The 71758-nt window shown below is 41.8% G+C and overlaps 4 protein-coding genes and 1 long non-coding RNA gene across 5 annotated transcripts; 3 read left to right on the top strand and 2 right to left on the bottom strand.

The window, feature by feature from the left end:
• Positions 1–6432: 6432 nt before the first annotated feature.
• LOC132979427 (zinc finger protein OZF-like) lies at positions 6433–13424 on the bottom strand. Its single transcript, XM_061045229.1, has 2 exons — positions 11244–13424; positions 6433–7820 (listed from the first exon to the last, which is right to left on the bottom strand). The coding sequence occupies exons 1-2, from the start codon at positions 11410–11412 to the stop codon at positions 6769–6771; spliced, it is 1221 nt and encodes a 406-aa protein (XP_060901212.1). The 5' UTR covers positions 11413–13424; the 3' UTR covers positions 6433–6768.
• A 9520-nt stretch (positions 13425–22944) lies between these two features.
• Positions 22945–27940, bottom strand: LOC132979370 (zinc finger protein OZF-like). The gene is made up of 2 exons (XM_061045108.1): positions 27543–27940; positions 22945–24510 (listed from the first exon to the last, which is right to left on the bottom strand). Exons 1-2 carry the CDS (start codon positions 27709–27711, stop codon positions 23279–23281), a joined length of 1401 nt encoding a protein of 466 aa, XP_060901091.1. The 5' UTR covers positions 27712–27940; the 3' UTR covers positions 22945–23278.
• Positions 27941–37694: 9754 nt separating this feature from the next.
• On the top strand, positions 37695–42481 carry LOC132979425 (zinc finger protein 501-like). The gene is made up of 2 exons (XM_061045213.1): positions 37695–38047; positions 41083–42481. Exons 1-2 carry the CDS (start codon positions 37879–37881, stop codon positions 42144–42146), a joined length of 1233 nt encoding a protein of 410 aa, XP_060901196.1. The 5' UTR covers positions 37695–37878; the 3' UTR covers positions 42147–42481.
• A 594-nt stretch (positions 42482–43075) lies between these two features.
• LOC132979615 (uncharacterized) lies at positions 43076–44987 on the top strand. The gene is made up of 3 exons (XR_009674074.1): positions 43076–43726; positions 44027–44112; positions 44823–44987. It is a non-coding gene; the product is annotated as an uncharacterized LOC132979615 (long non-coding RNA).
• Positions 44988–59490: 14503 nt separating this feature from the next.
• On the top strand, positions 59491–61403 carry LOC132979405 (gastrula zinc finger protein XlCGF57.1-like). The gene has a single exon (XM_061045173.1). The coding sequence runs from the start codon at positions 59759–59761 to the stop codon at positions 61061–61063; it is 1305 nt and encodes a 434-aa protein (XP_060901156.1). The 5' UTR covers positions 59491–59758; the 3' UTR covers positions 61064–61403.
• Positions 61404–71758: the final 10355 nt, after the last annotated feature.

The raw sequence follows: 71758 nt of genomic DNA, 5'->3' as shown, positions 1-71758 counted from the left end.
GAGCTGCAGTCTTACACACTTCTCTGCGCCTCCCTTAGATCTGTTTCCCAGTCACTATAGCTGTAATTCTTAATCGAATTGTAGTTATACTATAGGTACTGTGTCTGTCCCCCGGTCCAGACCCGTTTTTATAAGTCATCCAAACGTAGAAAAAAAAAGCATAAATCGTCAAAATCTCATTAGAATCAAAACTACGAATACGATTTTGCTAAAAAAATCAGAAAATTCACTGCAGACTTTTAAACATTAGGTCCTTAGCATCCAAATCTCTTTTAGTGAACGATCTGATATCAGATCAGCATATTGATTTACTTTGTTTGACTGAAACCTGGCTGTGTCGAGATGAATATGTTAGTTTAAATGAATCCACTCCTCCCAGTCATTTTAGTACTCATATACCTTGAGACACTGGACGAGGTGGTGGAGTAGCAGCTATTTTTAATTCCAGTCTTTTAGTTAACCCTCGACCAAAGCTGAATTTTTCTTCTTTTGAAAGCCTTGTTCTTAGTCTTTCACATCCAGTCTCAAGAACCTTTCAGCCAGTTCTAGTTGTTGTAGTTTACCGCCCTCCTGGCCCATATTCTGAGTTTCTATCTGAATTTGCAGAATTTTTATCAGATTTAGTCTTTAGCAGTGATAGAATAATTGTTGTAAGTGACTTCAATATCCATGTGAATGTTGATAATGATAGCCTTAGCACAGCTTTCATGTCATTATTAGACTCTATTGGTTTCACCCAGGGTGTAAACGAACCTACCCATCGTTTTAACCACACCCTGGATCTTGTTTTGGCTTATGGCATTGAAATCCAAAACCTTACAGTTTTCCTAGAAAATCCTCTTCTATCAGACCATTTCCTTATTACTTTCGACTTTGTCCTACCAGAATTATCTCTGCTTAATAAAAATGTGCTCTCTAGAAGTTTATCTGATAGTGCTGTGGCTAGATTTAAGGAAGCTATTTCAGCTGCTTTTGATTCAGTACCGTGTTTCAACCCAGTTGGAAACTCTTATGATAGCTTTAGTCCCTCTCAGCTAGATCAGTTTGTTGATAGTGCAGTGGATTCGCTGAGAGTTACTCTTGATTCGATTGCTCCCCTAAAACAGAAGGTTATCAAACGGCAGAGAATAGCTCCATGGTTCAACTCAGAAACCCGTACTCTAAAACAATCGTCGCAAAATTTTGAAAGAATATGCCGCTCGACCAAAACGGTAGAATCTCGTTTATTCTGGCAGGATAGTCAGAAAATATATGAAGGCTCTACGTCACGCCCGAGCTGCCTACTACTCCTCTCTAATCGAGGAAAACAAAAGCAATCCTAGATACCTTTTCAGCACTGTAGCCAGGCTGACAGAGAGTCATGGCTCCATTGAGCCTTGTATTCCTCTAGCCCTCAGCAGTAATGATTTCCTGAGCTTTTTCAACAACAAAATTCTAGACATCAGAGACAAAATTAGTAACCTCCTGCCCTTACCTGGTGCAGATACGTCTGATACGGCAGAGACAGTTCCAGGACCACATATTAGTCTAGACTGTTTTTCTCCAATCGACCTTTCAGAGCTAAATTCAATTATTTCTACGTCGAAACCATCAACCTGTCTTTTAGACCCAATCCCAACCAAGCTGTTTAAGGAAGTCTTTCCCTTAGTTAGCAACTCTATATTAGATATGATCAATATGTCTTTACTGGCAGGCTATGTACCACAGTCATTTAAAGTAGCAGTAATCAAACCTCTACTTAAAAAACCTACTCTAGATTCAGGAACTCTAGCTAACTATAGGCCTATATCCAACCTTCCTTTTATCTCAAAGATCCTGGAGAAAGTGGTAGCTAATCAGCTGTGTGACTTTCTCCATGACAACAGTTTATTTGAGGAGTTTCAGTCAGGATTTAGAGTCCACCATAGCACTGAGACTGCACTAGTTAAAGTTACAAACGATCTACTTCTAGCTTCAGACAGGGGACTTCTCTCTGTGCTTGTCTTGTTGGAACTTAGTGCTGCTTTTGACACCATTGACCATCAGATCCTATTACACAGACTAGAACATTTACTTGGAATTACAGGGACTGCTTTAAGTTGGTTTGAATCCTACTTATCAGACCGATCTCAGTTTGTACATCTTAATGATAAGTCCTCTATGCACACCAAAGTTTGCCATGGAGTGCCACAAGGTTCAGTGCTTGGACCAATTCTCTTTACATTATATATGCTTCCTCTGGGAAATATTATGAGGAAACACTCCATACAGTTTCATTGTTATGCAGATGATACTCAGCTTTACGTATCAATCAAGCCCGATGGCACAAGTCAGTTATGTAAGCTAGAAACGTGCCTTAAGGACGTTAGGACCTGGATGACCAGAAGTGTTTTGCTACTTAACTCAGACAAGACTGAAGTTATTGTGTTAGGCCCTAAAAACCTCAGAGAGACTTTTTCTAGTGATTTGACTGTCCTTAATGACATCAGCCTGGCATCTAGCACCACTGTTAGGAATCTAGGAGTTCTATTTGATCAAGATATGTCCTTTAGCTCTCACATCAGGCAAATTTCAAGAACAGCCTATTTTCACCTTCGTAATATATCCAAGATCAGGAATATCCTGTCGCAAAATGATGCAGAAAAACTAGTTCATGCATTTGTTACCTCCAGATTGGATTATTGTAATTCTCTTTTGTCAGGTGCTCTGGTAAGTCTCTAAAGACTCTCCAACTAGTCCAGAACGCTGCTGCTTGTGTACTGACTAGAACTAGGAAAAGGGGCCACATTACTCCTGTGTTGGCTTCTTCTGGTGTAGACCAGCTCTTAGTTATGCTGCTATAGGCTTAGACTACCGGTGGAACTGGCACCTTGAGCTCCTCTCTCTCTCTGTGCATATACCGTACATCATATTACTGCATGTATCTATCTGTAAATCTCAGTCACTAACCATCTACTTTCCTGGGAGCTCTTGAGCTCTCTTAGGCTCCTCAAGATCGTTGGTTGACGGACTGCCAGAACAACAGAAAAGTCTGGTATATCCCCCATCATGGTGTTTACCATCCCAGGAAGAATAATTTGCGGGTTGTATTTGTGAAACAGGACCTGTATGCAAAAAGAAGGTGGAGACAGGTTCAATACATCTGGGATCTGTTCTGGAAGCGGTGGATTCAGGAGTACCTCCCTCTGCTTCAAGAACGGCAAAAGTGGAACAGAGAAAGGAGGAGTCTTGTGCCTGGAGACATTGTCATTATCATGGATTCAACTGCCCCTCGTGGCTGCTCGGCCGAGTGATCAAAACATTTCCTGACAAACATGGTGTTGTTCGGTCTGTTCGCCTTAAAACAAAGTCTAATGTGTTGGAAAGACCAGTCACCAAACTTTGTCTATTGAATGCAGCTGAAGATGTTTAATGATAATGCATTAATGGCATTGTTTTTGTTTGTGGCTCTTTGTTTGTATTTTGTGAATTGTTAGCTCCACTTGTCACTAACAATTAGGGGCCGGAGTGTAAGAGCCATATTCATGTTTTTGGGTCAAGCTGTAAATCATTTTCACTATTGTACCACTGGGTGTCGCTGTCCTATTGTTTAAGTCACAGGTATATATGTGCGTCACTTGTCAAGGTACGGGAGGTGTTTGACCCCGGAAGGGCTTACGGTTTTTGACCGCTGAGGCGGCAGGCGGCATGGAGAAACCACAGCTGTATTGTTTGTGTGTTTAGTTCAAAAGAATGGAAACTGATGGACGCTGTATTCACTTCATGGTGCTGCAATAAATGGATTGTATTATGCTGCAAACCAAAGACATGACTGCAGAAACCTTATTGATCGACAAACAGCAAACGGTATCGTATTGACCTACGACAGTACGGCGCGTCAGCCAGATCACTCCTGGGAGTCAAAACAAAACAGCTTTAGTATTAGACTAAGCTTCTATAGTGTCCCTCGGGTATGTTTTGTCTCGAGTGGGCGCGAGCCGTCGGCAGGTTTCACCCATTCTTCCATCTCGAAGTTCTCCTCGATCGTCTTCAGGACGTCTAAACTGATCGCGGTGCTGTGGGGGACGCACTGAGGAGAAACACCGACGTTTGAGCTCTGATGGAACAAACACCACATGACTTCAAATAACAAGGGAACTTTATCATTCATGTGGAGGCAGAGCAATAACATAGAACACCTTGTTCTGGCTTCTGGCCTTACAATAAACTACAAATACACCAGCTGGTACCAGGAGATACGTTTTAAATAATTCACTACACATGAAATAAAACAGCAGCTTTGGTTTGAACATCACTTCAGAGAACATGCATCTCTGAGTCTATACGCACATCGTGTGTTTGTCAGGAGACTTCTCAGAAAACATGTTTATATTTTCATTTCATTGTACAGTGTTCCCCTTTGTTATTTTTTGTATTATGTCTTTGCTTTAATACAGTGTATAGCTTCTGTACAGTTTATTTACGTAAATTTACTTTAATGAGTTGCATTTTGTACTTTTCAAGCTCTAGTTTTTTCTTTCAAATGTTAAACCTGCATCAACAAAACTAGGTGTAATGCCTGCCCCTGTTTTAAGGACTCTTAAATCCAAAAAAACAGCTTTCAGAGGATTGTTACTCATACACAGAAGCCATTGTCAAAATCCCAAGTCAGGTCTGCCACTGATTAAATACCAAGTTTAAAAACCAACTTAACCAAACGTCTCAAAAAATGTAATGTAACAAGGTAATCAGTCCAACAAACAAAGAAAATATGCTGCTTTACTTTACAAGCTTTATGGAGACACCCCAACACCTACACTAATAACTAACTCACTTAAGCCTCACTTCTTCAATGCCTTGTCGAGCTCGAGGCGTCTCCCAAACTCGGACACCATCCCAGAAGACCACTGACCTAGTCACCTGAAACACACCGAATTTGGTGCACCCCCTCCCCAGAGTTACCACCAAAAATAAAAAAGGCAAAATAACAAAGTGGCAAGTCCTGTTTGCCCGGCGGCTTGCTGATCAGGGTGCTCAAAAATAAAACTCTTATCAAACAAACCTTGTTACAGCATTGTCATTTTAAATATCAATTAATCAAAATGAAGGTCAAACTAACAAGTACAACTAATGCTCTGAAGAAAGTCAAATCTTCAAACAAGAAAAACATGTGATTCTCCCAACAAATTGTACCAGTAACAAGTCAGAGAGGTTACTTACCACTCTGCACAGATCAAGTTCCAAACAAACTACACAAACAATCTGATACACAACTAATTAGATTTACAGCGACCAAGTATCAAGCCAAATCCAAGTTCAGAAGTCAGACAAGCCCCCATTTTCTCACAACCCAGGCAAATCCTCCTAATCAAAGAATGTGCAAACTGTAAATCATTGGTGATTTCAATGGTGAATGTGTGTAGTGTTGACGAGAGAGAGACAGAGAATAAGAAGCCACTTTAAATACTGAGGCCCTGTGTGCCCAGGTGCACAGCATCAAATTAAGTGGCTCCGCCCCTCTTTACTTGAAGGCAACCTGAGTGGGGAGAAACACAAGGCAGCAGAAAGAGCACTGACTGGGTGTGTGGTTATGGTGCACCACAAACAGTGCACAGTGATCTGGGTCGGAACTTCGAGTCTGAGGTGTTCCAGAAACTGGGCTCACTGTTATTGAGAAAATGCACAACACACCTTTTCGACCACAGTCTGATGGACCGGTAGAAAGATTTAACTGCACCCTGCAGAAGATTCTGGCCACAACAGCCGAGCGCTGACACGGGGACCTTAGGATCCCCTACACTGTCATGGCTTACAGAGCAACCAGGCACAGCGCTACCAGTTTCACACCCAACTTCATGATGTTCGGCCGTGAAGTTAGTGAACCGGGGGACCTGGTAACTGGCCTGCCCCCCGACCCTTAAACAGCTCCTTCATCCCCTGAGTATGTCCAGCAACTCCGGGAGAGTCAGAGTGGAGTTGGCTCATCGGATTGCCAGAGATGCACTGGGGGAGTCAGTGAAGCAGCGAAAAGGAAGCGATATGCGAATGATTAGCGAATGATAACAGAACAAATATACACACAATTGAAGTGTTTTTTTCCATATACCATTTAGTTATACACACTAAAGGCTATAATGCATTTCTATTGTTTCTCCTAACAATATGTTGAGTAAATCCAGAATGCCAGATGACATCTACAGGTGTTGTCATTCAGTTTGTGATCAAAGGCTGCAGCAGTTTTGTGCCCAGTGGCCTCTGCACTCTTAATTAATCCTGTGCATGTTCAGGTGTCATTGAGATTTTCTTTATTTTGTATTCTGACTGCAGGATTCTTATTAAGGGTTAAAGGTTTTCAGTTAAATAAACCTGGACCTGATCTGACTGTGGTCGCTCTGCATCAGGATCTGCTGAGTTCCTTTTCTTTACCAAAGAGACTTTAGGCACTCGACACAAAATAACACAAGTAGATGAAAGTCTTTCTCACTCTACATCAGTTTATTTATTACAAGGTTACACATGAGCTGTCTGAAGAACTTCTGCTACCCAACACAGAGGCATCCAAGGAAACAGAGTGACAGAAAGAAGAGAAGATATCAGGAGAGAAGAATCCTTACACTGTAACTGTTTCATATAAACACTTTCAATTCAAACGTCATAGCTGATCCCAACTTACTGGTTCATATGTCAGCAACAAAACATAAATTTCAAATAGTAGAGACAGATTTATGTCTTTTATCTCTTTTTTGTCTTATATACACATTAGTGATGTTAAGTTGGAATCCTTTGGATCAGTTTTACCATTGCACAGGATTAGCATCTCTCTCCTGTATGAATCATCATGTGTGTGGTCAGATGTTGTCTTCGGGTAAAGCTTTTACTGCAAACAGAGCAGCTGAAGGGTTTATCTCCTGTATGCACTAACATGTGTATGGTCAGACTACCTCTTACGGTAAAGCTTTTACTGCAAACAGAGCAGCTGAAGGGTTTCTCTCCTGTATGAACTAACATGTGTGTGGTCAGACTACCTCTTACGGTAAAGCTTTTACTACAAACAGAGCAGCTGAAGGGTTTCTCTCCTGTATGAACTAACATGTGTGTGGTCAGAGTTCCTCTTTGGGTAAAGCTTTTACTGCAAACAGAGCAACTGAAGGGTTTCTCTCCTGTATGAACTAACATGTGTCTGGTCAGATGTTGTCTTAGGGTAAAGCTTTCACTGCAAACAGAGCAGCTGAAGGCTTTCTCTCCTGTATGAACTAACATGTGTGTGGTCAGATGTTGTCTTTGTGTAAAGCTTTTACTGCAAACAGAGCAGCTGAAGGGTTTCTCTCCTGTATGAACTAACATGTGTTTTGTCAGATTCCCTTTCTGGTTAAATCTTTTACCACACTCCGAGCAGCTGTGTGGTCTCTTACCAGTCTTTAGTTTCTTATTTTTCAAGTTTAATTCTGACAGATCTTCTCTTGTCTCTTTCCAATCATCACTGTCATCAGTCTCAGGTTCACCAGAGTCTTCAGTCTCTGGTTGTAAACGTCTTTCTGGATCTGAGTCTCTCTCTGGTTCTGCTCCTCCACAGTCCTCTCCATCAACTCCTGTTTCCATCTGTTCAGTTTGTCTCTGATGAAGCTGTGAGGACTGAGGTTTCTCTTCATCATCTTCACTCTTCACAGAGACAGGAGTGAAGGTGAACTTGGCGGTATCAGCCTCCTCCAGTCCTTGAAGCTGTTCTTCCTCCTGACTGATCCACAGTTCCTCATGTTCTTCTTTAATGTGTTGGGGCTTAGTGTCCTCCTGGTCCAGAATGTGGCTCCACTCCTGCTGCTCAGGTGGAAGCTCTTCTTTACTCACCAACAGCTGCTGGACATCTGCAGGACACAGTAAACAAACATTAACGGTACTTAAACTGCTTTTTAAATATTAATAAGGGCTGTCAAATGATTTCATTTTTAAAGGCTGAAAATCAATAGTTCACTAGAATTGATCACATTTTAATCATGTTTGGAATTCACTCATTTTGTATTTAAAAAACGTTTTTAATGCTTTTATTTTGTAATGCCTTAAGCTTAGGTTACTTTACTTCCTTTTTGGATACAAACCTACCTTTATTTTGAATGAAAATAAGGAACTTGTCTAAGGCTGGGAAGATTGAGATTTCTCATCATCATCATTAAGTCCTGGAGAGCGGGCAACCAAGGTTTGAATCTGACCTGTGGCTCTTTTCCAAAACGGTGAATATGATCAGACAGTATGTTGAACAGAAAGGCTGGCGTTATGTAAATGAGCCATGTGCTGCTGATCACTTCCTGATTATGTCAGATACTACCTCTTCACACACCAAAGTGCTGAGCTAGCTCAATCTTTAGGAAAGAATAAGATGTGTCCAACAGAGAGTTTTTTTTGCAATTAAATTGCGGAAGCAAGCGGAAATTGCAACAATTAGTTGCATTTTCTTTTTAATATAAAAAATCGAGACTTTTTGTTATTAAACTATGTTCTTACACACACGTTGATGTAGGGATGTAATGATTCACTCAACTCACGATACGATTCACGAGACTGGGTTCACGATACGATTCTTTCACAAATTGAGACTGAAGAAACATTTTCAGATAAACAAACAAAACAAAACACCATGGGGGGGGGGGGGGGGGTGAGGCACAGACCCTTAAAGGGATCATGCTGTTCATGTGTTTCTCTGAATGACAGCAGTCAAAACAATTATTTCAACTTGTAACGGTCTGTCTATTTTAGTTTTTGTTCCTGCAGCTCCCTTTTCTGAGCTCACCTGAATGCATCTCTCATTGTCTGAGCGCACCTGAATGCATCTCTCATTGTCTGAGCACCCCTGAATGCATCTCTCATTGTCTGAGCACCCCTGAATGCAGCATGGTCACAGCGCATCTCCTGAGTAACGGCAGAGAGAGAGACATGCCCAGAAAAGTCTGAAGTAAGCTAAGCGGCCTACTTTATTTTCTGATGGTTCTTAAGGACTTTTTATTATTGTGCACACCCAGGCCTCCGCTGGTGAAAGTGTGCTCACCTGTGTGTGCGCGCAAGTGTCTGTGTGTGTGTACAGTGTAGTGTCTCAGCTACAGACATCACACCCCCAGTCTCTTATTCTCATCTCAGGAGACTTTAATCACGCTTCCCTGTCTGCCACTCTCCCTACTTTCACTCAGTATGTTGACTGCCATACCAGGGACAATAAAACTTTGGACTTACTGTATGCAAACACCAAGGATGCATACAGATCATCACCCCTCCCCCCACTGGGCCGCTCAGACCACAACCTGGTGAGACTGCAGCTCATTTACATACCTATGGTGAAAAAAACAACCCCCCACAACCAGGTATGTGAAGAAGTGGTCTAAGCAGGCCACTGAGGCGCTGCAGGACTGCTTCGACACCACTGACTGGGAGGTGCTGAGCAGCCCACATGGGGAGGACATTGACGGTTTAACCCACTGTATCACAGATTACAGAAACTTCTGTGTTGAGAACACTGTACCCACCCAAAAAATACAGTGTTTCTCCAACAACAAACCCTGGGTGACCCCTGAGCTGAAAACCCTGCTCAATGAAAAGAAGAGGGTTTTTAGAGCTGGAGATAGAGAGGAGCTGAGGAGGGTGCAGAAGGAGCTCAAGATAAAAATCAAGGAGGGGAAAGCGAGCTACCGGGCAAAGATGGAGGAGCATTTACAACAGAAAAATGCAAGAGAAGTCTGGAGGGGCCTGAATAACATCTCAGGTCACAGCAGAAGGCGTGGGAGGGGCCCTGAAGCAGGAGACAGGGAGTGGGCAAATTAACTGAATCTGTTCTTCAATAGATTTGATTCTGCTCCCAACCCCACCCCCACCCACCAGAGCGCAGACCAGCCCTCTTCTCAGACATTCCATCTGAGTACCCTGCCACCCCCCTCAACAACCTCCTCCTCTTCTTCTTCCTCCTCCACCGACGGCCTCTCCATAACAGCTGATCAGGTGAGAAGTCAGCTGAGGAAGATCAAGGTGAGGAAGGCAACAAGGTCCCGACGGCATCAGCTCCAGACTCCTGAAGGACTGTGCAGACCAGCTCTGTGAGGTTCTTCTGCACATCTTCAACCTTTTAAAATTACACACCTTAAAGTTTGGGGATCTGGTAGAATTTAAGACTGCACAAATAATGTATAAAGCAAAAAATAAACTGCTACCTGTAAACATACAAAAACTGTTCAAAGACAGAGAGGGGGGTTATAACTTTAGAGGGAAACTAAATTTGAAACAGCATTATGCTCGGACCAATTTAAAAAGTATGTGTATTTCCATTTGTGGGGTGGTTTTGTGGAATGGTCTTGACAAAACGATTAAACAAAGTATGAATATAATGCAATTGTAAAAAAATGTACAAAAGATATATCTTTGAAAAGTACAGAAATGAGGAAGGAGAATGTAAATCTCACAGCTGTTAATGGCGCCTGTTCATTTTGTTCTTTTTGTTTTGTTCTGTTTTTCTTAATAGCTCGATTGGAGTATTTTTTTGTATTGTCTGTTTATTTTATTTTATTGGATTTTGCATTTGTTAATGATGAAGAATGGGGGTAGGACTTGACAAGCCTAGGCTTCTTCATATCCCTTTTCGAACGAGTCAAATGTGTATTATATTGAAATTGGCTTTTCATTTTATTTTATACAGATTTTTATTTTTTTCCATTTGTTTATTAATTTTCATCTATTTTTTAATCATTCGAAATAAAGAAGAAATAAATAAACCTGAGTCTGAGACTGGAGAGGGTCCCGACTCTGTGGAATGTGTGTATATGTGTGTGTGTGTGTGTGTGTGTGTGTGTGTGTGTATATATATGTGTGTGTGTGTGTGTGTGTGTATGTGTGTATGTGTGTGCATCGTGCGCGACACAGAGAGCAGAGGAGAATTGTAAACGACCATGTAGAGACAGAAATGACATGATGCCGTCGTGTAAATAAGATAGAATAAACTATCGTTTCTGAAGTGGAGGCTGGCTTGACCGCAGTCTTATGCAGAGGGTGGCCTGAAGTTTGTGTGCCCAAAGATACAATTGAATAGCATATTGTTAACGTTTCTAAAACGTATCTCCAATAACCAGATCCGTTGCTGGATTCAATAGGTGAAGACTTAAAGAGTCTTTTAGTCCAGTAAACTCAATGATGTTGTTAGCAGGAGCTAGCTGCAGCTAACACTGTGCTGTGTGCGTCTGTGGAAGTTAGCTAAAGGCTCTGCTATCTGAAACATGAGCAGGAAACACGTTTCCAGCAGTGGAAAGAAAACCAACCTGTTCTCTGTAGCTTGATTTCAGGAGTTAAAATCACATCCAGCAGTTTTCTTTGTCGGTGGAGCTCCTCTTCGTATCCACTTGTTGTTCTTTCTTCTGTTATATCTCTGATAACCGCAGCGAGCAGCCGTCGACTGAATAACTCTTTAAGATCCTTAAACCCGGCCATCTTACACACATCCAAGAGTCACAGAGGGAAAACTCAACTCAGCGCTGACGTCTTTACAACTTTACTCTGATCATCTACTGTTACGTTAGCACCCTAACGATCATTAATAAAGACACGGAGAATCACGTGTATGCTCAGCAGGAACGTTTACTCACAACTTGTGTTACACACTCAATGGTCCGGGTGGAAACAGCCCGCTTTGTTCCCTTTACAGAACACCTCCCCTCCCTTTGACTTGCATTGTAACCACGCGGTTGACCTTTTTTCCGCCACCATATTGCTGTATTTAAAACTCTGAAAACCTATCTTTGGCTGTTTATCCTCATTCACCTCATTGAATAGTGTATGTAACACAGATTATGTCCAATGGGTGGCGCTGCTGTACATAATTATCATTGTCTTAAAACTGTGGAAAATACCGGGAGTGACTCTGCACTGCACAGCTCCTCAGAAATCTCACAGAATAAGAGCAAATGTCCGGGTAAAAAAAAAATATATTTTCACATATCATTTATAGACCCTCTAACAATCATATTTTAGTTGAAGGAAATAAATTTGACAACAAAATATATATCTACGATTCCTCAGAAAACAACCGCTCGGTTGAGTTGCCAGTCTACGCAAACGGCCTGGCTCAAGTCACTAATTTCTTATTTTGTTCACCTTTTCTAACCATTGCTACTCATTAAATTTATTAAATAAATTATAGGTTATTTTAACAAGTTCTTCTCTCTGTGATGTTTACATCTAACTAAACATTTTGTTGCAGAAATGAAAGAAATCCATTCATGTCCAAAGTAACCCTAAACAGGCAACCAGCTGGTTGACCTGCATATCTGCTTCCTGATTGGGTAATCCGAAAAATATAACCTGAAATGTTGCTTAATGAAGAGGCAGGAACACAATTTTACCAACAAACATTTTTTTGCAAATAGATTTCTTAGTGTGGAAGTCAAAGGGTTAAGTAAGCATCCCCACCTGTGACATTTTCCAACACTCACAGAGGTAGGATAGGATAGGATAATACTTTATTGATCCCCAGAGGGGAAATTCAGGCGTTGCAGCAGCACAGACAAGTAAGATCAAAATACACATTAAACAGAATAGATAAGATAAATAAAAATAAAAACAGGGGGTATATACAAGTACAAAATGAATGATGAAGTTAACTATGCAGGGAATTGAGACAGTATTTGCAGAGAATGACAAGATAAAGTGACAAGTGATGATTAAAGTGACTTGGTATGATAAATAGCAGCAAGTAATGTAAACAGCAGAGAAGAGAGGCAGTGTTGTACCACAGTAATGCAGAGTGCAGTTATATAATATAATGTAGTATAATATAATATAGAATAGAATATAGAATAGAATTACTTTATTGATCCCAAACTGGGAAATTGTGGCGTTACAGCAGCAGGTTATCCAACACACAATATGAGTAAAAAAAAAACAACACAATGTTAGCAAATCTAAACACAATATAATATTAACTACAAAGTAAATAAGTACTAAAAGATATAAAAAAAAATAAGAATGTGAATATGTACAACCAGGATTTAACTAAGCATTACTAGTCTTAAATAGGAAGATTAAATATGGAAGATTGAATGTAAATGTGCAAAAACAGAGTTGGAAATGGACAGTATTGACATAAATTAAAGTGCATGAGTGTAGACGTATTATAAGCAGAAACTATACAATATAACGGCGAGTAGACAGCCAAATGAAGTGAACATGAGTGCAGGGATAATTTGTAAATTTAACATGTGCAGAACAGATGACAGTATGGAGAGACAGATATTATCATGATGACAGTTCTCTGCTCGCATGAGGTGAGCTGTTGTACAGAGTTATGGCCTTCGGTAAGAAAGATTTCCTGTATCTGTCCTTGTGACAGCGGAGTTGGATCAGTCTGTTGGAGAAGCTGCTCCGCTGTTTGTCCAGTAGGGTGTGCAGAGGGTGATCAGGATTATCCATAATGGATAACAGTTTGTTAAGAGTCCTACTCTCTGTCACCACTACAAAAGAGTCCAGCTTGCAGCCTATCACAGAGCAGGCCTTCTTAATGAGTTTGTCTAGTCTTTTAGTGTCACCAACTCCAATGCTGCTCCCCCAGCAGACCACAGCAGAGAACAGTGCACTGGCCACAACAGACTGATAGAAGATCTCCAACATCTTGCTGCACACGTTGAAGGATCTCAGCTTCCTCAGAAAGTAGAGTCGGCTCATCCCCTTCTTGTACGCAGCCTGAGTGTTGGTCTTCCAGTTCAGTTTGTTGTCTATGTTGACACCCAGGTACTTGTACTCCTCCACCACAGACACATCCTCTCCCAGGATGCACAGCGGTGGTGGCTCTGTCCTCTTCCTTCTGAAGTCAATCACCATCTCCCTGGTCTTATCCATGTTCAGAATCAGGTGATTTCTTCCTGTCCACTCCACAAAGTTATCCACCAGCTCTCTGTACTCCCCCTCTTGCCCATCACTTATACACCCCGCCACCGCAGAGTCATCAGAAAACTTCTGCAAGTGGCATGACCTGGAGTTGTACTGAAAGTCAGAGGTGTACAAGGTGAAAAGGAAAGGAGACAGCACAGTCCCCTGTGGAGCTCCTGTACTACTCTCCACCATTCCAGACTGAACACTGCCAAGTCGGACAAACTGTGGTCTGTCTGTCAGGTAGTCAGTAATCCAGGAGGTGATGGACGAGTCCACACCCATCAACTGCAGCTTCTCTTCCAGCAGTTGTGGCTGGATGGTGTTGAATGCACTGGAGAAATCAAAAAAGGTGATTCTCACAGTGCAGCCGTTTCCCTCCAGATGTGAGTGAACACGCTGCAGCAGGTACATGATGGCATCGTCCACTCCCAGGTGTGGCTGGTAGGTAAATTGTAGAGGGTCAGGGGATGGTTTCACCTCCGGCCTGAGGTGGGTCAAAACGAGCCTCTCCAACACTTTCATCACGAGATGTGAGAGCCACTGGTCGATAGTCCTTGAGATCAGATGGTGTCGTCTTCTTTGGGACCGGGACCAAGCAGGACGTTTTCCACAGCACCGGTATCCTCCTGGCTCAGACTCAGGTTGAAGAGGTGTTGCAGAATCTCAGACAGCTGGCTGGCACAGGTCTTCAGAACCCTTGGGCTGATGCTGTCCGGGCCTGGAGCCTTGCTAATGTTTAGTTTCTCCAGCTGTCTCTTCACCTGGCCAGTTGTTAGAGTCAGGGGGGGATGGAGCAATTCACCTCAGAGGGGGAAGTGCACTCCTGTGGTGCGGGGCCATGGTGTTCACCATGGGGGGTTGGGGGGGAGGGAGAAAATACAAAGGGAGGCTGTAAGGTGTGAAGTACAGGGGTGTTGTTTGAGGTGGGTTGGGGGAGGGAGAAAATACAAGGGGGGGCAGGGAGGTGTGAAGCACAGGGGTGTTGTTTGAGGTGGGAGAGGCAGATGAAGGCTGTGCACTAAACCTATTGAAGAACAGGTTTAGCTCATTCGCCCTCTCCAGGCTGCCAGAATGTTGTCTTTCTCTCCCTTTGAAACCAATGATTTCCCTCATTCCAGTCCACACATCCCTCACGTTGTTCTGATGGAGTTTGGCCTCCAGCTTTCTCCTGTATGAGTCCTTGCACACCCTCAGCTTTTCCCTCAGATCGTGCTGTATCCTTTTCAGCTCCTCCCTGTTTCCAGACCTGAAGGCTTGTTTCTTTTTGTTGAGAAGGGCTTTCAGGTCACTGGTGATCCAGGGTTTGTTGTTAGGAAAACAGCGTACAGTCCGGGCCGGTAAAGCAGTGTTTTCACAGAATTTAATGTATTCTGTGATGCAGTCAGTCATGCTGTTAATGTCCTCTCCATTTGGCTCGCAGAGTACATCCCAGTCTGTGGACTCAAAGCAGTCCTGCAGTGCCTCATTGCTCTCCTGTGTCCACCTCCGAACAGTCCTTGGCTGTCTTTGGACCAGGGGGATATACTCTGGTGTCAGTAGGACCAGGTTGTGGTCTGATCTGCCCAGGGGGGGAAGGGCAGTGGTACTGTATGCTTCCTTAACGTTAGCATACAGAAGGTCCAGTGTTTTATTTTCTCTAGTTGGACAGTTAACATATTCATGAAAAGTGGGTAGTGTTTTGTCCATTTTTATAATAATAATTTATACTTTATTGATCCTGCGAGGGGAAATTTGTTTTTACACTCTGTCTAGTTAACATGCTACACAAACATAGGCCAAAATACACACACATGCACAAACAGGATCCTATGGACATGCACTAATGGAGAGGTCTCAGAGTGAGGGGGCTGCCCATGGTGGGTGCTCCTGGGCTGGTGGGGGGTTGGGTGCCTTGCTCGGGGGCACCTCAGCGGTGCACTGGCACCTCTCCAGCTACCAGACCAATTTCTGGACTTGGTCCGTGCCGGGACTTGAACCAGTGACCCTCCGATTCCCAACCCAAGTCCCTACAGACTGAGCTACTGCCGCCCATTTACATGATTAAAGATTAAAGGTAATGGCTACAAAAGCATTTGGGTGCTTAGTTTGAAGCTGTGAAACAGTAGAGTGAATGGCATCACTCGCAGACTCGGCATCAGCTGACGGTGGGATGTAAACAGCTATAACAATGGCATACGTGAATTCCTTGGGCAGGTAATATGGGCGCATTCCAACAGCTAACAGTTCAATGTCCAGGCTGTAGAGACGTTCCTTCACACTAACATGGCCAGGATTACACCATCTCTCACTCACATACAGTGCAATCCCTCCACCTTTCTTCTTACTGCTCTTAATAAAACACAGAGTTCAGACCAGGAGGCAGAGCTGCAGTCTTACACACTTCTCTGCGCCTCCCTTAGATCTGTTTCCCAGTCACTATAGGTGTAATTCTTAATCGAATTGTAGTTATACTATAGGTACTGTGTCTGTCCCCCGGTCCAGACCCGTTTTTATAAGTCATCCAAACGTAGAAAAAAAAAGCATAAATCGTCAAAATCTCATTAGAATCAAAACTACGAATACGATTTTGCTAAAAAATCAGAAAATTCACTGCAGACTTTTGAACATTAGGTCCTTAGCATCCAAATCTCTTTTAGTGAACGATCTGATATCAGATCAGCATATTGATTTACTTTGTTTGACTGAAACCTGGCTGTGTCGAGATGAATATGTTAGTTTAAATGAATCCACTCCTCCCAGTCATTTTAGTACTCATATACCTTGAGACAGTGGACGAGGTGGTGGAGTAGCAGCTATTTTTAATTCCAGTCTTTTAGTTAACCCTCGACCAAAGCTGAATTTTTCTTCTTTTGAAAGCCTTGTTCTTAGTCTTTCACATCCAGTCTCAAGAACCTTTCAGCCAGTTCGAGTTGTTGTAGTTTACCGCCCTCCTGGCCCATATTCTGAGTTTCTATCTGAATTTGCAGAATTTTTATCAGATTTAGTCTTTAGCAGTGATAGAATAATTGTTGTAAGTGACTTCAATATCCATGTGAATGTTGATAATGATAGCCTTAGCACAGCTTTCATGTCATTATTAGACTCTATTGGTTTCACCCAGGGTGTAAACGAACCTACCCATCGTTTTAACCACACCCTGGATCTTGTTTTGGCTTATGGCATTGAAATCCAAAACCTTACAGTTTTCCTAGAAAATCCTCTTCTATCAGACCATTTCCTTATTACTTTCGACTTTGTCCTACCAGAATTATCTCTGCTTAATAAAAATGTGCTCTCTAGAAGTTTATCTGATAGTGCTGTAGCTAGATTTAAGGAAGCTATTTCAGCTGCTTTTGATTCAGTACCGTGTTTCAACCCAGTTGGAAACTCTTATGATAGCTTTAGTCCCTCTCAGCTAGATCAGTTTGTTGATAGTGCAGTGGATTCGCTGAGAGTTACTCTTGATTCGATTGCTCCCCTAAAACAGAAGGTTATCAAACGGCAGAGAATAGCTCCATGGTTCAACTCAGAAACCCGTACTCTAAAACAATCGTCGCAAAATTTTGAAAGAATATGGCGCTCGACCAAAACGGTAGAATCTTGTTTATTCTGGCAGGATAGTCAGAAAATATATGAAGGCTCTACGTCACGCCCGAGCTGCCTACTACTCCTCTCTAATCGAGGAAAACAAAAGCAATCCTAGATACCTTTTCAGCACTGTAGCCAGGCTGACAGAGAGTCATGGCTCCATTGAGCCTTGTATTCCTTTAGCCCTCAGCAGTAATGATTTCCTGAGCTTTTTCAACAACAAAATTCTAGACATCAGAGACAAAATTAGTAACCTCCTGCCCTTACCTGGTGCAGATACGTCTGATACGGCAGAGACAGTTCCAGGACCAGATATTAGTCTAGACTGTTTTTCTCCAATCGACCTTTCAGAGCTAAATTCAATTATTTCTACGTCGAAACCGTCAACCTGTCTTTTAGACCCAATCCCAACCAAGCTGTTTAAGGAAGTCTTTCCCTTAGTTAGCAACTCTATATTAGATATGATCAATATGTCTTTACTGGCAGGCTATGTACCACAGTCATTTAAAGTAGCGGTAATCAAACCTCTACTTAAAAAACCTACTCTAGATTCAGGAACTCTAGCTAACTATAGGCCTATAGCCAACCTTCCTTTTATCTCAAAGATCCTGGAGAAAGTGGTAGCTAATCAGCTGTGTGACTTTCTCCATGACAACAGTCAGGATTTAGAGTCTACCATAGCACTGAGACTGCACTAGTTAAAGTTACAAACGATCTACTTCTAGCTTCAGACAGGGGACTTCTCTCTGTGCTCGTCTTGTTGGAACTTAGTGCTGCTTTTGACACCATTGACCATCAGATCCTATTACACAGACTAGAACATTTACTTGGAATTACAGGGACTGCTTTAAGTTTGTTTGAATCCTACTTATCAGACCGATCTCAGTTTGTACATCTTAATGATAAGTCCTCTATGCACACCAAAGTTTGCCATGGAGTGCCACAAGGTTCAGTGCTTGGACCAATTCTCTTAACATTATATATGCTTCCTCTGGGAAATATTATGAGGAAACACTCCATACAGTTTCATTGTTATGCAGATGATACTCAGCTTTATGTATCAATCAAGCCCGATGGCACCAGTCAGTTATGTAAGCTAGAAACGTGCCTTAAGGACATTAGGACCTGGATGACCAAAAATGTTTTGCTACTTAACTCAGACAAGACTGAAGTTATTGTGTTAGGCCCTAAAAACCTCAGAGAGACTTTTTCTAGTGATTTGACTGTCCTTAATGACATCAGCCTGGCATCTAGCACCACTGTTAGGAATCTAGGAGTTCTATTTGATCAAGATATGTCCTTTAGCTCTCACATCAGGCAAATTTCAAGAACAGCCTATTTTCACCTTCGTAATATATCCAAGATCAGGAATATCCTATCGCAAAATGATGCAGAAAAACTAGTTCATGCATTTGTTACCTCCAGATTGGATTATTGTAATTCTCTTTTGTCAGGGTGCTCTGGTAAGTCTCTAAAGACTCTCCAACTAGTCCAGAACGCTGCAGCTTGTGTACTGACTAGAACTAGGAAAAGGGACCACATTACTCCTGTGTTGGCTTCTCTGCACTGGCTCCCTATACAGTCTAGAATAGAATTCAAGATCCTTCTTCTCACTTACAAAGCTCTAAATGGCCAGGCACCATCTTACCTGAAGGAGCTACTAGTGCCGTACTGCCCCTCGAGAACATTACGGTCCCAGAATGCAGGCCTACTAGTGGTACCTACAGTCTCTAAGTGTACTATGGGAGGTAAAGCCTTCAGTTATCGGGCTCCTCTCCGCTGGAATCGCCTTCTAGCCGGGATCCGGGAGGCAGACACAGTCTGTATTTTTAAGAACAGACTTAAAACTTTCCTTTTTGATAAATCTTATAGTTAGGGCTGGTGCTGGTGTAGACCAGCTCTTAGTTATGCTGCTATAGGCTTAGACTACCGGTGGAACTGGCACCTTGAGCTCCTCTCTCTCTCTGTGCATATACCGTACATCATATTACTGCATGTATCTATCTGTAAATCTCAGTCACTAACCACCTACTTTCCTGGGAGCTCTTGAGCTCTCTTAGGCTCCTCAAGATCGTTGGTTGACGGCCTGCCAGAACAACAGAAAAGTCTGGTATATCCCCCATCATGGTGTTTACCATCCCAGGAAGAATAATTTGCGGGTTGTATTTGTGAAACAGGACCTGTATGCAAAAAGAAGGTGGAGACAGGTTCAATGTATCTGGGACCTGTTCTGGAAGCGGTGGATTCAGGAGTACCTCCCTCTGCTTCAAGAACGGCAAAAGTGGAACAGAGAAAGGAGGAGTCTTGTGCCTGGAGACATTGTCATTGTCATGGATTCAACTGCCCCTCGTGGCTCTTGGCTGCTCGACCGAGTGATCGAAACAGTTCCTGACAAACATGGTGTTGTTCGGTCTGTTCGCCTTAAAACAAAGTCTAATGTGTTGGAAAGACCAGTCACCAAACTTTGTCTATTGAATGCAGCTGAAGATGTTTAATGATAATGCATTAATGGCATTGTTTTTGTTTGTGGCTCTTTGTTTGTATTTTGTGAATTGTTAGCTCCACTTGTCACTAACAATTAGGGGCCGGAGTGTAAGAGCCATATTCATGTTTTTGGGTCAAACTGTAAATCATTTTCACTGTTGTGCCACTGGGTGTCGCTGTCCTATTGTTTAAGTCACAGGTATATATGTGCGTCACTTGTCAAGGTACGGGAAGTGTTTGACCCCGGAAGGGCTTACGGTTTTTGACCACTGAGGCGGCAGGCGGCATGGAGAAACCACAGCTGTATTGTTTGTGTTTAGTTCAAAGGAATGGAAACTGATGGACGCTGTATTCACTTCATGGTGCTGCAATAAATGGATTGTATTATGCTGCAAACCAAAGACATGACTGCAGAAATCTTATTGATCAACAAACAGCAAACGGTATCGTATTGACCTACGACAGTACGGCGCGTCAGCCAGATCACTCCTGGGAGTCAAAACAAAACAGCAGCTTTAGTATTAGACTGAGCTTCTATAGTGTCCCTCGTGTATGTTTTGTCTCGAGTGGGCGCGAGCCGTCGGCAGGTTTCACCCATTCTTCCATCTCGAAGTTCTCCTCGATCGTCTTCAGGACGTCTAAACTGATCGCGGTGCTGTGGGGGACACACTGAGGAGAAACACAGACGTTTGAGCTCTGATGGAACAAACACCACATGACTTCAAATAACACGTGAACTTTATCATTCATGTGGAGGCAGAGCAATAACATAGAACACCTTGTTGTGGCTTCTGGCCTTACAATAAACTACAAATACACCAGCTGGTACCAGGAGATACGTTTCAAATAATTCACTACACATGAAATAAAACAGCAGCTTTGGTTTGAACATCACTTCAGAGAACATGCATCTCTGAGTCTATACGCACATCGTGTGTTTGTTAGGAGACTTCTCAGAAAACATGTTTATATTTTCATTTCATTGTACAGTGTTCCCCTTTGTTATTTTTTGTATTATGTCTTTGCTTTAATACAGTGTATAGCTTCTGTACAGTTTATTTAAGCAAATTTACTTTAATGAGTTGCATTTTGTACTTTTCAAGCTCTAGTTTTTTCTTTCAAATGTTAAACCTGCATCAACAAAACTAGGTGTAATGCCTGCCCCTGTTTTAAGGACTCTTAAATCCAAAAAAACAGCTTTCAGAGGATTGTTACTCATACACAGAAGCCATTGTCAAAATCCCAAGTCAGGTGTGCCACTGATTAAATACCAAGTTTAAAAACCAACTTAACCAAACGTCTCAAAATGTAATGTAACAAGGTAATCAGTCCAACAAACAAAGAAAATATGCTGCTTTACTTTACAAGCTTTATGAAGACACCCCAACACCTACACTAATAACTAACTCACTTAAGCCTCACTTCTTCAATGGCTTGTCGAGCTCGAGGCGTCTCCCAAACTCGGACACCATCCCAGAAGACCACTGACCTAGTCACCTGAAACACACCGAATTTGGTGCACCCCCTCCCCAGAGTTACCACCAAAAATAAAAAAGGCAAAATAACAAAGTGGCAAGTCCTGCTTGCCCGGCGGCTTGCTGATCAGGGTGCTCAAAAATAAAACTCTTATCAAACAAACCTTGTTACAGCATTGTCATTTTAAATATCAATTAATCAAAATGACGGTCAAACTAACAAGTACAACTAATGCTCTGAAGAAAGTCAAATCGTTAAATCTTCAAACAAGAAAAACATGTGATTCTCCCAACAAATTGTACCAGTAACAAGTCAGAGAGGTTACTTACCACTCTGCACAGATCAAGTTCCAAACAAACTACACAAACAATCTGATACACAACTAATTAGATTTACAACTACCAAGTATCAAGCCAAATCCAAGTTCAGAAGTCAGACAAGCCCCCATTTTCTCACAACCCAGGCAAATCCTCCTAATCAAAGAATGTGCAAACTGTAAATCCTTGGTGATTTCAGTGGTAAATGTGTGTAGTGTTGACGAGAGAGAGACAGAGAATAAGAAGCCACTTTAAATACTGAGGCCCTGTGTGCCCAGGTGCACAACATCAAATTAAGTGGCTCCGCCCCTCTTTACCTGAAGGCAACCTGAGTGGGGAGAAACACAAGGCAGCAGAAAGAGCACTGACTGGGTGTGTGGTTATGGTGCACCACAAACAGTGCACAGTGATCTGGGTCGGAACTTCGAGTCTGAGGTGTTCCAGTAACTGGGCTCACTGTTATTGAGAAAATGCACAACACACCTTTTCGACCACAATCTGATGGACCGGTAGAAAGATTTAACTCCACCCTGCAGAAGATTCTGGCCACAACAGCCGAGCGAGGACACAGGGACCTTAGGATCCCCTACGCTGTCATGGCTTACAGAGCAACCAGGCACAGCGCTACCAGTTTCACACCCAACTTCATGATGTTCGGCCGTGAAGTTAGTGAACCGGGGGACCTGGTAACTGGCCTGCCCCCTGACCCTTAAACAGCTCCTTCTTCCCCTGAGTATGTCCAGCAACTCCGGGAGAGTCAGAGTGGAGTTGGCTCATCGGATTGCCAGAGATGCACTGGGGGAGTCAGTGAAGCAGCGAAAAGGAAGCCAAAGAGAGAAATGATAACAGAACAAATATACACACAATTGAAGTGTTTTTTTCCATATACCATTTAGTTATACACACTGAAGGCTATAATTCTATTGTTTCTCCTAACAATATGTTGAGTAAATCCAGAATGCCAGGTGACATCTACAGGTGTTGTCATTCAGTTTGTGATCAAAGGCTGCAGCAGTTTTGTGCCCAGTGGCCTCTGCACTCTTAATTAATCCTGTGCATGTTCAGGTGTCATTGAGATTTTCTTTATTTTGTATTCTGACTGCAGGATTCTTATTAAGGGTTAAAGGTTTTCAGTTAAATAAACCTGGACCTGATCTGACTGTGGTCGCTCTGCATCAGGATCTGCTGAGTTCCTTTTCTTTACCAAAGAGACTTTAGGCACTCGACACAAAATAACACAAGTAGATGAAAGTCTTTCTCACTCTACATCAGTTTATTTATTACAAGGTTACACGTGAGCTGTCTGAAGAACTTCTGCTACCCAACACAGAGGCATCCAAGGAAACAGAGTGACAGAAAGAAGAGAAGATATCAGGAGAGAAGAATCCTTACACTGTAACTGTTTCATATAAACACTTTCAATTCAAACGTCATAGCTGATCCCAACTTACTGGTTCATATGTCAGCAACAAAACATAAATTTCAAAAATTAGAGACAGATTTATGTCTTATCTCTTTTTTGTCTTATATACACATTAGTGATGTTAAGTTGGAATCCTTTGGATCAGTTTTACCATTGCACAGGATTAGCATCTCTCTCCTGTGTGAATCATCATGTGTGTGGTCAGATGTTGTCTTCGGGTAAAGCTTTTACTGCAAACAGAGCAGCTGAAGGGTTTCTCTCCTGTATGCACTAACATGTGTGTGGTCAGACTACCTCTTACGGTAAAGCTTTTACTGCAAACAGAGCAGCTGAAGGGTTTCTCTCCTGTATGAACTAACATGTGTGTGGTCAGACTACCTCTTACGGTAAAGCTTTTACTGCAAACAGAGCAGCTGAAGGCTTTCTCTCCTGTATGAACTAACATGTGTGTGGTCAGAGTTCCTCTTTGGGTAAAGCTTTTACTGCAAACAGAGCAGCTGAAGGATTTCTCTCCTGTATGAACTAACATGTGTGTGGTCAGAGTTCCTCTTTGGGTAAAGCTTTTACTGCAAACAGAGCAACTGAAGGATTTCTCTTCTGTATGCACTAACATGTGTGTGGTCAGATTTCCTCTTCGGGTAAAGCTTTTACTGCAAACAGAGCAGCTGAAGGGTTTCTCTCCTGTATGAAATAACTTGTGTCTGGTCAGACTTTGTCTATGGGTAAAGCTTTCACTGCAAACAGAGCAGCTGAAGGGTTTCTCTCCTGTATGAACTAACATGTGTGTGGTCAGATGTTGTCTTTGGGTAAAGCTTTTACTGCAAACAGAGCAGCTGAAGGGTTTCTCTCCTGTATGAACTAACATGTGTTTTGTCAGATTCCCTTTCTGGTTAAATCTTTTACCACACTCCGAGCAGCTGTGTTGTCTCTTACCAGCCTTTAGTTTCTTATTTTTCAAGTTTAATTCTGACAGATCTTCTCTTGTCTCTTTCCAATCATGACTGTCATCAGTCTCAGGTTCACCAGAGTCTTCAGTCTCGACCTCAGTCTCTGGTTGTAAACGTCTCTCTGGATCTGAGTCTCTCTCTGGTTCTGCTCCTCCACAGTCCTCTCCATCAACTCCTGTTTCCATCTGTTCAGTTTGTCTCTGATGAAGCTGTGAGGACTGAGGTTTCTCTTCATCATCTTCACTCTTCACAGAGACAGGAGTGAAGGGGAACTTGGTGGTATCAGCCTCCTCCAGTCCTTGAAGCTGTTCTTCCTCCTGACTGATCCACAGTTCCTCATGTTCTTCTTTAATGTGTTGGGGCTTAGTGTCCTCCTGGTCCAGAATGTGGCTCCACTCCTGCTGCTCAGGTGGAAGTTCTTCTTTACTCACCAACAGCTGCTGGACATCTGCAGGACACAGTAAACAAACATTAACGGTACTTAAACTGCTTTTTAAATATTAATAAGGGCTGTCAAATGATTTCATTTTTAAAGGCTGAAAATCAATAGTTCACTAGAATTGATCACATTTTAATCATGTTTGGAATTCACTCATTTTGCATTTAAAAAATGTTTTTAATGCTTTTATTTTGCAATGCCTTAAGCTTAGGTTACTTTACTTCCTTTTTGGATACAAACCTACCTTTATTTTGAATGAAAATAAGGAACTTGTCTAAGGCTGTGAAGATTGAGATTTCTCATCATCATCAAGTCCTGGAGAGCGGGCAGCCAAGGTTTGAATCTGACCTGTGGCTCTTTTCCAAAACGGTGAATATGATCAGACAGTATGTTGAACAGAAAAGCTGGCGTTATGTAAATGAGCCATGTGCTGCTGATCACTTCCTGATTGTGTCAGATACTACCTCTTCACACACCAAAGTGCTGAGCTAGCTCAATCTTTAGGAAAGAATAAGATGTGTCCAACAGAGAGTTTTTTTTGCAATTAAATTGCGGAAGCAAGCGGAAATTGCAACAATTAGTTGCATTTTCTTTTCTTTTCTTTTTAATATAAAAAATTTAGACTTTTTGTTATTAAACTATGTTCTTACACACACGATGTAGGGATGTAATGATTCACTGAACTCACGATACGATTCACAAGACTGGGTTCACGATTCTTTCACGATTTATTTTACAAATTGAGACTGAAGAAACATTTTGATATAACTGAAAAAGATTCCTTTAATTTATTCATGAAAACATCATGGGGGGGGCGACCCTTAAAGGGATCATGGTGTTCATGTGTTTACAGTGTAGTGTCTCAGCTACAGACATCACACCCCCAGTCTCTTATTCTCATCTCAGGAGACTTTAATCACGCTTCCCTGTCTGCCACTCTCCCTACTTTCACTCAGTATGTTGACTGCCATACCAGGGACAATAAAACTTTGGACTTACTGTATGCAAACACCAAGGATGCATACAGATCATCACCCCTCCCCCCACTGGGCCGCTCAGACCACAACCTGGTCAGACTGCAGCCCATTTACATACCTATGGTGAAAAAAACAACCCCCCACAACCAGGTATGTGAAGAAGTGGTCTAAGGAGGCCACTGAGGCGCTGCAGGACTGCTTTGACACCACTGACTGGGAGGTGCTGAGCAGCCCACATGGGGAGGACATCGACGGTTTAACCCACTGTATCACAGATTACAGAAACTTCTGTGTTGAGAACACTGTACCCACCCAAAAAATACAGTGTTTCTCCAACAACAAACCCTGGGTGACCCCTGAGCTGAAAACCCTGCTCAATGAAAAGAAGAGGGTTTTTAGAGCTGGAGATAGAGAGGAGCTGAGGAGGGTGCAGAAGGAGCTCAAGATAAAAATCAAGGAGGGGAAAGCCAGCTACCGGGCAAAGATGGAGGAGCATTTACAACAGAAAAATGCAAGAGAAGTCTGGAGGGGCCTGAATAACATCTCAGGTCACAGCAGAAGGCGTGGGAGGGGCCCTGAAGCAGGAGACAGGGAGTGGGCAAATTAACTGAATCTGTTCTTCAATAGATTTGATTCTGCTCCCAACCCCACCCCCACCCACCAGAGCGCAGACCAGCCCTCTTCTCAGACATTCCATCTGAGTACCCTGCCACCCCCCTCAACAACCTCCTCCTCTTCTTCCTCCTCCACCGACGGCCTCTCCATAACAGCTGATCAGGTGAGAAGTCAGCTGAGGAAGATCAAGGTGAGGAAGGCAACAAGGTCCCGACGGCATCAGCTCCAGACTCCTGAAGGACTGTGCAGACCAGCTCTGTGAGGTTCTTCTGCACATCTTCAACCTTTTAAAATTACACACCTTAAAGTTTGGGGATCTGGTAGAATTTAAGACTGCACAAATAATGTATAAAGCAAAAAATAAACTGCTACCTGTAAACATACAAAAACTGTTCAAAGACAGAGAGGGGGGTTATAACTTTAGAGGGAAACTAAACTTGAAACAGCATTATGCTCGGACCAATTTAAAAAGTATGTGTATTTCCATTTGTGGGGTGGTTTTGTGGAATGGTCTTGACAAAACGATTAAACAAAGTATGAATATAATGCAATTTAAAAAAATGTACAAAAGATATATCTTTGAAAAGTACAGAAATGAGGAAGGAGAATGTAAATCTCACAGCTGTTAATGGCGCCTGTTCATTTTGTTCTTTTTGTTTTGTTCTGTTTTTCTTAATAGCTCGATTGGAGTATTTTTTTGTATTGTCTGTTTATTTTATTTTATTGGATTTTGCATTTGTTAATGATGAAGAATGGGGGTAGGACTTGACAAGCCTAGGCTTCTTCATATCCCTTTTCGAACGAGTCAAATGTGTATTATATTGAAATTGGCTTTTTATTTTATTTTATACAGATTTTTATTTTTTTCCATTTGTTTATTAATTTTCATCTATTTTTTAATCGTTCGAAATAAAGAAGAAATAAATAAACCTGAGTCTGAGACTGGAGAGGGTCCCGACTCTGTGGAATGTGTGTATATGTGTGTGTGTGTGTGTGTGTGTGTGTGTGTGTGTGTGTGTGTATATGTGTGTGTGTGTGTGTATCGTGCGCGACACAGAGAGCAGAGGAGAATTGTAAACGACCATGTAGAGACAGAAATGACATGATGCCGTCGTGTAAATAAGATAGAATAAACTATCGTTTCTGAAGTGGAGGCTGGCTTGACCGCAGTCTTATGCAGAGGGTGGCCTGAAGTTTGTGTGCCCAAAGATACAACTGAATAGCATATTGTTAACGTTTCTAAAACGTATCTCCAATAACCAGATCCGTTGCTGGATTCAATAGGTGAAGACTTAAAGAGTCTTTTAGTCCAGTAAACTCAATGATGTTGTTAGCAGGAGCTAGCTGCAGCTAACACTGTGCTGTGTGCGTCTGTGGAAGTTAGCTAAAGGCTCTGCTATCTGAAACATGAGCAGGAAACACGTTTCCAGCAGTGGAAAGAAAACCAACCTGTTCTCTGTAGCTTGATTTCAGGAGTTAAAATCACATCCAGCAGTTTTCTTTGTCGGTGGAGCTCCTCTTCGTATCCACTTGTTGTTCTTTCTTCTGTTATATCTCTGATAACCGCAGCGAGCAGCCGTCGACTGAATAACTCTTTAAGATCCTTAAACCCGGCCATCTTACACACATCCAAGAGTCACAGAGGGAAAACTCAACTCAGCGCTGACGTCTTTACAACTTTACTCTGATCATCTACTGTTACGTTAGCACCCTAACGATCATTAATAAAGACACGGAGAATCACGTGTATGCTCAGCAGGAACGTTTACTCACAACTTGTGTTACACACTCAATGGTCCGGGTGGAAACAGCCCGCTTTGATTCCCTTTACAGAACACCTCCCCTCCCTTTGACTTGCATTGTAACCACGCGGTTGACCTTTTTTCCGCCACCATATTGCTGTATTTAAAACTCTGAAACCTATCTTTGGCTGTTTATCCTCATTCACCTCATTGAATAGTGTATGTAATACAGATTATGTCCAATGGGTGGCGCTGCTGTACATAATTATCATTGTCTTAAAACTGTGGAAAATACCGGGAGTGACTCTGCACTGCACAGCTCCTGAGAAATCTCACAGAATAAGAGCAAATGTCCGGGTAAAAAAAAAGAATATTTTCACATATCATTTATATACGTATTGCATTGCGTATTGCGTATTGCATTCATGTGGAGAATTTTTTTTTTTGCCTGGTTTCTTGTTATTACGAGATAAAGATCTTGTTATAACGAGAAAAGATCTTGTTATTACGAGGTAAAGATCTCGTTATTACGAGAAAAGATCTTGTTATAACGAGAAAAGATCTTGTTATAACGAGATAAAGATCTCGTTATTACGAGAAAAGATCACATAACAGACTAAAATGATACTAGAAGGGTAATGAAGTTTGCATTGTGGCAGGCAGAGGAGGGAGGAAGAATAGGCAACGATGATCAGGGTTATTCATTTGATTGCGTTTTATTTCCATCTTGGGTTAAGACATTGGGAAATATTAGTGTCTTTGCGTAACATAGATGGTATTATCATGAGCATGTCAACTTTGCGCAGGCATCTGAAGGCGTTAAGGTTGTTCAGGCGGAAAGAACACTCTGACCTACTTGACATTGCGTTATTCCTCCAGGATCAGTTGAATAAATACGGTATGCTTCACGGATATAAAGTAACGCATCTGAAATGCATTCAAGCTGGCTATGTGGTGACTCAAAATACAATTAGGCATTTGCTGAAAATACTGGATCCCCATGGAGTTCAACTGCGGCGCCGGAATCACCTGCGACGACGCCTATACCAAAACCCAGGTCCGAATTTCTTGTGGCATGTTGATTCCTATGAGAAACTGAAACCATATGGGATCTGTATTAACGGTGCAATCGACGGGTTTTCACGTTTTGGTCATATGGCTCCATGCATATTCTACAAGTAGCAATCCCAAGGTCGTCGCTGGATACTTCATGGAAGAAGTGGCAACAAGAAATGGAACTGCTACCAGGATTCGGTCGGACATGGGAACAGAGAACGGTCACATGGAGCAGATGCAAATGTCTTGAGAAATGATCATGCTGATGAATTTGCGCCAATGTGCTATTTGTATGGGTCAAGCAATCATAACCAGCGCATTGAGAACTGGTGGGGATTTTTAAGGAAACTACATGCACAGTTTTGGATGAACATGTTTAAAGAGGTCAAAGATTCAGACAACTTTTCTGGAGACTTTTTGGACAAGAATCTGATACAATTCTCATGTCTTGAGATAATTGAGGTAAGAAGCCATCAGTTGGCCTCAAAATGTTATGATTTAAATGTTATCTTGCCCTTGTCCATAGTGCCATATTGCATAATGCCATGCATTGATTATGAACCCTCTCGACAAACATGCTCTGCTGCTTGATGTGTCTATAATTTCAGCACCAGGCGCTGTCCACCTGATGTTGATTGCGCTGTGGTGCATCGCACATTTCAATACCACAAAATGATGTGCTTACCTGCTTGCCTGTATTCACGTCTCATTAAGAAGGAAAATACTGATAGAGGAGGGGAGACTTCTTATTTGGAAAGTAGGCTACAGTCTACTATACTGTGATATGCATAACCTTCCATATTTTCTTATTATTGTATATTTATTTAAGAACAACAAACAAACAAACAAACGAGTAGGCTACATTGCTGGGGAGACAGATTTTCCTGCGGAGGCGAATGATCTACAGTTTAATTTCTTTGAATGCGGATTTTTGCGCAATTAGGAGACTAAGCAACTAGCCTACAACTAATCAGGTTATTACAGGTCATTAGAGAGTTCCAGTAATCAAAATTATTACATAAACATCACAATTTAAGCAGGTAGGCCTACTCTGTAATCCATAACGTGTTTACCTCGTGTGACCTAAATTAAACAATAAAATCAGTCATAGATTTGCTTTCATCAATAAAGTATGATTTACTTCAATTTGGCAATACAAATAAAGGGATTCATATAACAGGAAAAACTTGAAATATTTGGTCCAAAGTATAGAGGAGCACACGGATTAAAGGCATCAAACTTTTTCATTATAAAAACATTTTGACTCCATGCGTCTTCATCAGCATCAAAAAAGTGATTCATAATATTCCTCTCAATAACCTAGTAAGGAATACCATTCGGCATAAGCCTCATTCTGGTTTGTTATACGGTGTAGTATACAGGACAAAGAAAACACTTTGTAAGATATTTGTCTGCCAACATTACGGACCACAAATACAGAATTTGAGCTCATGAATGTGTTATATTTGAGTTGATAACCTTTTTTGTCCTTCCCAGAGAGAATTGCAGGAAGTTGTCCATCTCTGGAACAGCCACAGAATCCGCCCGAGCAGAAATGTTGTGTCTCCTGGTGGATGTCCACTGATGCTGTACACACTCCCGCAACTGTTTGGGGCGAGGGATTACCTCAAAGAGGTGTCTCAACAAAAGATTCAGATCTGCAGAGAGGAATGCCTTCTGAGAGGCCCATATCCATGTGATAAGACAGTCTTTGACATTTGTTGCCTAGCCATGGCAGAAGACAACCTCCATGCACCCACCCCACCTGAAGAAGCCATTGAGCTTTATCTCTTCCTACGAGGTTACATACGCTCTCAGCTATAAGTAGGTTGGCCGCTTATGAAAAAAGCACAGAATTTGTAGTTAGTCACTATAATTCTGGGTGTGATTTAAGACTTCAATTCAGACGAGGGGAAAGCTTTCTTATGATTAGGACTTGGGGTAGTAGCAGTGTAGTATAGTATAATAAGTACACTAAGGCTGCAACTAACAATTACTATCATTAATGATTAATCTGTTGATTTTTTTAAAAATTTATCTGAGTTGTTTTGTCTATAAAATGTCTAAAAATGGTGAAAAACCTCATTCTCGGTTTCCCAAAGCCAAAGATAAAGTCCTCAAATGTCTTTCTTTGTCCACAACTCAAAGATATTCATGTTTCTGTCATAGAGGAGTAGAGAAACTAAAACATTTTCACTTTGAAGAAACTGGAGCCAGAGATTTTGTACTTATTCTTCATGTCGTTATTGTATTTCGATGCTCAGGAGCGTTCTACCTTCAATTAATTGACCCTCTAAAGGCAGTGTTAAAGTTTGGGGTCCAGTTATGCCGGCTCTAAATACTTCCTCTTAAAGTTCAGCTTTGAATTTGAAAGTGCAATTTTTTCATAAACGTATCACTTGTTTTATATGCAAAATCTTTTTATTTAAAGTAGTACCTGCAGTGCTCAAGTAAAAAGTACAATATTTCCTCTGAAATGTAGTAAATGTACAAAGTTTCCTAAAATGTAACTACTCAAGTTAAGTACAAGTTCCTTAAAACTGTAAAAACTGTTGAGTACAGTACTTGAGTAAAAGTACTTATTTCCTTTCCACCTGAATAGAGTCCACCTGGTGGTCCTTTTTAGTCCATTGTTAATGTACTCAGACTAGATTATACATTACATGCTATCTGTGACAATGTGGGTATTTGAAAGTTAATTGTTGTATGGATATGGTTTGCTTGAAAACTGATGCACCACAAATTATTAAAGAACATAAAATGTCAAATCATTGAAACATCACTTGCTTTTTATTTGGTCACCAACATAGAACCAACACTTTCAAGAACTGTATGATTAAAATATGAATTGCATATAATGTTGCTCATGCTTAACTTACTGTAACAGCAGGCATGGAGACAGGGTTGATATCTATCCACTTGGAATTTCTCTAGTTCAAACTATTTCAACTTTTACGCTATCTATCCCCATTAAGGATAAAGTATAAAAAACACCTGCAGTTGTTGCCGATATTCTCTGTGTCTCTGGGGCGCAACTCAGCACAGATGCAAAATCTGTTCTTACGCTCAGCTGCGAGACACAGAGACCATCGGCAACAACTGCATGCGTTTTTCACACTTTATCCTTAATGGGGATAGATAGTGTAAAGGTTGAAAATCGACAAAGTCATCCATTAAGTCAAATGTAATTCCAACATCAGTGGAGAATTAATTCTATTTGCAAGGAATTGGCTTGGATTAAAACAACACTGATACCAGAAATCAATACCCAGGCCTTCTGATAGAAACATAATGAACTTCTTTTAAGTTAAGTTGAACTATTTTCCACCGTAAAAACATGGGAAGGAGGAGGAAACCCTGTCGTTTGTGTGTGTGTCTGTGTTTGAGTGTGTCTGTGTCTGTGTGAGTGTGTGTCTGTGTCTGTGTGAGTGTGTGTCTGTCTATGTGTGTGTGTGTCTGTCTATGTTTGAGTGTGTGTGTGTCTGTCTATGTTTGAGTGTGTGTGTGTCTGTCTATGTGTGTGTGTGTCTGTCTATGTTTGAGTGTGTGTGTGTCTGTCTATGTGTGTGTGTGTCTGTCTATGTTTGAGTGTGTGTGTCTGTCTATGTTTGAGTGTGTCTGTGTGTGTGTGTGTGTGTGTGTGTGTGTGTGTCTGTCTGTGTGAGTGTGTGTCTGTCTATGTTTGAGTGTGTGTGTGTCTGTGTGAGTGTCTGTCTATGTTTGAGTGTGTCTGTGTGTGTGTGTGTGTGTCTGTGTGTGTGTGTGTGTGTGTGTGTCTGTGTGTGTGTGTCTGTGTGTGTGTGTGTGTCTGTGTGTGTGTGTCTGTGTGTGTGTGTGTCTGTGTGTGTGTGAGTGTGTGTGTCTGTGTGTGTGTGTGTGCGTGTGTGCGTGTGTGCGCATATGCGTGTGTCTGTATGAGTGTTTCTGTGTGTGTCTGTGTGTGTGTGTGTGTCTGTGTGTGTGTGAGTGTGTGTGTCTGTGTGTGTGTGTGTGTGTGTGTCTGTGTGTGAGTGTGTGTGTGAGTGTGTGTGTGTGTGTGTGTGTGTGTGTGTGTGTGTGTGTGTGAGTGAGTGAGTGCCCCCTTGCTCTCTAAATTATGTCCATTGTGAAGGAGTTACTGGACCAGAATGTTCTCCATTTCCACACGTAGCTCTGGATAGCAGTTGTAAGTAGAGGGCAACTCCAAAACTGGGCGGCAGGTATGTGCAACTGGTCGCCGTGCCAGTCCTTCCAAAGGGGTGAATAAGACTTCAATCTTGCAAACACAGAGGACATCAGACCCCGTCACAAATCTCATCATCTTTCTAAGGCCCAGTTCATCCAACCCTCTTCTGTACTGCTGAAGAAACCGCAAACTCTGGTTTTCTGCTGGAGTAGTTGGAGAGGCATCTATCAACTTTAAAACCTTCCTTGTTGTTGGTTTCAAATCATCGTACATCTTGTGCATATCTGACACGGTGAGAAAGAACCTTCTGAGTGTCGGCCCTGCGACTGCTGCAATGCTATCCAATGCATATTTTGGTTGCTGGATTAGCTGCTTGTGGGCCACTTGTAGAAGCACTGCTTTCAGGTTGTCTTTTGTTGGCACGTTTGTCACACCCATGCGATCCAAGAGATCCAGTAGCTCGCCATGCTCATCACCAACAAGTTCCTCTTGCAATGCAGTGGACAAAATCTCCCTCTCATACTGGCTCAGGTATAACATCAGGGAGTCAAACAGTAAATCAGTTGAGACATAATGTTCTCCAAATATGACTGCTGCTGTAAAGGCAGGAGCCAGGCGAGAAGGAAAATATCTATGGTCCTGAAACCCTTTGGCCATTAACTTACTGATAGATTTCCATTCCTCCTCCTGCCATTTCGGGGTTAGACAAGGAACTCTCACATCTGCACCCTCTGTGGCACAATCCAGGAATTCTGTCCAGAAGGCGGCATACACATCCCTGGATACACCATCTGCATCTGCACCTTTTTCACCGGTGAAGCTGTATTTCAAGGTGTAGTCCATTATCGCGGGGTCTTTGAATTGGCCAACCATTTCCTCTAAGAGATTCGCTCTGTGAAGGTTAACAGTCACATGTACAAGTTCATAGCCAGGACTTGGTGGGGCAGCATGTACAACATAATCTGAAACAGGTGGAATAGGAGTGGAAGTGGAGGGGATGGCGATTAGTTCCTCTTTGTCTGTCTGAAGGATAGGCAGGTGTAAAAGAGTATCATCAAGATGACTTGCAAAGGGTCCACCTAGCAATGGACCTATGATGACTTCAGATATGTCACTGAGAGAGGAGAGATCAGTAATGTCAACAGCAGAAGAGAAAACAATGGTCTCTGTATTACTTTGCTTATCTGTTTCTGTCATCTCTGTCTGTTGATTAGCTGTTTCCACTGTATCTGTCTGTTTTGTTTCTTCCATTGGCTCAGCTCGTTTTTCAACTTCATCATGAATCTCTGTTGAATTTTCATTTTTGTCTACCAGAAGCTCCGTCAGTAAGTAAAATCTTAAGAGCCCCAATTTTAGTGCCTCATACAGCTCTCCCACATTAACAGTATCCTCAAGTTCTGCTTCCTGAAAGTCAACAATGTTGTGACTGAATTCTTCCCATTTTCCCTTTCTTGATTTCCCATTTGGGAAAAACAGCTGTTTAGCATGTGATATAATGTCTTTTTTTGTGGCACTCTTTGCAATATCAAAGATTCTGCATCCTCCACCACAGCGTTTTCTCACTTGCTTTCCCTCGTGTATCCATCCTAATTCTACTTTTCTTGTCATCTTGGCAGCCAATTTATTATGTCTTGGGTGCTTCCTTGATTGTTTGATAGTACAACTCTCCTCATCAGAATCTTCTTCACCCTTATCTTTGTTGCTGACTGTCCTCATCTTCCTTCTGAGTTTGTCAAGCAAGGATAGTCTGTTGGCGTCATCTTCATTTTTCTTTTGTTTTCCAAAGCAGAACCGCCTAGCAGCAATCCGGTCACCATACGTCGGACAGCCATAGCTGCATCATTCAGTTCTCCAGCTACTGAGGTGTCAATCTGTAATGAAGTAAAACATAATTTAGTCCATCTAAATGTCAATATATTTCAGTAACACAATTTGATGTCTTCCAGTATAAGTATATCATATTTATACCAAAGCTATCAAACATAAAGACACCACATTAGGGGTGTGAGAATACACTCAATACACGATTAGGGATCTTTATTAACCATTATTGAGACTGCTTAACAATTCAAGATTTACTCAATACCATTTTCAAGACTTTTCTATCATTATTTGGAGGAAAGAAGACAGTACATTTCTAAGACAAGAACTAGTATTGCTTTTATTTCTTATAGAACATTTTCAGTAGCAGTAATTGTTTTTAAATGTAAATAATAATTGCAAACAATACCAAAACACTTATTAATGTCAGTTTAATCTAGATTAAAAATAACGACACAGAGAGATTCACATAAACAGCAGGCTATAGGCCTACTTATATTTCATTCAGGTATCTGCTAATCCAATATGTATCTTTAAGGCATAGGCAGCTCGCTCCTACACTGACAGTAGGCTGCACGAATAATGAAGGCATTAATATCTGGCAAAATAAAGTCACAATCAATGAAGTGACTTCTCATTTTCATTTCAAATGTCATTCTTTCATTAATGATGTGGGATTGTGCCCCTCTGCAAAGTTTGGTGGAGTTTACACTTGTTGCGCCAAGCATTTGTGCACCTAGCGGGGTTTGGACTTTGAGAAGCCTCTAGACCAGTGGCACTCAACCTTGTTGGACTCAAGGGCCACAATGACGAACATTTACTGCAAGAGCCACAATCCAAAAACGTCCCTTACTTTCCTAAAAGTAAGGGACATTTGAGAAGAGTTTTTATTTCTGCTTTTTGACAATATTCATTAGCAGTGAAGACTCTCAAATAAGATTTCATGCGTTTTGTTTACACCGTATGCCATTATCATAACAGGTGATTCACCGAGCAGCTGAAAGAAAATATTGAAATGACGGCATGAGAAGCTTCAGTTTTAACAAGAGACATCATTTACAGGATTGTCATACTAGGACGGCCGGCTGACTCCTCCCCTCGTGTATAAAAGTTGTTTAATTGAGGGACTAGAGAAAAGAAGAATAACATACTGTACTCACTGCTTAACTGTGTTTCTAGATCACGCTCATTTCAGGTAAATTTACATGCAGTGTGAAGATACGAGCATAATAAAGATCGCTAGCATTAGCATGCTAACACAACAATGCAGCGCAAGTTGTTTTGGTTTCATGCTGGTGCTCAAGGGCGACATCTGCTGGATCAAAAAATCACATATAAAGCTTTTAAGTTAGCCAGACCCACTTGAACTTAGCTATAACATTACATGTAAATGAATCGTTCAATAGCTGCCTAACTGCTGTGTTAGTTACCTTGTCCCGCTCCATTTTCTGTATATTTTCTTCAGGCACACCTGGATTCCGAAGAAAGGTCCAAAGACCGCCATCTTCATCAGACAGCTGGTGATTTCTGGCTGCCATGACAGGATCTTTATATGTGGGATATGCAGGGAAAAATTGGAACATTAACGCTAGCTTAATAAAGTTAGATATAGTAACGTTAACGCTGATGTTTTAGGGATGGCATTAGCATCATTCCTTCCTCTTTTGCACACAAAATGCTAGAACTTACTGCTACATAACATAACCTGTGGGGCAGAGAAGAACAACAATAAAGACCACAACCAACACCCTAATTAGCTTGAACAAATTATAGCTTGCTTACAAGCAATAATAGCTAGCTAGCTAGTGTAGGCGTTAGCGTTAGCTCTAGTTAGAAGGCTGATTGACCAGAGTCTCATTAAATGATAAAAAGCCATTAATAAGATGCCATTCTGGTATAATGTTACACAAACACATACATTTAACATTAACTAGTTAGCCAATTAACAATTACTATAGCTAATACCTGATTCTCCACCTTGTAATGAGCTGCCGCTGGTGTACTGTGCACTCCCATAAACAAACCAGTGCCTCCTCATAGCCACCACCCTAATGCTTTTCTTGTTATAACGAGATCTTTTCTCGTAATAACGAGAAACCAGGCAAAAAAAAAAGTTCTCCACATGAATGCAATACGCTTCCGTAGAGAAGCAGATATGCAGGTCAACCAGCTGGTTGACTGTTTAGGGTTACTTTGGACATGAATGGATTTCTTTCATTTCTGCAACAAAATGTTTAGTTTTTTCATATGTAAACATCACAGAGAGAAGAACTTGTTAAAATAACCTATAATTTATTTAACAAATTGAATGAGTAGCAATGGTTAGAAAAGGTGAACAAAATAAGAAATTAGTGACTTGAGCCAGGCCGTTTGCGTAGACTGGCAACTCAACCGAGCGGTTAACCATGTTTTCTGAGGAATCGTAGATATATATTTTATTGTCAAATTTATTTCCTTCAACTAAAATATGATTGTTAGAGGGTCTATAAATGATATGTGAAAATATTTTTTTTTTTTTACCCGGACATTTGCTCTTATTCTGTGAGATTTCTGAGGAGCTGTGCAGCGCAGAGTCACTCCCGGTATTTTCCACAGTTTTAAGACAATGATAATTATGTACAGCAGCGCCAACCATTGGACATAATCTGTATTACATACACTATTCAATGAGGTGAATGAGGATAAACAGCCAAAGATAGGTTTTCAGAGTTTTAAATACAGCAATATGGTGGCGGAAAAAAGGTCAACCGCGTGGTTACAATGCAAGTCAAAGGGAGGGGAGGTGTTCTGTAAAGGGAAAAAAGCGGGCTGTTTCCACCCGGACCATTGAGTGTGTAACACAAGTTGTGAGTAAACGTTCCTGCTGAGCATACACGTGATTCTCCGTGTCTTTATTAATGATCGTTAGGGTGCTAACGTAACAGTAGATGATCAGAGTAAAGTTGTAAAGACGTCAGCGCTGAGTTGAGTTTTCCCTCTGTGACTCTTGGATGTGTGTAAGATGGCCGGGTTTAAGGATCTTAAAGAGTTATTCAGTCGACGGCTGCTCGCTGCGGTTATCAGAGATATAACAGAAGAAAGAACAACAAGTGGATACGAAGAGGAGCTCCACCGACAAAGAAAACTGCTGGATGTGATTTTAACTCCTGAAATCAAGCTACAGAGAACAGGTTGGTTTTCTTTCCACTGCTGGAAACGTGTTTCCTGCTCATGTTTCAGATAGCAGAGCCTTTAGCTAACTTCCACAGACGCACACAGCACAGTGTTAGCTGCAGCTAGCTCCTGCTAACAACATCATTGAGTTTACTGGACTAAAAGACTCTTTAAGTCTTCACCTATTGAATCCAGCAACGGATCTGGTTATTGGAGATACGTTTTAGAAACGTTAACAATATGCTATTCAATTGTATCTTTGGGCACACAAACTTCAGGCCACCCTCTGCATAAGACTGCGGTCAAGCCAGCCTCCACTTCAGAAACGATAGTTTATTCTATCTTATTTACACGACGGCATCATGTCATTTCTGTCTCTACATGGTCGTTTACAATTCTCCTCTGCTCTCTGTGTCGCGCACGATGCACACATACACACACACATATACACGCACACACACACACACACATATATATACACACACACATATATATACACACACACACACACATATACACACACACACACACACACACATATACACACACACACATATATACACACACACACACACACACACACACACATATATACACACACACACATTCCACAGAGTCGGGACCTTCTCCAGTCTCAGTCTCAGGTTTATTTATTTCTTATTTATTTCGAACGATTAAAAAATAGATGAAAATTAATAAACAAATGGAAAAAATAAAAATCTGTATAAAATAAAATAAAAAGCCAATTTCAATATAATACACATTTGACTCGTTCGAAAAGGGATATGAAGAAGCCTAGGCTTGTCAAGTCCTACCCCCATTCTTCATCATTAACAAATGCAAAATCTAATAAAATAAAATAAACAGACAATACAAAAAAATACTCCAATCGAGCTACTAAGAAAAACAGAACAAAACAAAAACAAACCAAAAAAAAGAACAAAATGAACAGGCGCCATTAACAGCTGTGAGATTTACATTCTCCTTCCTCATTTCTGTACTTTTCAAAGATATATCTTTTGTACATTTTTTTTAAATTGCATTATATTCATACTTTGTTTAATCGTTTTGTCAAGACCATTCCACAAAACCACCCCACAAATGGAAAGACACATACTTTTTAAATTGGTCCGAGCATAATGCTGTTTCAAGTTTAGTTTCCCTCTAAAGTTATAACCCCCCTCTCTGTCTTTGAACAGTTTTGGATGGAGTGTCTGAGAAGAGGGCTGTTGAGGGGGGTGGCAGGGTAATCAGGGTACTCAGATGGAGTGTCTGAGAAGCGGGCTGGTCTGCTCTCTGGTGGGTGGGGGTGGGGTTGGGAGCAGAATCAAATCTATTGAAGAACAGATTCAGTTCATTTGCCCACTCCCTGTCTCCTGCTTCAGGGCCCCTCCCACGCCTTCTGCTGTGACCTGAGATGTTATTCAGGCCCCTCCAGACATTTTTCTGTTGTAAATGCTCCATCTTTGCCCGGTAGCTGGCTTTCCCCTCCTTGATTTTTTGAGCTCCTTCTGCACCCTCCTCAGGTCCTCTCTATCTCCAGCTCTAAAAACCCTCTTCTTTTCATTGAGCAGGGTTTTCAGCTCAGGGGTCACCCAGGGTTTGTTGTTGGAGAAACACAGGTTGTGGTCTGAGCGGCCCAGTGGGGGGAGGGGTGATGATCTGTATGCATCCTTGGTGTTTGTATACAGTAAGTCCAAAGTTTTATTGTCCCTGGTATGGCAGTCAACATACTGAGTGACAGTAGGGAGAGTGGCAGACAGGGAAGCGTGATTAAAGTCTCCTGAGTTGAGAATAAGAGACTGGGGGTGTGATGTCTGTAGCTGAGACACTACACTGTACACACACACAGACACTTGCGCGCACACACAGGTGAGCACACTTTCACCAGCGGAGGCCTGGGTGTGCACAATAATAAAAAGTCCTTAAGAACCATCAGAAAATAAAGTAGGCCGCTTAGCTTACTTCAGACTTTTCTGGGCAAGTCTCTCTCTCTGCCGTTACTCAGGAGATGCGCTGTGACCATGCTGCATTCAGGGGTGCTCAGACAATGAGAGATGCATTCAGGGGCGCTCAGACAATGAGAGATGCATTCAGGTGCGGTCAGAAAAGGGAGCTGCAGGAACAAAAACTAAGCTAGACAGACCGTTACAAGTTGAAATAATTGTTTTGACTGCTGTCATTCAAAGAAACACATGAACACCATGATCCCTTTAAGGGTCTGTGCCCCCCCCCCCCCCCCCCCCCCCCCCCCATGGTGTTTTCATGAATAAATTAAAGGAATCTTTTTCAGTTATCTGAAAATGTTTCTTCAGTCTCAATTTGTAAAGTAAATCGTGAAAGAATTGTATCGTGAACCCAGTCTCGTGAATCGTATCGTGAGTTGAGTGAATCATTACATCCCTACATCAACGTGTGTGTAAGAACATAGTTTAATAACAAAAAGTCTCAATTTTTTATATTAAAAAGAAAATGCAACTAATTGTTGCAATTTCCGCTTGCTTCCGCAATTTAATTGCAAAAAAAACTCTCTGTTGGACACATATCTTATTCTTTCCTAAATATTGAGCTAGCTCAGCACTTTGTGTGAAGAGGTAGTATCTGACACAATCAGGAAGTGATCAGCAGCACATGGCTCATTTACATAACGCCAGCCTTTCTGTTCAACATACTGTCTGATCATATTTGCTGTTTTGGAAAAGAGCCACAGGTCAGATTCAAACCTTGGCTGCCCACTCTCCAGGACTTAATGATGATGATGAGAAATCTCAATCTTCACAGCCTTAGACAAGTTCCTTATTTTCATTCAAAATAAAGGTAGGTTTGTATCCAAAAAGGAAGTAAAGTAACCTAAGCTTAAGGCATTACAAAATAGAAGCATTAAAAACGTTTTTTAAATACAAAATGAGTGAATTCCAAACATGATTAAAATGTGATCAATTCTAGTGAACTATTGATTTTCAGCCTTTAAAAATGAAATCATTTGACAGCCCTTATTAATATTTAAAAAGCAGTTTAAGTACCGTTAATGTTTGTTTACTGTGTCCTGCAGATGTCCAGCAGCTGTTGGTGAGTAAAGAAGAGCTTCCACCTGAGCAGCAGGAGTGGAGCCACATTCTGGACCAGGAGGACACTAAGCCCCAACACATTAAAGAAGAACATGAGGAACTGTGGAGCAGTCAGGAGGAAGAACAGCTTCAAGGACTGGAGGAGGCTGATACCGCCAAGTTCCCCTTCACTCCTGTCTCTGTGAAGAGTGAAGATGATGAAGAGAAACCTCAGTCCTCACAGCTTCATCAGAGACAAACTGAACAGATGGAAACAGGAGTTGATGGAGAGGACTGTGGAGGAGCAGAACCAGAAAGGGACTTAGATCCAGAGAGACGTTTACAACCAGAGACTGAGGTCGAGACTGAAGACTCTGGTGAACCTGAGACTGATGACAGTGATGATTGGAAAGAGACAAGAGAAGATCTGTCAGAATTAAACTTGACAAATAAGAAACTAAAGACTGGTAAGAGACCACACAGCTGCTCAGAGTGTGGTAAAAGGTTTAACCGAAAAGGGAATCTGACAAAACACATGTTAGTTCATACAGGAGAGAAACCCTTCAGCTGCTCTGTTTGCAGTAAAAGCTTTACCCAAAGAGGAAATTTGACCACACACATGTTAGTTCATACAGGAGAGAAACCCTTCAGCTGCTCTGTTTGCAGTAAAAGCTTTACCCTAAGAGGAAGTCTGACAAAACACATGTTAGTTCATACAGGAGAGAAACCCTTCAGCTGCTCTGAGTGTGGTAAAAGGTTTAACCGGACAGAGTCTCTGACCAGACACATGTTAGTTCATACAGGAGAGAAAGCTTTCAGCTGCTCTGTTTGCAGTAAAAGCTTTACCCATAGACAAAGTCAGACCACACACATGTTAGTTCATACAGGGGAGAAAGCCTTCAGCTGCTCTGTTTGCAGTAAAAGCTTTACCCAAAGAGGAAATTTGACAAAACACATGTTAGTTCATACAGGAGAGAAACCCTTCAGCTGCTCTGTTTGCAGTAAAAGCTTTACCCGAAGACAACATCTGACCACACACATGATGATTCATATAGGAGAGAAATGCTAATCCTGTGCAATGGCAAAACTGATCCAAAGGATTCCAACTTAACATCACTAATGTGTATATAAGACAAGAAAGAGATAAAAGACATAAATCTGTCTCTACTTTTTTGACATTGATGTTTTGTTGCTGACATATGAACCAGTAAGTTGGGATCAGCTATGACGTTTGAATTTAAAGTGTTTATATGAAACAGTGACAGTGTAAGGATTCTTCTTCTCTCCTGATATCTTCTTTCTGTCACTCTGTTTCCTTGGATGCCTCTGTGTTGGGTAGCAGAAGTTCTTCAGACAGCTCACGTGTAACCTTGTAATAAATAAACTGATGTAGAGTGAGAAAGACTTTCATCTACTTGTGTTATTTTGTGTCGAGTGCCTAAAGTCTCTTTGGTAAAGAAAAGGAACTCAGCAGATCCTGATGCAGAGCGACCACAGTCAGATCAGGTCCAGGTTTATTTAACTGAAAACCTTTAACCCTTAATAAGAATCCTGCAGTCAGAATACAAAATAAAGAAAATCTCAATGACATCTGAACATGCACAGGATTAATTAAGAGTGCAGAGGCCACTGGGCACAAAACTGCTGCAGCCTTTGATCACAAACTGAATGACAACACCTGTAGATGTCACCTGGCATTCTGGATTTACTCAACATACTGTTAGAAGAAACAATAGAAATGCATTATAGCCTTCAGTGTGTATAACTAAATGGTATATGGAAAAAAACACTTCAATTGTGTGTATATTTGTTCTGTTATCATTTCTCTCTTTGGCTTCCTTTTCGCTACTTCACTGACTCCCCCAGTGCATCTCTGGCAATCCGATGAGCCAGCTCCACTCTGACTCTCCCGGAGTTGCTGGACATACTCAGGGGAAGAAGGAGCTGTTTAAGGGTCAGGGGGCAGGCCAGTTACCAGGTACCCCGGTTCACTAACTTCACGGCCGAACATCATGAAGTTGGGTGTGAAACTGGTAGCGCTGTGCCTGGTTGCTCTGTAAGCCATGACAGCGTAGGGGATCCTAAGGTCCCCGTGTCCGCGCTCGGCTGTTGTGGCCAGAATCTTCTGCAGGGTGCAGTTAAATCTTTCTACCGGTCCATCAGACTGTGGTCGAAAAGGTGTGTTGTGCATTTTCTCAATAACAGTGAGCCCAGTTTCTGGAACACCTCAGACTCGAAGTTCCGACCCAGATCACTGTGCACTGTTTGTGGTGCACCATAACCACACACCCAGTCAGTGCTCTTTCTGCTGCCTTGTGTTTCTCCCCACTCAGGTTGCCTTCAGGTAAAGAGGGGCGGAGCCACTTAATTTGATGTTGTGCACCTGGGCACACAGGGCCTCAGTATTTAAAGTGGCTTCTTATTCTCTGTCTCTCTCTCGTCAACACTACACACATTTACCATTGAAATCACCAATGATTTACAGTTTGCACATTCTTTGATTAGGAGGATTTGCTTGGGTTGTGAGAAAATGGGGGCTTGTCTGACTTCTGAACTTGGATTTGGCTTGATACTTGGTAGTTGTAAATCTAATTAGTTGTGTATCAGATTGTTTGTGTAGTTTGTTTGGAACTTGATCTGTGCAGAGTGGTAAGTAACCTCTCTGACTTGTTACTGGTACAATTTGTTGGGAGAATCACATGTTTTTCTTGTTTGAAGATTTGACTTTCTTCAGAGCATTAGTTGTACTTGTTAGTTTGACCGTCATTTTGATTAATTGATATTTAAAATGACAATGCTGTAACAAGGTTTGTTTGATAAGAGTTTTATTTTTGAGCACCCTGATCAGCAAGCCGCCGGGCAAGCAGGACTTGCCACTTTGTTATTTTGCCTTTTTTATTTTTGGTGGTAACTCTGGGGAGGGGGTGCACCAAATTCGGTGTGTTTCAGGTGACTAGGTCAGTGGTCTTCTGGGATGGTGTCCGAGTTTGGGAGACGCCTCGAGCTCGACAAGCCATTGAAGAAGTGAGGCTTAGGTGAGTTAGTTATTAGTGTAGGTATTGGGGTGGCTCCATAAAACTTGTAAAGTAAAGCAGCATATTTTCTTTGTTTGTTGGACTGATTACCTTGTTACATTACATTTTTTGAGACGTTTGGTTAAGTTGGTTTTTAAACTTGGTATTTAATCAGTGGCAGACTTGACTTGGGATTTTGACAATGGCAAATTTTTTGGATGCAAGAGTCCTTAAAATAGGGGCAGGCATTACACCTAGTTTTGTTGATGCAGGTTTAACATTTGAAAGAAAAAACTAGAGCTTGAAAAGTACAAAATGCAACTCATTAAAGTAAATTTGCTTAAATAAACTGTACAGAAGCTATACACTGTATTAAATATATAATACAAAAAATAACAAAGGGGAACACTGTACAATGAAATGAAAATATAAACATGTTTTCTGAGAAGTCTCCTGACAAACACACGATGTGCGTATAGACTCAGAGATGCATGTTCTCTGAAGTGATGTTCAAACCAAAGCTGCTGTTTTATTTCATGTGTAGTGAATTATTTAAAACGTATCTCCTGGTACCAGCTGGTGTATTTGTAGTTTATTGTAAGGCCAGAAGCCACAACAAGGTGTTCTATGTTATTGCTCTGCCTCCACATGAATGATAAAGTTCACATGTGTTATTTGAAGTCATGTGGTGTTTGTTCCATCAGAGCTCAAACGTCTGTGTTTCTCCTCAGTGCGTCCCCCACAGCACCGCGATCAGTTTAGACGTCCTGAAGACGATCGAGGAGAACTTCGAGATGGAAGAATGGGTGAAACCTGCCGACGGCTCGCGCCCACTCGAAACAAAACATACACGAGGGACACTATAGAAGCTCAGTCTAATACTAAAGCTGTTTTGTTTTGACTCCCAGGAGTGACCTGGCTGACGCGCCGTACTGTCGTAGGTCAATACGATACCGTTTGCTGTTTGTCGATCAATAAGATTTCTGCAGTCGTGTCTTTGATTTGCAGCATAATACAATCCATTTATTGCAGCACCATGAAGTGAATACAGCGTCCATCAGTTTCCATTCCTTTGAACTAAACACAAACAATACAGCTGTGGTTTCTCCATGCCGCCTGCTGCCTCAGTGGCCAATAGTGATGTGTAGTTCGTGAACGATTCGTTCAAAACAAACGAATCATCTGGGTGAACGAACTGAACTGAATCACTTACTGAAAAGAGTCGTTCATTTCTCAACTTCAGTTGCGCTCTCCTCTCTCCCGTCTCGTGTCTCTCTCTCTAGACCTCCGAGCTCCGACATGAATCACGTTCACTGAACGAACTGAGAGGAAGGGCGGATCTCTCGTTCAGTTCGTTCATACCTGTGACTTAAACAATAGGACAGCGACACCCAGTGGCACAATAGTGAAAATGATTTACAATTTGACCCAAAAACATGAATATGGCTCTTACACTCTGGCCCCTAATTGTTAATGACAAGTGGAGCTAACAATTCACAAAATACAAACAAAGAGCCACAAACAAAAACAATGCCATTAATGCGTTATCATTAAACATCTTCAGCTGCATTCAATAGACAAAGTTTGGTGACTGGTCTTTCCAACACATTAGACTTTGTTTTAAGGCGAACAGACCGAACAACACCATGTTTGTCAGGAAATGTTTCGATCACTCGGCCGAGCAGCCACGAGGGGCAGTTGAATCCATGATAATGACAATGTCTCCAGGCACAAGACTCCTCCTTTCTCTGTTCCACTTTTGCCGTTCTTGAAGCAGAGGGAGGTACTCCTGAACCCACCGCTTCCAGAACAGATCCCAGATGTATTGAACCTGTCTCCACCTTCTTTTTGCGTACAGGTCCTGTTTCACAAATACAACCCGCAAATTATTCTTCCTGGGATGGTAAACACCATGATGGGGGATATACCAGACTTTTCCTTCTTCACAGTCCAACTGATGTTGAGGGATTTTCTCTGCGTATACGTTTTTGCACATTCATTCCTTTTCCATCCAAACCCTCACCTCTGGAACCTGGAGTATTCCCATCAACTCTGGATAGTCTTTGTTGCAGGGTCTATGGAGTTAGATCAGTCTCAATATTCACAAATGCACACAGAAGGATTCACAAATGTATTTCAATGCACACACAAATACATTTCATTCTATATAAATGTAAAACAAATCCACAAATAAAAAAACAAGATTCACAAATATATTTCTGATTCACACACAAATATTTACAGTTTTGTATATGTGTAATAGAAATCCACAAATGTATAAACTGTTCAGTCTGCATTTACAAACTGTTTGTCATTTGTGAACCTCACTGCATTTGTGTGTGGGATTTTTGAGACTCCTGCCGTGGTTAGAGTCACAAATGCATTTTGTTCAGCAGGGAAATTTATGTAGCCAATCAGATGTCTCCTTCCTATTCAGCCAATCACAGTAGAGTAGATTCAAGGGTATGATTTAATGTGATCACTTTAGCGTTGCATCTGCGCAGACAGCGATTAGCCTAGCTATCAGACACTCTGATTAAGTCATCTTTAATCTGACCAGCACAAATAGTCTCTGTGATTGTCGTACTATATATATTTGTGTGTGCATTGAAATACATTTGTGAATATTGAGACTGATCTAACTCCATAAGGGTCTTCCTCTCCACCAGTACACAAGTGTAAGTTTTTCTCTCCTTAACTCTAGAGGTGTCTCGTCAGCTTCTATTAAAATTGCATTCATGGACGTTGTCTTAATAGCTGCTGTGCATACACACAGTGCTCTGTACCGTATTCTGGCCCTCGACCACGCTCGATTGTTGTCTCTTTGGTTGACTGGGACACAAGACAATAGATCGGCTTGGGGGTAAAGAGAAATCCTATTGCAGGGCACAAGAATCTTGCAGGAAAGACAGGTGAAATCCCACATAATCTACCCAGAGAGCTCAAGGTGTTTGAAAAAGACCAAATAGACATCTATGAAGACGCATATGCAGCCGCTAAGGCCCTGGATATACAGATCCCAAGATCTCACAATGCTGACTTGGAGGAGAAGCTGCTTGAAGGAGACTTTTGGAAAACTCATGCATCCAAGGAGGAACGGCAGCGAAGGCACAAGGCGGAGAGGAGTTTCAGGAGTTTCAGTTTCGGGACAATAAGACTAACGGATTGTGCTATAGGTAGGAAATCCCTCATGTGGTGTAAACCTGGTAAATAATTAAAAAAGAAGAAGCATGAACTATAGATCTATTATGCATTACTTTAAGTTACTTAAACCTAACAATGTCGTAAAGACTTAAATATGGTGTCGGACAGAGCCAAGATAGCAGAACACGGACGGAGACACAAGTGAGAAAACTGAAAACTGCTTTAATTATAGTCCGAAGACGATGACTTCTAACTGTGTACTGTTTGGGAAATTGAGAGAAATGCAAGCGATAGAGACTTCAAACCAAATACAATAGATGATACATTTAAAGAGTCCATATTATGCCCTTTTTGGGGTTCTTATATTTAATCTATGTACCTACTTTTGTACGTTCACAATAGCTAAAGTCCGAAAAAAGTGTCTGTTTTCATGTACTGCTCCTCCTTGCTCCCTCTACGCTCTGAGAAGAGAGTGAAAAGTGAGACAACCGACCCTGGTCTCCCTTAAAGTCGCAGCTTCATCACACTGTCACTCGTTTGACCGAAACGCGTCCTGTCACCTCTAAAGGAAGCATCCACACAAATGATTTGCAGATGTAGAAGAAGAAGAACTTAAGTATGTCCTACCTGTGTTTGAGAATCTCATCCTCGATGCATGTGCGGACATCGCCTCATTCAAACCAAAGAGACGAGAAATCAGTAAGAAGACGAATAAAGACGGTGGAGACATGTTTCAGTCTCTCTGTGTGTCTGTCTGTGAGTGTTTGAGGTGTAAGTGTGTCTGTGAGTGTTTGAGGTGTAAGTGTGTCTGTGAGTGTTTGAGGTGACAGGAGAGAGGAGAGAGGGCGGCTCTTCATGGAAAGAAACTTTTGACCAATGTCAGCCTGTCAGAGCATAGTTCCCATAGCAACTCTCCCTTCTTCGATGTTTATTGGTTTAGGCTGTTAAAGATGTTTCTCATCTCTTCATTACGACGGAGGATTAGGGCCACGTTAAAACTTTTTTATTTATTTTTCTATTTCGAGAATAATCTCGTAAATTAACGAGTTCGAGACCAGCCTGCACGAAAATGATGAAAGTAGAACTCTTAAAGTAGCCTACCTATTTTATTTGGAAAAGCCACAGTTTCTTGCAGTATGTTTTCAGGGTGCTGATATTTTGAAGACAATGTGAAGATGATGATGCATGTGTAGTTTCATATCTGCATAAGTAAAGCCCCAACACAAATATTTGTGTCTGTTATCGGTCTGCCTCGTTAAAGTGTCTCATGTGCAGAGACAGTTTGTGTCCTGTTCATTATTTTACAGATAAACAAGGTCTTGCAAGTTGAAGTGAAAACTTCTCTTGGACTGTTTTTACCGACTACACAAAGAAGTATCCTATTTCCTTATTAGTGAAACCTTTAGGACAAGATGCTCCACGTTTGTCATTTGAGAACAGGATGCTCTTCTGATATAGACTAAAATAACGACTTTATTCTTTAAAGGCTTTAAGGGTTCTCCTCTCATCATTTTCGCACAGGCTGGTCTCGAACTCGTTAATTTACGACTTTAATCTCGAAATTAATGAATTTGGACTGCAGTACCAGTTTTAAACACTAGGGGTCAGAGTTACATATTGCTCCTTTCAAGTTTCTTATGCAGGAAAATACAATTTGTAATGTGATAATAAGTCATCAACTAAGTTTGAAGCAAAATATTAATGTTTCAAAACAAACATCCCCAAACTTCCCAAAAAGAATAAGAAGTCATTCTACAAACTGATACAGACACATTTACACATCTTCTTCTTCTTCTTCTTCTTCTTCTTCTTGTACAACTTCTAGAAAATAAATAAAATGTCAGATTATTTTAAGAAGTTGGAAATATTGTCCCACATCTCAGTGATAAGTGATGCTGCTCTCCTTTGTTTGCTGTTTGCAGAATGGAGGTGCTGTTACCAGCTGCAGGATGCTCAGACGTCCAGCAGAGGGCGCTGCAGGTTTGTAGCTTTTCTTGTTTTAAACAGATGAAGCACAGACCTTCTCTCCTTGTGGATCACTGACAGAACACCGTTTTAAAAATGATTTGAACCCCCTTGTGAGTTTTTAATCTGACTCCATGAGAACCTTTAGCTTTCATACTTTATGCTTCATAAAGGAACGACAGACGGGGATTAAAAACAGAAATCATTATTAACGACCAAATAAGAAGGTGAAGGTAGAAAATCATTTAGTTTTTCTTCTTTTGTTATCTGTTCAGTACATTCAGTATCTCTTTTTGTGTTTGTAACTTTTTATTTAAATTTTGACGTAGAACAGGAATACATAGATTTGATATGCAGTGATGAGTAACCTCTAAAAATCAATCCTTCCATTTTCTATACCGACTATCCCGTTCAGGGTCGTGGGGGCCGGAGGCTCTACCAAGCAGAAACCTCAGATGTTGAAAAATGTCGATGCTGGAGTGTACAATCCTGCAGTTCCCTGAGTGTCCACTAGAGGCTGGCTGCAGAAGCACAGGAAGTCACATACACACCCATTCTAAAAAGCCTGTTTTTACAGCAGAGATTAACATGTTTACAGCCTGGTTCAAAAAAACAAATAGGTGTGATTAGCTCATGTCTCGATGGACACACACTGTACGGGGGGTGAATGTTTTGATGACTCATCAGTTTTGATTTGATGAAGGATAAGAGTTATTCACAATAAGGCGTGTAGCTGACCTGATTGACAGGTGGGCGTGGTGTAACGGTTTGTCAGGAGGTTTAAAACCCGCCTCAGCTCCAGCTCTCGTTAGGTTACCTGAAAGTTAGACTGAGACAGCATTTCCAGCATGGAGACCGCCATCGATGGGACTCCACACAAACACACCCCTCTGTGTGTGTGTGTGTGTGACATGACATAAAACATAAGGAGTTGGATTACATCACCTCCGAGCTATAATATATATATATAAATATAAATATAAATATCCTGTAGATATTTAAGTACCAGGGGGGGCGTCGCCCCGCTGGACAGGAAAGACACAGAATCGTATCAACATCAGGACCCAACGCTTTCAGCAGAGACAGTCAGTTGGATAAACATCAGTTTATCCACCTTCAAAATAAAAGCAGCACACTTCAGTTTGTCCACCTTCAAAATAAAAGCAGCACACTTCAGTTTGTCCACCTTCAAAATAAAAGCAGCACACTTCAGCACTATTATCTTATAATATCCTATTTAGCCTTGTACATTTTAGTCTTTGCTTATTTTTGTGTTTATTGTTGATATTTAATATTATACCTTTGTACAAAGAGAGCACAGTTTACCAAAGTAAAATCCCTTGTGTGTTTAAGCATACCTAACCAATAAAGCTGATTCTGATTCTTCAGTTTGTCCACCTTCAAAATAAAAGCATGGGGAAACTCGAATTCACAAAACAGAGTATGAAATAAAACAGAGCGGCTCTGAGTCATTAATTACTTTAAGACATTAAAGGTCCTATATTATGCTTTTTTTTGTTTTATATACCCTTTAGTGTGTTTTCCAAGTGTCCTGTGCATGTTTAGGCACATCTATGTGCAAAAATTCAAAGTCTGCGGAAACACGGCTTCTCCTACGTCCTCCTGTTAGCTGTAGCATTAGCTGCATGTAACGCTCGGTTCTAGCCCCCCTCGATAAAAATTTGTCAGTGTGACGTCATTGTCAGTGTGAGATCACTGATCTAAGCCCATTGGCTCGTTGTGGAAAGCCCTGCAGCTCATGTTGAAATTTCCGAGACACGTGCTGAGCAACTGACCAATAACGACAGAGCGGATCGGCAGACCAATCAGAGCAGACCTGGCCCACGTGGGGTCTAACAGTGTGGGCTCAAAAGAGTGCAGCTGACGGACTCAGAGCGGAGAGGGAGCAAGGAGGAGCAGTACATGAAAACAGACACTTTTTTCGGACCATTACAAACAAATTAGCCGTGCACATACCGTAACTCTGCTCAAGCCCCCCTGCCTGCTCGCCGTGAGTGACGAGCCGAGTGTGACGCGTGCGCTAAAACGTGTAATTCATATTCCGGGGTGGAGCAACAACAAACAACCCAAATAGGCTCCTTTGGCCACTTACAGTAACCTTGTAATAAATAAACTGATGTAGAGTGAGAAAGACTTTCATCTACTTGTGTTATTTTGTGTCGACTGTCTAAAGTCTCTTTTGGTAAAGAAAAGGAGTTCAGCAGATCCTGATGCAGAGTGACCACAGTCAGATCAGGTCCAGGTTTATTTAACTGAAAACCTTTAACCCTTAATAAGAATCCTGCAGTCAGAATACAAAATAAAGAAAATCTCAATGACACCTGAACATGCACAGGATTAATTAAGAGTGCAGCAGGTGGCCAACACAAGGACTTTGAAGGTTTGGTCTAAGGATACAGAGGAGGCCCTGCAGGAGTGCTTCAATGTCACAGACTGGGAACTGTTTAATGAGGAATATGGTGAGGACACTGAAGGTCTCTCTCATTGTATTACAGACTACATCCGTTTCTGTGAGGACACCATAGTCCCTACCAAAAAGGTCCGCTGCTTCTCAAACAACAAACCACGGATCAATAAAGACATTAAAGCTCTCCTCAACAGAAAGAAGAGGGCCTTCATGACTAAGGATCGTGAGGAGCTCAAGGCTGTCCAAAAGGAGTTAAAGAAGAAGCTGAGAGAGGCCAAGAACAACTTCAAGGACAAGATTGAGGCCAAGATGAACAACTCAAAGGAGGTGTGGAATGGCATGAAGCAGATGACGGGCTGCAGCAGGCCGGAACCCAGAATTCAAGGAGACCCAGTATTTGCTGCTGAGTTGAACCTATTTTTCAATAGGTTTGACAAATCCCCCGACCCAGTGAGCTCAAATAATGGGTCTAGGTCTCCCCCCACCACCTCAGCCCCCATTCACACCTCTGCTGGAGACTCTGCTCTTCCTCCCATGAAGGTCCTGACCACCCCCCCCCCCCCCCCCCCCCCCTCAGCTCCTCACCAGCAGCTTCAAAGGACAGCCCCCCCTCACCCCCCAGCTCCCTCCCTTCAGGTACCTACATGACAATAGACAGTCTCCACACCCCTCCCCCGCTCACTGTCCCACTCTCACTCTTACTACCAGCCAGGTACAAAGAGAACTCTCCAGACTCCACATCAGAAAAGCCAGTGGACCAGACAACATCAGTCCCAGGATCCTCAAGGTGTGTGCTGGGCAGCTTGCAGGAGTCTTTCAGCACCTCTTCAACCTCTCCCTGAGGCTGATGAAGGTGCCTGACTTGTGGAAGACCTCCTGCATCGTCCCCATTCCAAAGAAAGGTCGTCCCAGCGCTCTCAATGACTACAGACCTGTGGCACTCTTGTCACATGTCATGAAGACATTTGAGAGGCTGGTTCTCCAGCACCTGAGGACCCTGCTCACTGCTTTCCAGGATCCGTTGCAGTTTGCATATCAGAGGCACATTGGTGTGGAGGATGCTATCATCTTCCTGACCCACAAAGCCCTGTCACACCTGGAGACGCAGGGAAGCACTGTGAGAGTCATGTTCTTTGACTTCTCCAGTGCTTTCAATACCATCTAGCCCTGCCTCCTGAGGGACAAACTGCTGGATATGCAGCTGCACCCTGACACCACAGCTTGGATTTTTAACTACCTCACGGGCCGGCCACAGTATGTCAGAGTCGACGGCTGTGTCTCTGATGTAGTGACGGGCAACACAGGAGTACCTCAAGGAACTGTTTTGGCGCCTTTTCTCTTCACTCTCTTCATGTCAGACTTCATGTTGAACTCTAGTTCCTCCCACCTCCAAAAGTTTTCTGACGATTCCTCCATTGTTGGGTGCATCACTGATGACGATGAGAAGGAGTACAGAGGACTGTTAGAGAGCTTCGTCACATGGTGTGAAAGCAACCACCTGAAGCTCAACATCAGCAAAACAAAGGAGGTGGTAGTGGACTACCGGAAGAAGAAGAGGCTCCCTGCCCCAGTCATCATCCAGGGGGAGGAAGTGGAGAGGGTGGACTCATACAAGTACCTTGGGGTCCACATCAACAATAAACTGGACTGGTCTCACAACTCTCACGCCCTCTTCAGGAAGGGGCAGAGCAGGATGTTCTTCCTGAGGAGACTCAGATCGTTCAGTGTCTGCAACAGACTCCTGAAGACCTTCTACCAGTCTGTGGTGGCCAGCGCCCTCTTCTTTGCTGTGGTGTGCTGGTGGGGTGGCATCAAGACTGGTGAGGCAAACAGGCTGAACAAGCTGGTGAGGAAGGCCCGCTCTGTAGTGGGTCTTGATCTGGACAGTTTGGAGACAGTGGGTGAGAGGAGGATGAAGGACAAAATCTTATCCATCCTGGATAACTCCTCTCACCCTCTACATGACGAGCTGTGGCAGATGGGCAGCTCCTTCAGCCAACGCCTCATCCCCCCAGGTGCAAAACAGAGCGCTTCAGGCGCTCCTTTGTGCCCACTGCCATAAGACTGTACAACAGCAGCCTATGACAACAATAACAGTCCGTCCTGACACAAAACTTCACCCCCATAAAACACTACCCATATTACCTGCTTCATTATTATCATTACTAACATTGTATTATTATTATTATTTAGCATCAATATATACATATATACTGTACATTCTATATATGTTTATTATATTAGTCTATATTATATAACATTTCATTATATTACACTATATTGTTCATATTGCACTATATTATATTATATTATACTACATTATATTATATAACTGCACTCTGCATTACTGTGGTACAACACTGCCTCTCTTCTCTGCTGTTTACATTACTTGCTGCTATTTATCATACCAAGTCACTTTAATCATCACTTGTCACTTTATCTTGTCATTCTCTGCAAATACTGTCTCAATTCCCTGCATAGTTAACTTCATCATTCATTTTGTATTTTTATATACCCCCTATTTTTATTTTTTATTTATCTTATCTATTCTGTTTAATGTGTATTTTGAGTTTGCTTGTCTGTGCTGCTGCAACGCCTGAATTTCCCCTCTGGGGATCAATAAAGTATTATCCTATCCTATCCTACCTCTGTGAGTGTTGGAAAATGTCACAGGTGGGGATGCTTACTTAACCCTTTGACTTCCACACTAAGAAATCTATTTGCAAAAAAATATTTGTTGGTAAAATTGTGTTCCTGCCTCTTCATTAAGCAACATTTCAGGTTATATTTTATTATTATTATTATTTCCTTCAACTAAAATATGATTGTTAGAAGGTCTATAAATGACTGCGGTCAAGCCAGCCGCTCCTCGCTTTTACATGGTGAAGTGAGCCGCTCCTAAATTCGAAGTGCTCACGTATTCTGATCTTTATGGTAAATGCTCCGGACTCCAGAGCGAGCAGAGAGAGAGAGCGATGAAGTGAAGTGCTAAATGTCTAGGTCTTACCATAAAACTGACTATGAGATATACGTGTATGAAACGGGAGCAAACAAAATACTGTTCAGAGAATAGCTTCGGAGGTCAGTGAAATTAGTTTGAGAATAATACTGCGAGTCTGCGATAACTTCCGTTTTTCAAAATAAGGTGTTTTCCTGGGAAAAAAATATAAAAATATATGTTCTTCCATAAGTAGACAATGATTCTGATATGGGTGGACTTAGTACTTCCTAGACTACGTGCACAAGTAATATGAAATACTTTTACTGTGTACTTTTTGTGAAATCCATTGACAAAGTCCTTTATAAATCACTATAATGAGTCTTTTTTATGACTTTGATGTTTTGTAAAAAATAATTTTTCCATAAGTAGAAAATGATTCTGATATGGTTGGACTTAGTACGTCCTTTGATCCATTGATTTTGTGGATTTTCTACTTATGGAAGAGTTTAGGACGTACTAAGTCCAACCATATCAGAATCATTTTCTACTTATGGAAGAATGTTTTTTTTTTTTACAAGCCATCAATGTCATAAAAAAGACTCATTATAGTGATTTATAAAGGACTTTGTCAATGGATTTCTCAAAAAGTACACAGTAAAAGTACTTCATATTACTTGTGCACGTAGACTAGGACGTACTAAGTCCACCCATATCAGAATCATTTTCTACTTATGGAAGATTTTTTTTTTTTGTCTGGAAAAGGATATTAATAACGGGTCAAAATCGCTCTCTCTGTCTGTTACTCTTGCTCGCTCTGCAGTCCGGAACATTTACCATAAAGATTACAATACGTGGGCACTTAAAATTTAGGGGCGGCTCACTTCACCATGTAAACTTGAGGAGCGGCTGGCTTGACCGCAGTTATAAATGATACGTGAAAATATTCTTTTTTTTTACCCGGACATTTGCTCTTATTCTGTGAGATTTCTGAGGAGCTGTGCAGCGCAGAGTCACTCCCGGTATTTTCCACAGTTTTAAGACAATGATAATTATGTACAGCAGCGCCACCCATTGGACATAATCTGTATTACATACACTATTCAATGAGGTGAATGAGGATAAACAACCAAAGATAGGTTTTCAGAGTTTTAAATACAGCAATATGGTGGCGGAAAAAAGGTCAACCGCGTGGTTACAATGCAAGTCAAAGGGAGGGGAGGTGTTCTGTAAAGGGAAAAAAGCGGGCTGTTTCCACCCGGACCATTGAGTGTGTAACACAAGTTGTGAGTAAACGTTCCTGCTGAGCATACACGTGATTCTCCGTGTCTTTATTAATGATCGTTAGGGTGCTAACGTAACAGTAGATGATCAGAGTAAAGTTGTAAAGACGTCAGCGCTGAGTTGAGTTTTCCCTCTGTGACTCTTGGATGTGTGTAAGATGGCCGGGTTTAAGGATCTTAAAGAGTTATTCAGTCGACGGCTGCTCGCTGCGCTAATCAGAGATATAACAGAAGAAAGAACAACAAGTGGATACGAAGAGGAGCTCCACCGACAAAGAAAACTGCTGGATGTGATTTTAACTCCTGAAATCAAGCTACAGAGAACAGGTTGGTTTTCTTTCCACTGCTGGAAACGTGTTTCCTGCTCATGTTTCAGATAGCAGAGCCTTTAGCTAACTTCCACAGACGCACACAGCACAGTGTTAGCTGCAGCTAGCTCCTGCTAACAACATCATTGAGTTTACTGGACTAAAAGACTCTTTAAGTCTTCACCTATTGAATCCAGCAACGGATCTGGTTATTGGAGATACGTTTTAGAAACGTTAATAATATGCTATTCAATTGTATCTTTGGGCACACAAACTTCAGGCCACCCTCTGCATAAGACTGCGGTCAAGCCAGCCTCCACTTCAGAAACGATAGTTTATTCTATCTTATTTACACGACGGCATCATGTCATTTCTGTCTCTACATGGTCGTTTACAATTCTCCTCTGCTCTCTGTGTCGCGCACGATGCACACACATACACACACACATATACACGCACACACACACACACACATATATATACACACACATATACACACACACACACACACACATACACACACACACACACACACACACACACACACACACACACACACACACACACACACACTCACACATATACACACACACACACACACACACACATACACACACATATACACACACACACACACACACACATACACACACACACACACACACACACACACACACACACACACACACACATTCAACAGAGTCGGGACCCTCTCCAGTCTCAGGTTTATTTATTTCTTCTTTATTTCGAACGATTAAAAAATAGATGAAAATTAATAAACAAATGGAAAAAATAAAAATCTGTATAAAATAAAAATAAAATGAAAAGCCAATTTCAATATAATACACATTTGACTCGTTCGAAAAGGGATATGAAGAAGCCTAGGCTTGTCAAGTCCTACCCCCATTCTTCATCATTGACAAATGCAAAATCTAATAAAATAAAATAAACAGACAATACAAAAAAATACTCCAATCGAGATATTAAGAAAAACAGAACAAAACAAAAACAAACCAAAAAAAAGAACAAAATGAACAGGCGCCATTAACAGCTGTGAGATTTACATTCTCCTTCCTCATTTCTGTACTTTTCAAAGATATATCTTTTGTACATTTTTTTAAATTGCATTATATTCATACTTTGTTTAATCGTTTTGTCAAGACCATTCCACAAAACCACCCCACAAATGGAAATACACATACTTTTTAAATTGGTCCGAGCATAATGCTGTTTCAAGTTTAGTTTGAGGGGGGTGGCAGGGTAATCAGGGTACTCAGATGGAGTGTCTGAGAAGCGGGCTGGTCTGCTCTCTGGTGGGTGGGGGTGGGGTTGGGAGCAGAATCAAATCTATTGAAGAACAGATTCAGTTAATTTGCCCACTCCCTGTCTCCTGCTTCAGGGCCCCTCCCACGCCTTCTGCTGTGACCTGAGATGTTATTCAGGCCCCTCCAGACTTCTCTTGCATTTTTCTGTTGTAAATGCTCCTCCATCTTTGCCCGGTAGCTGGCTTTCCCCTCCTTGATTTTTTGAGCTCCTTCTGCACCCTCCTCAGCTCCTCTCTATCTCCAGCTCTAAAAACCCTCTTCTTTTCATTGAGCAGGGTTTAAGCTCAGGGGTCACCCAGGGTTTGTTGTTGGAGAAACACTGTATTTTTTGGTGGGTACAGTGTTCTCAACACAGAAGTTTCTGTAATCTGTGATACAGTGGGTTAAACCGTCGATGTCCTCCCCATGTGGGCTGCTCAGCACCTCCCAGTCAGTGGTGTCAAAGCAGTCCTGCAGCGCCTCAGTGGCCTCCTTAGACCACTTCTTCACATACCTGGTTGTGGGGGGTTGTTTTTTCACCATAGGTATGTAAATGAGCTGCAGTCTCACCAGGTTGTGGTCTGAGCGGCCCAGTGGGGGGAGGGGTGATGATCTGTATGTATCCTTGGTGTTTGCATACAGTAAGTCCAAAGTTTTATTGTCCCTGGTATGGCAGTCAACATACTGAGTGAAAGTAGGGAGAGTGGCAGACAGGGAAGTGTGATTAAAGTCTCCTGAGATGAGAATAAGAGACTGGGGGTGTGATGTCTGTAGCTGAGACACTACACTGTACACACACACAGACACTTGCGCGCACACACAGGTGAGCACACTTTCACCAGCGGAGGCCTGGGTGTGCACAATAATAAAAAGTCCTTAAGAACCATCAGAAAATAAAGTAGGCCGCTTAGCTTACTTCAGACTTTTCTGGGCATGTCTCTCTCTCTGCCGTTACTCAGGAGATGCGCTGTGACCATGCTGCATTCAGGGGTGCTCAGACAATGAGAGAAGCATTCAGGGGTGCTCAGACAATGAGAGATGCATTCAGGGGTGCTCAGACAATGAGAGATGCATTCAGGGGTACTCAGACAATGAGAGATGCATTCAGGTGCGGTCAGAAAAGGGAGCTGCAGGAACAAAAACTAAGCTAGACAGACCGTTACAAGTTGAAATAATTGTTTTGACTGCTGTCATTCAAAGAAACACATGAACAGCATGATCCCTTTAAGGGTCTGTGCCCCCCCCCCCCCCCCCCCATGGTGTTTTCATGAATAAATTAAAGAAATCTTTTTCAGTTATATCAAAATGTTTCTTCAGTCTCAATTTGTAAAATAAATCGTGAAAGAATTGTATCGTGAACCCAGTCTCGTGAATCATTACATCCCTACATCAAAGTGTGTGTAAGAACATAGTTTAATAACAAAAAGTCTCAATTTTTTATATGAAAAAGAAAATGCAAGTAATTGTTGCAATTTCCGCTTGCTTCCGCAATTTAATTGCAAAAAAAACTCTCTGTTGGACACATCTTATTCTTTCCTAAAGATTGAGCTAGCTCAGCACTTTGGTGTGTGAAGAGGTAGTATCTGACATAATCAGGAAGTGATCAGCAGCACATGGCTCATTTACATAACGCCAGCCTTTCTGTTCAACATACTGTCTGATCATATTCGCCGTTTTGGAAAAGAGCCACAGGTCAGATTCAAACCTTGGCTGCCCGCTCTCCAGGACTTAATGATGATGATGAGAAATCTCAATCTTCACAGCCTTAGACAAGTTCCTTATTTTCATTCAAAATAAAGGTAGGTTTGTATCCAAAAAGGAAGTAAAGTAACCTAAGATTAAGGCATTGCAAAATAAAAGCATTAAAAACGTTTTTTAAATGCAAAATGAGTGAATTCCAAACATGATTAAAATGTGATCAATTCTAGTGAACTATTGATTTTCAGCCTTTAAAAATGAAATCATTTGACAGCCCTTATTAATATTTAAAAAGCAGTTTAAGTACCGTTAATGTTTGTTTACTGTATCCTGCAGATGTCCAGCAGCTGTTGGTGGGTAAAGAAGAGCTTCCACCTGAGCAGCAGGAGTGGAGCCACATTCTGGACCAGGAGGACACTAAGCCCCAACACATTAAAGAAGAACATGAGGAACTGTGGATCAGTCAGGAGGAAGAACAGCTTCAAGGACTGGAGGAGGCTGATACCGCCAAGTTCCCCTTCACTCCTGTCTCTGTGAAGAGTGAAGATGATGAAGAGAAACCTCAGTCCTCACAGCTTCATCAGAGACAAACTGAACAGATGGAAACAGGAGTTGATGGAGAGGACTGTGGAGGAGCAGAACCAGAAAGGGACTTAGATCCAGAGAGACGTTTACAACCAGAGACTGAGGTCGAGACTGAAGACTCTGGTGAACCTGAGACTGATGACAGTGATGATTGGAAAGAGACAAGAGAAGATCTGTCAGAATTAAACTTGAAAAATAAGAAACTAAAGACTGGTAAGAGACAACACAGCTGCTCGGAGTGTGGTAAAAGGTTTAACCGGAAAGAGACTCTGACCAGACACATGTTAGTTCATACAGGAGAGAAACCCTTGAGCTGCTCTGTTTGCAGTAAAAGCTTTACCCATAGACAAAGTCTGACCACACACATGTTAGTTCATACAGGAGAGAAAGCCTTCAGCTGCTCTGAGTGTGGTAAAAGATTTAACCGGAAAGAGACTCTGACCAGACACATGTTAGTTCATACAGGAGAGAAACCCTTGAGCTGCTCTGTTTGCAGTAAAACCTTTACCCATAGACGGAGTCTGACCACACACATGTTAGTTCATACAGGAGAGAAACCCTTCAGCTGCTCTGTTTGCAGTAAAAGCTTTACCCATAGAGGAAGTCTGACAAAACACATGTTAGTTCATACAGGAGAGAAACCCTTCAGCTGCTCTGTTTGCAGTAAAAGCTTTACCCATAGAGGAAGTCTGACAAAACACATGTTAGTTCATACAGGAGAGAAAGCCTTCAGCTGCTCTGAGTGTGGTAAAAGGTTTAACCGGAAAGAGACTCTGACCACACACATGTTAGTTCATACAGAAGAGAAACCCTTCAGCTGCTCTGTTTGCAGTAAAAGCTTTACCCATAGAGGAAGTCTGACAAAACACATGTTAGTTCATACAGCAGAGAAAGCCTTCAGCTGCTCTGAGTGTGGTAAAAGGTTTAACCGGAAAGAGACTCTGACCAGACACATGTTAGTTCATACAGGAGAGAAACCCTTGAGCTGCTCTGTTTGCAGTAAAAGCTTTACCCATAGACGGAGTCTGACCACACACATGTTAGTTCATACAGGAGAGAAAGCCTTCAGCTGTTCTGTTTGCAGTAAAAGCATTACCCGAAGAGGAAATCTGACCACACACATGTTAGTTCATACAGGAGAGAAACCCTTCAGTTGCTCTGTTTGCAGTAAAAGCTTTACCCATAGACAAAGTCTGACCAGACACATGTTAGTGCATACAGGAGAGAAACCCTTCAGCTGCTCTGTTTGCAGTAAAAGCTTTACCCAAAGACAACATCTGACCACACACATGATGATTCATATAGGAGAGAAATGCTAATCCTGTGCAATGGTAAAACTGATCCAAAGGATTCCAACTTAACATCACTAATGTGTATATAAGACAAAAAAGAAATAAAAGACATAAATCTGTCTCTACTTTTTTGACATTGATGTTTTGTTGCTGACATATGAACCAGTAAGTTTGGATCAGCTATGACGTTTGAATTTAAAGTGTTTATATGAAACAGTTACAGTGTAAGGATTCTTCTTCTCTCCTGATATCTTCTCTTCTTTCTGTCACTCTGTTTCCTTGGATGCCTCTGTGTTGGGTAGCAGAAGTTCTTCAGACAGCTCACGTGTAACCTTGTAATAAATAAACTGATGTAGAGTGAGAAAGACTTTCATCTACTTGTGTTATTTTGTGTCGAGTGCCTAAAGTCTCTTTGGTAAAGAAAAGGAACTCAGCAGAGCGACCACAGTCAGATCAGGTCCAGGTTTATTTAATTGAAAACCTTTAACCCTTAAGAATCCGATGAGCCAACTCCACTCCGACTCTCCCGGAGTTGCTGGACATACTCAGGGGAAGAAGGAGCTGTTTAAGGGTCAGGGGGCAGGCCAGTTACCAGGTCCCCCGGTTCACTAACTTCACGGCCAAACATCATGAAGTTGGGTGTGAAACTGGTAGCGCTGTGCCTGGTTGCTCTGTAAGCCATGACAGCGTAGGGGATCCTAAGGTCCCCGTGTCCGCGCTCGGCTGTTGTGGCCAGAATCTTCTGCAGGGTGGAGTTAAATCTTTCTACCGGTCCATCAGACTGTGGTCGAAAAGGTGTGTTGTGCATTTTCTCAATAACAGTGAGCCCAGTTTCTGGAACACCTCAGACTCGAAGTTACGACCCAGATCACTGTGCACTGTTTGTGGTGCACCATAACCACACACCCAGTCAGTGCTCTTTCTGCTGCCTTGTGTTTCTCCCCACTCAGGTTGCCTTCAGGTAAAGAGGGGCGGAGCCACTTAATCTGATGTTGTGCACCTGGGCACTTTGATTAAGAGGATTTGCCTGGGTTGTGAGAAAATGGGGGCTTGTCTGACTTCTGAACTTGGATTTGGCTTGATACTTGGTCGTTGTAAATCTAATTAGTTGTGTATCAGATTGTTTGTGTAGTTTGTTTGGAACTTGATCTGTGCAGAGTGGTAAGTAACCTCTCTGACTTGTTACTGGTACAATTTGTTGGGAGAATCACATGTTTTTCTTGTTTGAAGATTTTACTTTCTTCAGAGCATTAGTTGTACTTGTTAGTTTGACCGTCATTTTGATTAATTGATATTTAAAATGACAATGCTGTAACAAGGTTTGTTTGATAAGAGTTTTATTTTTGAGCACCCTGATCAGCAAGCCGCCGGGCAAGCAGGACTTGCCACTTTGTTATTTTGCCTTTTTTATTTTTGATGGTAACTCTGGGGAGAGGGTGCACCAAATTCGGTGTGTTTCAGGTGACTAGGTCAGTGGTCTTCTGGGATGGTGTCCGAGTTTGGGAGACGCCTCGAGCTTGACAAGCCATTGAAGAAGTGAGGCTTAGGTGAGTTAGTTATTAGTGTAGGTGTTGGGGTGTCTCCATAAAACTTGTAAAGTAAAGCAACATATTTTCTTTGTTTGTTGGACTGATTACCTTGTTACATTACATTTTTTGAGACGTTTGGTTAAGTTGGTTTTTAAACTTGGTATTTAATCAGTGGCAGACTTGACTTGGGATTTTGACAATGGCAAATTTTTTGGATGCTAGAGTCCTTAAAATAGGGGCAGGCATTACACCTAGTTTTGTTGATGCAGGTTTAACATTTGAAACAAAAAAGAAAAAACTAGAGCTTGAAAAGTACAAAATGCAACTCATTAAAGTAAATTTGCTTAAATAAACTGTACAGAAGCTATACACTGTATTAAAGACATAATACAAAAAATAACAAAGGGGAACACTGTACAATGAAATGAAAATATAAACATGTTTTCTGAGAAGTCTCCTGACAAACACACGATGTGCGTATAGACTCAGAGATGCATGTTCTCTGAAGTGATGTTCAAACCAAAGCTGCTGTTTTATTTCATGTGTAGTGAATTATTTAAAACGTATCTCCTGGTACCAGCTGGTGTATTTGTAGTTTATTGTAAGGCCAGAAGCCAGAACAAGGTGTTCTATGTTATTGCTCTGCCTCCACATGAATGATAAAGTTCCCTTGTTATTTGAAGTCATGTGGTGTTTGTTCCATCAGAGCTCAAACGTCTGTGTTTCTCCTCAGTGCGTCCCCCACAGCACCGCGATCAGTTTAGACGTCCCGAAGACGATCGAGGAGAACTTCGAGATGGAAGAATGGGTGAAACCTGCCGACGGCTCGCGCCCACTCGAGACAAAACATACACGAGGGACACTATAGAAGCTCAGTCTAATACTAAAGCTGTTTTGTTTTGACTCCCAGGAGTGATCTGGCTGACGCGCCGTACTGTCGTAGGTCAATACGATACCGTTTGCTGTTTGTCGATCAATAAGATTTCTGCAGTCATGTCTTTGATTTGCAGCATAATACAATCCATTTATTGCAGCACCATGAAGTGAATACAGCGTCCATCAGTTTCCATTCTTTGACCTAAACACACAAACAATACAGCTGTGGTTTCTCCATGCCGCCTGCCGCCTCAGCGGTCAAAAACCATAAGCCCTTCAGGGTCAAACACCTCCCGTACCTTGACAAGTGACGCACATATATACCTGTGACTTAAACAATAGGACAGCGACACCCAGTGGTACAATAGTGAAAATGATTTACAGTTTGACCCAAAAACATGAATATGGCTCTTACACTCCGGCCCCTAATTGTTAGTGACAAGTGGAGTCCTGAACCCACCGCTTCCAGAACAGATCCCAGATGTATTGAACCTGTCTCCACCTTCTTTTTGCGTACAGGTCCTGTTTCACAAACACAATCTGCAAATTATTCTTCCTGGGATGGTAAACACCATGATGGGGGATATACCAGACTTTTCCTTCTTCACAGTCCAGCTGATGTTGAGGGATTTTATCTGCATATCTTTCACCAATGACGTCATTGAAGAAGTTTGCGTACTCCTGATGAAACTGTTCATCTTTCTCAAACCTTTTTGTGAGCCCAAGAATCCTTTGCTTGGCCACCGATAGATTATTTGGAAGCATGGACTGCTCTTTCCTAAAAGGCATTTTCAGGCTGTAATGCCCATCCACCTGCTTTACTGAATGATTGACAATTTCTTCCGCTTCCAGCGCTGTGTGAGGTGGCCGCCGGTTGCAGCAGCTCCCGTTGTCCGTGTCGTTATATCGTATTTTTTGATTAGTTATTGTAGTGGCTATTTGTCCAAAAAACAAAAACAAAAAATCTAAATAAACTAATATCAAAAATAATCAAATGACCACTGATGCACCGTGGGGATGTAATGTACGCAGGCAAAAGAAATCCAATGTCCACGCAAGAGCTGCGGTATTTTGCTGGTTTATTTGAGGAAAGCAAACAAAAGAACAAAGAAAATCGTGGCTCCCGCTGCCTCTCTTGACCTGGTAAAAATCAATAGGCCCACCCAGGTGCATGCCGGTACCTCCACCTGCCTCTTACTTAAATAATCTCCGGTGCCCACAGTATTACCCAAATACCTACAGTGACATTAGTAGCAAAACTGCTTTCCCTTTTTCTTTGCTGTGAATATTTAGCATTGGAGACCTTGGAGTTGGAGGTTTGTGAGTCCTGAACGTTGCCAAAAAGTGGGTCTGAGGCAACTCTAACTTGCTTTTGAATGAAGCCAACAAGATCAATAAACATTGCTCTGCGACCACTACACTCTTGAAGATCACATGCAACACTTCTCCATCTTTCCCTTAATTTGTAAGGCAGTTTTAAGATGATGCTCCTCATGTTAGAAGGTAAGTCCAATTCCTTCATTTGCATCATTTGCTCTGTTAGATTTGAGCATCCTCGAAGAAACAGTGAGAATGATTGTAGTGCTTTAGTATCCTCACTTTTAACAGGTGGCCAGTTGTGAATCTTATCCATATAGGCAGCTACAATTTTGTATTCATTTCCAAAATGCTCTGCTAAAAGACCTTTGGCTCTATGGTATCCAATTTCTGAAGGCAGATGTTGACAGCTGTGCACCAAGTCCCTTGTTTGCCCCCTGGTGTACTGTTCGAGAAAATGCAAGCAGTCGCTCCAATTGGCTGTCTTCTCCTCCACTCCATTCTCAAAAGCTCTTATGAAAGACCTGTATTGAAGAGGGTCTCCATCAAATACTGGGATATTTCTTGATGAGAGAATAGAACTCAGATTATGCTGGACCAGCAGAGAAGTAATATCATTTTGTCTCTGCATTATGTTTACAATGTCATTCTGATAGTTGTCAGTCTGCTTACATACAAGTCCTGTTTGATGTTCATTAGCAGTTTCAGTCACTTTTACTGGAGCATGAAGCTGTAACATCTCATCCTTTTGTGTTTCTTGTCTTGGTTTGGGCTTAACATCTTGTGGATGAGAGATGGTATCAAGTCCAGCAATAACATTAACATTTTCTTCAATTACTGGTGCAAAGGTGTCAGCATTGGGATTTAATGCACTGACCTTTTGAGAATAGTTCCTTTCAAAGTAAGAGTTCATGCCATCTGAATATTTTGAGCCACACTGATGAATTTATTTCCAAGACCTGAAGCTTTGCATTTGTTATAGCCAGTTCCATTTCAAGTTCCAGTTGTTCCTTTTCTCTCCTCAGCTTTTCCTCTTGAGCTTCTATTTCATGTTTCCTTTTTAAAGCAGCAACACGCTCAATTAGAGCTGCCTTGTTGACCTTGGCTTTAATGCGCACAGAAGAGGCTGATGAGGTCCGTGATGAATGAGAATGAGTCCTCACAGAATTTGATTTTACACGTGACACATTAGAAGCACTGTCTTCAGGGTTGATATCATCTGCAAAATCATTTTCCTCGGGAGTGTCTCTTTCTGGCTCCACATAAGGATGACCCTTTTCAGACAGCCAGTTTTTAACCCCTTTTGTGAATTCACCGAACTTTGTCATTTTTTCTTCGAAGTATTTACATTGTTTTGTCAGTTCATCTTGTGGCAAGGGCAGCTTGATTAAAGATTCGTGCATGTGAGCTGCATCTTGATAACACTGAATGAACGTGACAAGCTCGGAGTTGACAGAATTGACATTTTGACTTGACTCCATTAACATGCAAATTTTTTCTACACACTTCTTGGCTTGTTTACATTTTGCACTCCTTTTTTCCTGGCACATTTCTGTGTAGAAGCACAAGCCTTTAGAATGATTTTTTATTTTTTTTTAAACTGCTTGTTGCGCAGCAATCAACATCCACAATGAGACAGAAAATCAGACCAAAAGCTTTCGACCAACATAACTTGTTTATTGGCCGATCACATCCAGTTTTCAAAACAAAGACACACTCTACAGTCGGGTTAATTGTCAATGGAAGCAGCCGACAGTCTTGCGTAAAAGTGTTGCGTAATAATAACACGCGGCGATTCTGCGCCGTCCAACTCCTCAAACTTCATAAACTTGGCACTTTAACGTGAAAACACTGACATTCAAACTCCAATCGTTTGGCCATTTTCCATTACAGCAGTCGTGTCACATACCAGTTTCTTGTGAGGAGGCTGAACGTTGTGTCGATCTCGGCCAGAAGCCGGTTTCCTTCTGACGCTGATTCCACAAGTTTGAATTAAACAATCTGTGCCGTTCATCCATCCAAAATCCAATAAGTTCCAATCCGTCCAGTGATGTGGAATCCTTCCTTTCTAGTCCAAGGGCGTGTTTTTTACTTTATGTAGTGGCTATTTGTCCAAAAAACAACAAAAAAAATCTAAATAAACTAATATCAAAAATAATCAAATGACCACTGATGCACCATGGGGATGTAATGTACGCAGGCAAAAGAAATCCAATGTCCATGCAAGAGCTGCGGTATTTTGCTGGTTTATTTGAGGAAAGCAAACAAAAGAACAAAGAAAATCGTGGCTCCCGCTGCCTCTCTTGACCTGGTAAAAAACAATAGGCCCACCCAGGTGCATGCCGGTACCTCCACCTGCCTCTTACTTAAATAATCTCCGGTGCCCCAGTATTACCCAAATACCTAACAAAAATACTAATACAAAACTAAATTTACTAAACAAATAACTAGCAAAAAAGAAAACGTTACCCAAAATCTTTTCTAAATAAAGAAAACGTTTAGACTAATTAAATAAACAACACCATCCAAATATTAGTAAACTAAATACAAAAACTAATTCTATCCCCAATTAAATAGCTCCAACAGTTATTATTTGTGTTTACTGTGTGTTTTTTGAGTATTAGTTTAACCTATTGTGTGGAAATGGCTACTTTCGCTCTTGGAACTTTTTGCGCTGTTTTTCTGTTACTTTGGACACTCTTTGTAACAGAGAGCAGCGCACAGCTGAGTGAGGGCATTGTTTACACACGTGATCAGCTGATGGCGCTCTGCAAGGTGCTACAGCCCGGAGCAAGGCCTGTAATTCCGGGGGAGCTGAGGAGGCGACGCCGGGGTTGCAGAGCTGGAGCTAAGAGAAGAGCTAAGAAGAGAAAACATAAGCCTTCTGTACCAGCGGTGATTATGGGGAACGTGAGGTCTTTGGACAACAAGACGGACGAACTCGACGCGCTTGTTCGGCACCAGTGGGAATACCGCGAGTGCAGTATTATGTGCTTCACGGAGACATGGCAGCACTCGGACATCCAGGACCACAGCGTGGCGGTACCCGGCGTCAGGACTTTTCGGGCGGACAGGGACGTTATTAAGAGCGGTAAGAAGAAAGGTGGAGGGATTGCACTGTATGTGAGTGAGAGATGGTGTAATCCTGGCCATGTTAGCGTGAAGGAACGTCTCTGCAGCCCGGACATTGAACTGTTGGAATGCGCCCATATTACCTGCCCAAGGAATTCACGTACGCCATTGTTATAGCTGTTTACATCCCACCATCAGCTGATGCAGAGTCTGCGAGTGATGCCATTCACTCTACTGTTTCACAGCTTCAAACTAAGCATCCAAATGCTTTTTTAACCATTACCGGGGACTTTAATCATGTAAAAATGGACAAAACACTACCCACTTTTCATCAATATGTTAACTGTCCAACTAGAGAAAATAAAACACTGGACCTTCTGTATGCTAACGTTAAGGAAGCATACAGTACCACTGCCCTTCCCCCCCTGGGCAGATCAGACCACAACCTGGTCCTACTGACACCAGAGTATATCCCCCTGGTCCAAAGACAGCCTGTGACCACAAGGACTGTTAGGAGGTGGACACAGTAGAGCAATGAGGCACTGCAGGACTGCTTTGAGTCCACAGACTGGGATGTACTCAGCAAGTTTTCTGATGACTCTGCGGTGGTGGGGTGTATAAGTGATGGGCAAGAGGGGGAGTACAGAGAGCTGGTGGATAACTTTGTGGAGTGGACAGGAAGAAATCACCTGATTCTGAACATGGATAAGACCAGGGAGATGGTGATTGACTTCAGAAGGAAGAGGACAGAGCCACCACCGCTGTGCATCCTGGGAGAGGATGTGTCTGTGGTGGAGAAGTACAAGTACCTGGGTGTCAACATAGACAACAAACTGAACTGGAAGGCCAACACTCAGGCTGTGTACAAGAAGGGGATGAGCCGACTCTACTTTCTGAGGAAGCTGAGATCCTTCAACGTGTGCAGCAAGATGTTGGAGATCTTCTATCAGTCTGTTGTGGACAGTGCACTGTTCTCTGCTGTGGTCTGCTGGGGGAGCAGCATTGGAGTTGGTGACACTAAAAGACTAGACAAACTCATTAAGAAGGCCTGCTCTGTGATAGGCTGCAAGCTGGACTCTTTTGTAGTGGTGACAGAGAGGAGGACTGTAGTGGTTTCTTCGGTCTTCTTAATAAATCTGATGTTCTTAAACTGAGTTCTTTCTTAACCACTCTATAGTGACGACATTACGCTGTTTTACGCGTTGAGTTGGCTTCACACATGTTCCCATGTGTCCACGGTAAAACTACCGTGTTGCTCCGCCGTCACTCGTTTATTTTACTTAGACAGCGTAACACAACAATACACTTTACTTCCTGTCTCCTGACCACATGACTACGGAAGTCTTACAGAATCACAACAAACCTTCAAAATAAAATAGGAATAATCTCAGTAAATATTCCCAAGATAAACACAAACATATCGTCTGCTATGCTCTAACAAATCATAATCCAAACAATAATAATCAAACTTATTAATGCAAAAATGGCGCTTACATTCCGGCCCCTAATTGTTACTGCAAAGCATAACAATTATATCTCAAACATTAAAGTGACATTTAACTTCAGATCGGGAATAATTTGACTGACTTGTTTAACATATATAGTCATCACTGCTAAACAACAACAAATGTCAAATTCACTTTTAGTAGAACTCAAAAATTCACTCAAATGTAATATGTTACTCATGCTAAGTCTCACACTTTAGACACAAGCATATTACTTAACACAATGAACTTAACTTATTCATCCATTTCAAGCAACAGACATAACTTATTTATTGGCCTTTCCAAAACATTAGTTTTAGTTTTAACAAATGCACGTCTGACAAGTCCGTTTGAGTCAGAAACTGTCCTTTCAACTTTTGCCATCAACCAGGAACCTCTGGATGCGCTCTCATCCACAATAAGAACAACATCTCCTGATTTCAGGTTTCTTCTGGGTACTAACCACTTCTGTCTCTCTTGTAGAAGCGGCAAGTACTCCTTAGTCCATCGCTTCCAAAAAATGTCTGTCAGGTATTGTACCTGTTTCCACCTTCTCTTCACATACATGTCCTCCTTCTGAAACACTCCAGGAGGTAGTACTGGTTGTCTCTTAAGAAGAAGCAGATGGTTAGGTGTAAGTGCCTCTAAATCGTTTGGATCATTAGAGACTCTTGTTATCGGCCTGCTGTTGACAATTGCTTCGACTTCACAAAACAATGTGCGGAGGCGTTCATCATCTTCAAGCGGTTGCTGTTTCAGGATCTGGGTAAGAATTTTCCTCACAGAACGAATCTGTCTCTCCCAGACGCCACCAAAATGTGAACCCGCTGGTGGGTTAAACATCCAGGTAATGCCTTTCTGCATTAATGTCTCTGTTATTTTTGAATGATTCCAACCTTTGATTGCTTCACACATTTCTTTTTCTGCTCCAACCAGGTTAGTACCATTATCTGATCTCATAACAGATACTTACCTCTCCTTGCTATAAACCTTCTAAATGCGTTTATGCACGAGTCAGTATCAAGTGAATGGGCAACTTCTATGTGAATTGCTCGAACAGTAAGACGTGAACAAAACACCGTATCTTTTGACTCTACTCCTCCCTTGTTTGACCTCAAATGGCCCAAAATAGTCTATGCCCACATTTGTGAAAGGAGGCTTGTCAGGAATCAGTCGATCTGGAGGCAAACTTGCCATTCTTTGCTCACCTGGTTTCGCTGAAGTCTTTCTGCATGCAACACACTTGGACAGTATTTTTCACAGAGCTGAGTCTGCTTGTGGAATCCAAAATCTTTCTCTCAGTCTTGACAACATGTAGTTTCTTCCACTGTGTCCTGTTTCTTGGTGAATGTGTCTGAGGATCAACGTAGAAACATGATGACCGTTAGGCAGGATCACAGGATGCTTTACATCTGCCGGCAGTGAAGACTGATGCAATCTTCCTCCAACTCTTAACATCCCATCTTGCACAACAGGATCAAGCTTTACAATATGACTGTTTCTTTTAAGCTTGTAACCTTTCTGAAGAGACTCAAGTTCATCACTAAAGCTTTGACTTTGACAAAGTTTGATTATCTCAACTTCTCCCTTTGCAACATCTTCAGCAGTGAGAAGAGACCCTTTAATAGTTGACCTGAACTTCTGCATTTGACTTGCAACCATTTCAGTTTTCTTTTCCAGACTCACTTCATCACTTGCTTGTGAGAATAGAAGCTTGCGATGTGTGTTCAGCTTGTGAAGCAACTGTTTGAACTTCATCATCCAGGATACTGCCTTTTTTAAACAGTGCCAGTCTGAATAATGACAGATAAACTTGTTAAGCAGATTCTCATGCACATTTGTAGCATTCACACTCACTGCTGCTTTAACTTCCACATCATCCTTTTGTATTTCTCTCATGTCCGGTGAAACTGGCCAATGTCCATCGTCCTTTAACAAAAACTCTGGTCCACAAATCCAGTTTTGACACTCTATGAACTTGTCTGCATTCATACCTAGTGATGCATGGTCAGCTGGGTTCAGCTCAGAACATACATACATCCATTGACTTGTCTTTGTGTTGTCTCTGATGAGCGACACTCTGTTTGCAACAAAGGTTTTAAATCTAACACTTTCACTGGCAATATATCTCAACACAGTGGTGCTGTCAGACCAAAACACAGACTCTTCAAGCTGCATTTGCAGCTCCTTTCTCATGAGCCGGTCTATTTTAACAGCAACAGCAGCTGCTGTTAACTCCAGCCTCGGAATTGTTGTTTGCTTGAGTGGCGAAACTCTGGCCTTGCTGATGATGAATGAACAGTGAGTTTCTCCTTTCTCGTTGGTTATGCGAAGGCAGGTAACAGCACCATAACCTTTCTCGCTGGCATCAGCAAAATTATGCAATTGCGCTGATGTGATTGTTCCAAATCCAATCGGTTTCAAACACCGCTCCACTGTGAAAC

This window comes from Labrus mixtus, chromosome 1, assembly GCF_963584025.1.
Source record: "Labrus mixtus chromosome 1, fLabMix1.1, whole genome shotgun sequence".
Taxonomy (NCBI): Eukaryota; Metazoa; Chordata; class Actinopteri; order Labriformes; family Labridae; genus Labrus; species Labrus mixtus.
This window is presented reverse-complemented; position numbering and strand designations above follow the sequence as displayed.

What these genes read in the sequence shown, in the direction of transcription:
- LOC132979427 (XM_061045229.1), bottom strand. Translation starts at nt 11,412, where the DNA reads ATGGCCGGGTTTAAGGATCTTAAAGAGTTATTCAGTCGACGGCTGCTC. An exon ending in AATCAAGCTACAGAGAACAG is followed by an intron (nt 7,821 to 11,243) that starts GTTGGTTTTCTT and finishes TGTGTCCTGCAG; the next exon opens with ATGTCCAGCAGCTGTTGGTG.
- LOC132979370 (XM_061045108.1), bottom strand. Translation starts at nt 27,711, where the DNA reads ATGGCCGGGTTTAAGGATCTTAAAGAGTTATTCAGTCGACGGCTGCTC. An exon ending in AATCAAGCTACAGAGAACAG is followed by an intron (nt 24,511 to 27,542) that starts GTTGGTTTTCTT and finishes TGTGTCCTGCAG; the next exon opens with ATGTCCAGCAGCTGTTGGTG.
- LOC132979425 (XM_061045213.1), top strand. Translation starts at nt 37,879, where the DNA reads ATGGCCGGGTTTAAGGATCTTAAAGAGTTATTCAGTCGACGGCTGCTC. An exon ending in AATCAAGCTACAGAGAACAG is followed by an intron (nt 38,048 to 41,082) that starts GTTGGTTTTCTT and finishes TGTGTCCTGCAG; the next exon opens with ATGTCCAGCAGCTGTTGGTG.
- LOC132979405 (XM_061045173.1), top strand. Translation starts at nt 59,759, where the DNA reads ATGGAAACAGGAGTTGATGGAGAGGACTGTGGAGGAGCAGAACCAGAA.